The following is a 71,877-nucleotide window of genomic DNA, read 5'->3' as shown; positions in this document are numbered from 1 at the left end:
GGATACCAAAAGCTCTAGCCTTACAATTGTTAAAACAACTTCATGAAGGGTGTCATTTGGACTCCTGAGGACTGGCAGAAGCCTTCCTCAAAACGTATGCTGCTGTGGGTCTTTTTATTATGGCTAAGCGAGCTATTGAGGGTTGTTTGATTTGTGCTAAAATCAATAATGTTATGAACGAGCACAATAGGCTTTCTAATCCAATTAAAAGATTTATTAGTGGTAGAAAGCGAAAGCAAAATCAGCGCTGCGCTGGGCGGCAGTTATTCCAACTACCGCGCCTTTGTCTCCCGTTCCCCCCCACTTATTGGGTCTTCTCTTCCGGATGTGTGACGTTCTGGTGTCTTGTCTGCGCAGGCGCACTCTGTTGCTAGGTGGTCGTTTTCTGCCTCTAGGTGGTGCCAGTAGTCTTCCTCAGGGTTGTCTCCTCAAGGTTGTCCCTGTGATCTGGGAACTTTCTCAAAACAAGAAATGTTATCTCTAGGCACGTTTACTTGCATTCCACAAGAGTACATGTTTTGCTAAGCCCGTAACGGAACTGTCCTTGAAAGATATTCACTTGCTTAGGTGTTTAGGTGCCTAGCAGCATTAACTCCCTAAAACAGTTTCAATTCCCTAAAAAGTTTGTAACGGAATTGTCCTTGAGAGATACTTACTGGAATGTCTGGCAAAATGAGAACATGTTCAGACAAGTGAAAACTCTAAGTAAAAACTCTATTCTATGGATGTGAGAAAACTCTATATTATGAACAAAAAGGCCCTATTTTTCTAACAATATCCCCCCTTTTTATTTTAACCCCCTTTTTGTTCACTAAAGCGCTCTAATTCCCTTTTGCTTAACTCTAAGTAATTTTCAGTTTCTACTCCGCTAAGTGGCTCGTACTTTGATCTTACCATCATTAAATGTGCAGCTTCTAACCTATTTTTCACTATTGTAATAAGCTTGTTAAGAATACATGGCCCAAAAGTAAGTACTAGAATTAGTAAAATTACTGGTCCTGCAAGGGTGGATAATAGAGTGGTTAGCCAGGGAGAATAGGTGAGCCAGGATTCATACCAACTCTGCTGGGATCCTCTTTCTCTTTTTCGTTGTTCTATTTGTTTGCGTAACTCAGCCATCGTGTATTTACAATACCTGTGTGATCTACATAAGTGCAACATTCTTCTTGTAAGGCAACACACAGTCCCCCTTGCTGTAAGAATAACAAATCTAATCCCCTTCGGTTCTGGAGGACTACCTCAGAAAGGGATTTTACTGATTTAACTAGTTCACTTATGGCCTTATCTATTCTACTCAGATCTTCATCTACAGATGTGCGCAGAGCTTTCATACCCTGGTTTTGACTTACTAAGGAAGCGACCCCTGTTCCTACTCCCGCTCCTCCTATGCTGAGCAAAATTGCTACCGTTAGTGCTGTAAGTGGTTCCCTTTTAACCAGGTAGTGTTCAGGGGTTATCTGATGTTCTAGTACGTATTCTTTTGGATGGTATACGATTCTGGGGATTATTAGAACTTGAATGCAGAAGTCTGACTTATTAAAGGCTTTTACCGATAGGCAGGGTGTAACTCCAAGTTGTTGACATACCCATTTAGTATTGACTGCTGGCATAAGCCAATCATAAGGCTTGTCTGTTCTGCTAATGCTCATTGTTGTGTTGCAGAGGTGTCGCATATCTGCTGGAACCTTCCCTACACATCTTCCTTGTCCACTAACCTGGGACAGTGTAATGCCTGAAACACTATCTCCCCCCTTTCTCCAGAGACACTCTTTTGGATTTGTACCATTTATTTCTCTTGCCTCAGATGTAATCCCAATAGCTTCATAAAAGGGTGGATTTATCATATAGCAAAGCCAACATCCCTTGGTTAAGTTAGGATAAGTATGATTCAAAAGGGTTCATGTATATTAACTGTGGTACTCTGAAGGGGAAGCCATACAAACATAAAAACCCATAGGATTGAGTGATACGCACTGCAGGGGAGGATGTTACTTATCATGCTCAGTTTTACATTCCCATTTTCCCTCATTCCGTTGTCACCATTCTCATACCCATGATGATTTACGTTCTTTTTCAAGGTTTTGGAGGGCCCCTCATCCCCACTACCTACCTCTCTGTCTCGCCTGTCAACTTGGTTGCTACAAGTTACAGGGTAAGCCATCTTCTCGACAGCAGAGATATTCTTCAGGGGTGGGGTTGTTCCCTCTCTCCCACTTTGATCTCCGGGAGTTCCAGTTTTTCGTATTCAACTGTGGGGTGTCGCACCTGAGCCTTTTGACTAATTTGCGACACTTGACCTGGACTATATCTGTAAGGAATGGACCCAGGGGTTCATTGGAATGGTAACAGTGGAATTCAGGGTTTATTCCTTTTATGAAAATCTTCCACCACTCAGGGGATCCTTTAGTCAATTCCCGAGTGACAACCTTGTAATTTAGTACTTCAGATGTCAATTTGCGCTGCTCCAGCCAGCAGCGTTGACATACACTTTTTGGAGCTCTCCCCTTTCTGCAGTGAGCCCACCACAATCCTTTACAGATTTTGCAGGAAAAACAGGCAAAGGGGTAGCAATGACAATCTAACCAGCTACACTTTACTCTAATACTTTGATGTTCAGCATGGCCCTCCCCTTCCCAAGGTCTCTGCTCCTTTTCAAGTCGGATGAACCGATAAAAGGGCTGCTGGGCTGAATCCTCTAGACGTTTACAGTATCCTGGGGGTTTTGTTTCTCCAACTAGTTGTACTTGCAGTCCCCAGTTATCTCCAACCCAAATGTCCTTAGAGTTGGTAGTGTTCATGAAAATTATTTGTAAGTCCTTTTTACTGTTAACTTTAAATCCCCCGGCTTCCCGTCAATTTTCCAGCTCGTTTCCCTGGAAGCTGTATGGAATTGAGTTGGATCCACCGGCCCCTTTATTCTGCTAGCATGAGTCCATCCCTTCTCTGCTGTGCGGACTGCGGAGTCAGTGGTGATTAAAACCAGATATGGTCCGTCCCACTTTGGGGTGATTGAATCTTCCTTCCAGCTCCGGATGAGGACCCAGTCGCCAGGTTGTACCTGGTGTAACACAAGATCTAGGGGTGGTCTTTGGGCCCACATCCCCTTTTCCCATAACTGTTTTTTATATTTCATTAAAGTGGTTAAATATTTATTAATACTTTGATCAGTAATGTTAGGATTGGTTTGAACTCTTTCTAGGGAATAGGGCATCCCATACAGCATTTCAAATGGGGACAGTCCTATATCAGCTCGTGGCTGAGTTCGAACATTTAATAATGCCAACGGCAGACATTTTATCCAGGATAGTTTAGTTTCTAGTACTAATTTGGTGAGTTGTTTCTTAATTTCCCCATTCATTCTTTCTACCCTCCCCGAACTCTGTGGATGCCAGGGAGTATGTTGTTCCCATCTTATGCCCAGAGCTTCTGCTAGCATCTGTGTTATTTTTGAAGTAAAATGGGGGCCTTTATCAGAGTCTATCGTCTCTGGGACCCCATATCTAGGTATTATTTCTTCCAGCAAGGCTTTTGTTACTGTCCGAGCTGTCTCTCTGGCAGTGGGGATTACTTCCACATAATGTGTTAAATGATCCACTATAACCAAAAGATATTTTAGTCTCCCTATCTTGGGGAGCTCAGTAAAGTCTACTTGCAGATTTGAAAAGGGCTTCTTTGCCACTGGCCTCCCACCCAGGGGTAGTTTCCTTAGATTTTTCCTGTTTACCCGTAGACAGGTTGGACAACTCCTAGTAATCCCTTTCGCTAAGTCATGTAGGCCCACCGTCATATAATGGGTGGCAAAGTGATCCACCAGTCCTTGAGCGCCCCAGTGTGTTCTCTGGTGTAATTTACTGAGCATCCGCTGGGCTATGGCTCTAGGTAGAACTTCCCTCCCATCCTTTAACAGCCATTTCCCTGATTCCTCTTTTATTCCTAATTTTGTAAGCTTCTCCTGTTCTTCTATTGTAAATATAAGCTTATCCTGGGTAGTCAACTCAGGGTCCTTTGGGGTATCCACAAGGCCCTTCCTAATTCCCTCACTTAAAGTTAGTGTTTTAATAATTGCAGCCTTCTTTGCCTCATAATCTGCCGCATTGTTACCCCTACTCCGGTAATCCATTCCCCGTTGATGCCCTTTTAAATGGACCACTGCTATCCTGGTAGGGCCTCTCAAAGCCCTCAGGAGGGCTATTATTAGTTTCTGATGTATTAAGTCCCTTCCCTGTGAGTTCACGAGGCCCCTCTCTTCCCATAACTTCCCAAAAGTGTGCACCACCCCGTATCCATATTTAGAATCTGTATAGATGGTCCCCTCTTTTCCTTCTAATAGTTCCAAGGCTCTTAGGATAGCATATATCTCGCAGGCTTGGGCTGACCATGTTTTGTCTAGGGCTCCAGATTCGATTACTTTTAAGTCAGGCCCCCCCACTATGGCATATCCTGATCTTCTTTGACCCTCGACTACTCTGGATGATCCATCAACAAACAATTTTTCTCCAGTCTCTAATTCCTCTTCCTCTAGGTCAGGTCTAATTTTGGTTTGTTCTTCTATAGTGATTACACAGTCATGCATCAGTGATTCAGTTTCGGGCTCTCCGAAGAGGAAGGAGGCTGGATTTTGCAATGAGGTGGTTTCTAAAGTGAAATTAGGGGTTTCTAATAGAATCCCCTCATACTTTAGGAGCCTGGCATCAGAGATCCATTTGTCCGCTTTTTGCTGCATCACACTCCGTATGTTATGTGGAGTTAACACCTTCAGAGTGGCATTAAAGGTGATCTTTCTTGTTTCTTCTACTAACTCTGCACAGCCTGCAATTATTTGTAAACAGCCCGGCCATCCCCTACTTACAGGGTCTAAAATTTTAGATAGATATGCAATAGGTTTCTTTTTCCCCGCCCAGTCCTGGGTAAGTACTCCATAAGTTACCCCATCTGTAATATTGACAAATAAAAAGAAGGGCCCTTTAAATCTGGGAGGCTTAGGACTGGAGCATGGACCAGAGCTTCTTTTAATTCCTGGAATTTAGATTTTTCCTCCTCTGTCCACTTAAGGTGCCCATCTTGGGTAAGTTTTTGATACAGAAATCTTGCCTTCCCGCTATAGTTCTCAATCCACTGCCTACAATATCCTGTAAGTCCTAATATCTGACGAATTTGTCGTTTATTTTGCGGTAAAGGCAGGGATAGGATTGCTTGTACTCTATCTGGATCAATTCTCTTTTCTCCCTTTTTCAAATAATGTCCCAGGTACCTAACTTCCTCCTCTACAAATTGTAGTTTTGCTTTAGAAACTTTCAATCCTTTCAGTCCCAGGAAATTTAATAGTTTGATACTTTCCTTCCGGACTTTGTCTTCTTCTTTATCTGCTATTAACAAATCATCCACATACTGAACTAGCTTTACCTCTGGGTCTGTTTTATAATCTTGCAAAATTTGTTCCAGGGCTTGCCCGAATAAATTAGGAGATTCCGTAAAGCCTTGAGGTAGTACCGCCCACCTGAGTTGCTGTCGCCTCCCCGTGTCAGGGTCCTCCCATTCAAAGGCAAAATAATCTCGACTGGATTCGTCCAGAGGGCAGGCCCAAAAGGCATCTTTCAGGTCTATGACACTATACCACTCGTTTTCAGGTCCTAATTTACTCAAAAGGGTATAGGGATTTGCCACTACTGGGAACCGAGCCACGGTTCGCTTATTAATTTCCCTAAGGTCGTGCACCAATCGGTAGGATCCATCTGCCTTTTTTACCGGGAGTATAGGGGTGTTAAAAGGCGACATGCATGGTTCTAGCAGTCCTTTGTTTAACAGCCTTTCAATTTCAGGTTTTAACCCTTTTCTCCCTTCTAGTGAAATTGGATACTGTTTTATTCTTACCGGGATCTCGGGATTTCTGATTTTTACTGTAAATGGGGTTATATTTAATTTGCCCACGGTCCCTGGATTATACCACACTTCAGGGTTTATTTTCTCTTCGTCTTCTAAACGGAGGTAACAGAGTCTAATCTTTAACTCCTTCTCTACCACCTCAATTTGAACTCCCAATTCAACAATTAAGTCTCTCCCTAACAAATTGTAGTCCGCTTCAGGAACTAATAGGAAATCACCCACCCCCATTTTAGTTCCCGATTCTACCATCACCCCTTTAATAATTTGTACTTCAAATGGTTCCCCCTTAGCCCCTATTACCGTGGCTGTCTGCTTCGATAAATTACAGCCCTGAGGCAGAAATTGAATAGTAGATCTTTCTGCCCCCGTATCGACCAAGAAATATATTTCCTGGCCCTGGGGACCCACCTTCAATTTTATCAAGGGCTCTTTTTGATGTTTCCCGGTCCCCATAAAGTAGAGCCCCTGACTCCCCTATTCGATTTTGAACTCCTCCTCGTCCCTAAGCCTCCTTCTACACTCCTTCTTGAAATGTCCCTTCTTACCACAATAATAACACACCCTTTCTCCTACCTTTCCCTTGTCACCCTCCCTATTCCGAGTGACTCTCTTCTGTCCTTCCTCCACCCGCCTGCTTTCCCTCACTGCAGCAACCATCATTTTCACCTGTCTCTTCTGACTTTCATCCTCTCTTCGGACATAAACCTTCTGTGCCTCTCGCAATAATTCTGCTAAATCCCTGTCCTGCCAATCATCCATTTTCTGTATCTTTCTCCTAATATCATCCCAGGACTTAGAGACAAACTGGACTTTAAGAATTGCCTGTCCCATTGGGTCATTCGGGTTTAACCCTGAGTACAGCTGAAAACTTTTCCTTAACCTCTCTAACCATTCGGTGGGGGTTTCATCCTTCTTTTGTCTGTCATTAAATGCTTTATTTATATTCTGGCCCCTAGGAACGGACTCTTTTATGCCATCAATTAATATGGTCCGAAAGTCCCGCATGTTAGCTCTATGGGCCGCATCTTGGTTATTCCAATTGGGATTCTGGAGAGGCCATTTGGTATCGGCCGGGTGCTGGGCATGTGCGGGTTGGGCATCCCAGGCCCGCATTCCAGCAGTTCTTATCATGTTCTTTTCCTCAGCCGTGAATAAAATGTTAAGTATAGATTGTAATTCCTCCCAAGTGTATATATTAGGACCTAAAAATTGATCCACCCGCTCTGCCACGCCCAGGGGGTCCTCTAGCAAATTTCCCATCTCCTTCTTAAAGTCTCTAACATCCCCCGAACTCAAGGGCACCGAAATAAACCCAATCCCCGGCTGTGGTCCCCCCATCGGCATTTCCCTTAAAGGAAATAGTTTGCCTTGCGTCTTACTTCGGGTAAGAGGACCACGCGAGCCTGAGGGTTGATCAGAGTCTGAGTCTGATTCTTCCCCATCCGATTGTGGAGGAGGAGGGGGTGCATTTGGCGCAGGGGGAATGTAGGGCGGGGGTGCAATAATTACTTCTTCCGCTCGCCCCTTCTTTTTCTTTCCTCCTGAAACCCCCGAGAGTTTAAACACGAGCACCTCCGGCTTTTCTGTCCAGACTCGGGCATAGGCACTCTCCTCAGGGTTAGAAGGTTGTTTAGTGTGTATCCAACCGTTTAACAGTTGCTTTACCCAGTCCTCTGAGGACCCAAAGATGGGCCAAAACACACCTTTAGAAATCTCTTGTCCTCCCCATACTTCTATGCAATAGTGTATCATCTTTGCCTTATCCTTCCCAGGTGCCCCTGGAAAGTGGTCCCAATTTGTCAGCATAAACCCTAAGGGACTATCCTTAGGAATTGGGGGAAGTTTTACCCCCACCGGGGAGGGGGATTTACTCTTGCTCTTCCCCTGCCCCATGTCCTCCGGAGTACCTTCAATCACTCACAACAGCACAATCGCTTCCCCTGGTTCGTGGCCCAGGCCCTCGCGGGCTCTGGAAAACGCACTACTAAGGGTCCACACTCGCTTGGAGAATCTGGCTGCCGGTTCTCCTCTCATTCACACACACACTCGCCGTACTCCGGGATCCCGAACCCCGCCCGGACGGATCCCCTTTATACTTACGCGTCCTGCGCCTTCGTCTGGACTTTGTGCACAAAATTTAAGGGGTACCCTGGGCCCGCTTCCCTTTCTTGCTTTCGCTTTCTAGGCTTTTAGGTTCGTCGGTCGGGATGAGGGTAGAAACCCCAGTCTGAGTCCGCTCAAAGGAGCGGAATCGTGGCGCCCCTCTCAGAGAGAGGTTCCCCAGATCCGCGATCCGAGTCACGGCACCAAATTGTTATGAACGAGCACAATAGGCTTTCTAATCCAATTAAAAGATTTATTAGTGGTAGAAAGCGAAAGCAAAATCAGCGCTGCGCTGGGCGGCAGTTATTCCAACTACCGCGCCTTTGTCTCCCGTTCCCCCCCACTTATTGGGTCTTCTCTTCCGGATGTGTGACGTTCTGGTGTCTTGTCTGCGCAGGCGCACTCTGTTGCTAGGTGGTCGTTTTCTGCCTCTAGGTGGTGCCAGTAGTCTTCCTCAGGGTTGTCTCCTCAAGGTTGTCCCTGTGATCTGGGAACTTTCTCAAAACAAGAAATGTTATCTCTAGGCATGTTTACTTGCATTCCACAAGAGTACATGTTTTGCTAAGCCCGTAACGGAACTGTCCTTGAAAGATATTCACTCGCTTAGGTGTTTAGGTGCCTAGCAGCATTAACTCCCTAAAACAGTTTCAATTCCCTAAAAAGTTTGTAACGGAATTGTCCTTGAGAGATACTTACTGGAATGTCTGGCAAAATGAGAACATGTTCAGACAAGTGAAAACTCTAAGTAAAAACTCTATTCTATGGATGTGAGAAAACTCTATATTATGAACAAAAAGGCCCTATTTTTCTAACAAATAACAGAATTACAAAGAAACTTGCCAGGGAAGGAAGGCCTTGGGCTGTATGTCCCTTCCAGAGATGCCAGGCGAATTTTACTGAAATGCCCCAAGTGGCAAGATTTAAATATCTTCTGGTAATACTATGTCAATTAACAGGGTGGGCAGAAGCATCTCCATCTGTTTCAGCAACTGCAGGATCAGCTATTAAAGAAATTTTGGAACAAATAATTTCAAGATAACGGATTGTGGAAGCAATAGACTCAGATAGGGGAACTCATTTTACAGGAAAAATTCTTGAAGGAGTTATGACTGCCTTAGGGATACAATGGAATCTCCATACCCCCTGGCACCCCCAGAATTCAGGCCAGGTTGAAAGTGTTATAGGTAAAAATGATCAAGCCAAATTAATAATTAATAAATCAGATTTTTACTCAGTGATCAAGATTCAGTCTTAGACAGCCACAATCAAAAGGACAGTGCCGAGCCCGGGATCGGCTCTCGGTGAGACACAGGTCCAAACGCTACAGCATAGGGTCTCCTATGTTCACACCGACTGTCCTGTCCAAGTGGTTCTTATACAGTCTATTCTGCCTGAGGCAGAGTTTTCAGTGATCAAGCTTTTTTTCCTTTCAGAGTCCCACATATTCATGTAGTTTCCTTTCTTCCTGTTGAGCTGAACAAAACCATGTCCGGGGAACATGTATGTCCATGATTGAGTTACTGGAATTGGCATTGAGATGTATCTTTCTGATGGCTCCAGCTATCTCAATATTAGATATTTATCAAGTATTCATTGCTTGGGAGTTCCTCGGATCACCTTGGGGAACGACCCATCTTCGGGGGAGCTACGTTCATTCGTTTGCAAATGAGGTCCTCCTCCCTCTTGCCAGCGGTGGTTTCGACATATCCTAAAGCAATCTTCTGACTCTGGCTCGCATGCTTAAAACCTTATAAGAATATTTCTCACCAAATAACATATTTAATATATATTTCTTTTTATAAGTACTAATTATCCAAAAGACACATAACAAAAGGATGAATGGAGAAATAAAAAAACACCTCCTGAATGTGAAAAACACATATTAAATGATTGGTTCTTTGCAAATATTAAATTGAATACTATATGTGTTATGTTGGAAAAGTTATTTTGTAGTACTGTATTAATCCTTTTTAAGTAGTGTGGTAGAGATAGGTTTAGGTTATAACATAATGTTATAGGAACTATGCGATGTAAGATATTTTTTAACTAGCTCAAGAAAGGGATGAGATAATCAAGAAATTCTTTGCACAGAGATAACAGCAACTAGACAACTAGGAGTTACGGCCTCCTTACCGGAAAAGACAAACATCCTTCCACCTCCTCTCCATCTTTAAGGAGCCACCAGGATTAAGAGAAAGAAGTTGATGAGTGTTATGAACAAAACAGTCTGGCTGGGACACTTTGGCTTAAGCTAAGTACGGACATTGAAATGTTAATTACCTAATCGCTCCTGGGAATCACCTACACCCCACCCAAACTAGGACTAGGATGCAAAATAGGCCAGTGGAATCATGGGAGGGGGTTTTGGGGATGAAAAAAACCCCAAAATGAAAAAGAGGGGCACAGTGGAGGGGGCTGGATGGGTGTGCTGGTTGGGGAAAAGGGAACCCCATCCCTAGTCTGTGGTTGACCTGTCACCATGACCTGCAGAGGACCAGATTGGACTTGGCTGTGGGAAGCAGGCACAAGGAATTAGACACTTTACCTGGTGTTACCAGGAGGGAGGGAGAGGGATAGCTGCTGCCGGATCTCGGCAGCAGGCTCTGCACATCCCCCCCACCCAGTGGCTACAAGTGTGCCAGGAGGAAAGGAGAGAGGACGGTCTGCTGATCAGGACTTCAGATACAGACTGGACACCTCTTCACCTCCGGCTACCAGCATGCCATGGAGACTCCAGGGACAGACTCTGCACGCCTTCTCGCCCTTCGGCTACCGGAAGAAGCTACACCACCACCACCCCCCCCCCCCCCACCGAGCTGACTTTTTAATAAAGAGCTGAACACTAATAAAGGCATAGACCTTGTTCATTATAATAATAATAATAATAATAATAATAATAATAATAATAATAATAATAATAATAGAGTTCAACTCACTAGGTGCAGTGAATGGTTTTACCAAAGTGGCTTTAAATGCTCCAGTTTTATTGAAATAATTCACTTTTCCCCCCCACACAATAGTTTTAAAGAAATAGTCTTGAATCGGTAAAATTATCTGACGTGTTATGAATGAAAGGGGAGAGCTTAGACAAGTCCCTGCAGGAAATCAGGACTCCTGTATGACTAACCAATATGATTAAGCAGAAGCTGTTTATTATTTACTTTATGCACTTATTTATACATTCTAAAACTACTGCACACACTGATCATGCATTTCTTGATTGGTGCCTCTATCTTGTCTACACATTCTGCATGTACTCTTCAGAGTATGTGATTGGTCACAGTCCAGGTGCTTCACCGCTCCCTGTTATCTAGTTCTTGCAGTCTTGGTATTCTGTTTCTCAGCCTCTTCTTTCTTAATTTAGCACAATTTATGTCTTGGTAACCTTGACAAATTCCAGAGGGTGCTGATAAGAATAACCAGAAGCAGTTTGGCTGATGCACAATACGGCCTAAATTGTTCAAATACATTGCTACATTTCCACCTTCTTCTTGCACCAGCCAAACCCTTTTTACTGTGTTTTCTACCAAGTGGGTCACTGACGTTCCCCCCCTCATACAGCCCCCTGAATTATCAGGCTAGCCCAGAGATCCGAGGCTTTGAGGGGAGGAATATCAGGAGATGGCAAAGATTTCCAAAAGAGGCTCTTACCCCAAGATATGTTGGTTCAGCTCTCTTTATTCTGTGATGTCCATGGGGAGAGAAGGGCAAAAGAGAATGAACAGGAAATGTCAGGGGTCTATATAGACTTTGGACAGGGTGGGCTTCTCTGGCTCTCCGCCAACCCCGTTGGGGCAGGAAGGAGTGGTCCAGGGTTATCTTGATCAGAGTCACAGGGTCCCAGGGAAGGGGGCACAGAATGCCCATGAGCCCACTGTAACAGGTCACCAATTTTATTATGCATGGAGTAACTCAGAGCAATATAATAATGACTACTAGTAATAAAGCTCCCTTTATGATATGTTTCAACCATCCAGTTGACTTTTGTATGAAACGGGCTGTGTGTTTGCTCTTAATAAATAGTTAAAAGTGGCCAGCAAGGCTCTGACTCGAGCTGCAAGGGCCCGACCATCCAGGGAAGCATTCTCTAGATGGTTTGGGCTTCAGCTAGATGAATTTTTTGCTATGGGGGAGATTGGGCTATTGTCAAATGAGAGGGTGTTTTTAGGAGAATTGTATTCGAGTTGAATGAGTAATTATTTGGCTTTTGACTGGTGTGAGAACCCCAGTCTTGCTTTGGGTCCTCATGTGGTGGTGAAATTCCTCCTCCAACCCGTGCTTCCAAAGAAAAACTCCGCAGGCTTAGCTGTTCGGTCTCAAGGCAGTTTATTGCTAGTTATCTAACAGATTATGTTCTTGGACTGCGGCTATTTGATCAGCAGCCTGGGTAGAGGCACACACACACACTGACATCCTCTCTATCTGCTGTCTTCTTCGTCTCTCCCTCTGCCCAGGGCTGCTGCTATCTTTTATAAGATATATTACGTATAACATGTTTACAATTATTCCCCAATACCTACTACCTACGTTGCCAAGTGTTTTTCTACTCTAAACCAATCTGTGAATGCCAACATCACCAAGAACATGGAGGTAAGGAAGAAGAAGGAGGAAGAACAGGATCAGCCCACTTTCCTCCATCTTAGAACTTCTGACCCCCATGTACAAAGTGAAAACCCCCCTGTACATGTGTTAAAACCCCCCTGTACAATACTAAAAAAATTTCCCCTCTACTTTGTAACTACTTTTACTATACTATCTAACCTTTTGTGATTGCTTGTTCCACCTCCAAAGTTGGTAATTCATTCCATGGCTCAAACTCAAAATCACAGCTGTTTTTCAGTTGTCTGCCAGGGTCTAGAATGCTTCTGACCAAGGCCTGGAACCTCTAAAAATGTCTGAGAGACATTTTGAGTTCCCACAGACTGGGAACTACCCAAGTTGAGAATAATCTCAGAAATCCACAGCAGTGGGGACTAATTGAGGTGACTCCTTGCTTTGTGTATGGGCTGACGACCTTTTGCTGGGAACCAGGGTAGCATCCAAGTTGGGTCCTTCTCTGCTGTAGAGGGTACAAAAGGATATGGCATTGTATACCTTATAGAATGAGACCCAGGTGTCTCGGGTGTACCCCAGAGCTCACGAGATACTATAATTGGGAAGTAGCACACAATCAGTGTGAGATAGTGAGTTTAGTCCATGGAAAAGGTTTGGAGCCAGAGAATTTGGATATTTTTGAAAAAAGACTGGGAATGGTGCCAGCTTGGTAAAACTAATTAGAAGAGTCCCCCTTGTGATTTAGCTTTCATATTTGAGGTACGGGGCTGTCTTTGTGGAATTTCTGCCTGTAGCAAGAGTAGCGTCTTGTGTACAGGGAAAGAACAAAAGGCTACTTGTAAAGTTAAAGATCAGTTAAATAGGAGAAGGAATCAGCCAGTTATCTGAGTTATTGGAGAAGGGGGTTTTGAATAACTTAGAGGAGATGACAGAGATAATCAGAATTGAGTGTGACCAGTATATTTTTGTACATCAAGACTGCCAAGTCAAGGCAAAGAGTTGGGATAAAATAAAGGAGCATTGGGAAAAAAGAGAGGACAATTGATACCGGCCAGAGCAAGGAGATTTCTGAAGCCAGCCCTTTGGGTTGCATTTTGGCACACTGGAGAGAACTAGTCGGGTACGGGGGTACTAGCTCTGGAAAAAGACAACAAGGCAAATAGAGGGCAACCCAAGCATTGCTGTGATGCCTTCTCTATAAACCAAAGGTGCACACAGCCTGATAAAGTTTATCATGCAGAAAAACAAGAACAGGAGTTAATGGACTTGCTCAGGCCACCCCCTCAAAGGCAGGGCAGACAAATAGAAGAAACGGGTTTAAGATAATCACCACACTTAACCCCTACTTCAGCACCCTTAGAAAAGATAAGGACTGAGCAGCCTACTCCCTGATCTGCCAAATCACCATACCCATGTAGTAGTGATAGTGATCATGAGTCGTCTTCCCCCAGTAGCCCACCTCCCCAAAGTAGTCCTGTAGCAACCCGAATTAGAAGCCGAACAAAAGAGATAATACAAGCACCCTTAAGGGAGGCAATAGGACCAGAGGGAATGAGGATGTTAAAGTACCCTTTTCTACAGTTGATCTAGAGGCATAGGAGAAAGTTGCCAAGAACTATCGAGGTGATCCAATAGGCACCACCAAGAAATTCAAGTTTATGGTTAAAAAACACAATCCAGACTGGGCAGACATCCATCTAATGCTGGAAGCTTTAACTAAAACAGAAAAACAATTAGTTTTGAAGACAGCAGGGGACTTAGAAGAAGATTTTCTTAGGGGAACAAATCAGGATGTTAAAGAATTTTTCCCTCTCCAGGATCTGAATTGGTATCAAAACAGTCAACTTCATAAAGACATATTAGAGAATTATCAAGAATTTATAATAAAAGGAATGGAGAGAGTGATAACTAAAACCATAAATTGGTCAGCCCTTTACGCAGTTAAGCAAGGCCCTTCAGAAAGCCCTTCTGAATTTTGAGATAAATTGCGAGATACAATGCAACATCATACATCCCTAGATCCTGCATCTGAAGAAAGGATACAACAATTGGTGAATTTATTTTTAGAACCATCCATGGGGGACAATAGGCACAAACTCCAGAAGATTAAGGGGCCAATGGGACAGAACTTAGAGACCTTACTAGATTAAGCATGGAGAGTTTTTAGCAATTGAGAAGAAAAATATAAACAAGGGATGAGAAAATTAGTAGCAGTAGCAAGAGAAGAAGGAAAAGGGAGACATGGGCAGGGTCCACCTAAGAAAGGTCCACCTCAAAAGCCAGGGACCTCATTAAATCGGGGGAGCTGGCCGGACAGAACGCACATCCAGTCAATATGATTAATGCAACATTCTCCGTTTATTCGAGAGAAGATGGCAGTTTTTATACACTTCTACATAGTTTACAGGTTACAAAGGTACTCTGGCACACTAACATTGTTTACCTTTGCATTAAGGTGGTCAAATTTTTCACACTGCAGCTCTACTCTAATTCATGCTCGAATAGCTCATTACTTTGTAGCTACTTTAACATAATTTCTGACTGCGTGACAACTGAATTCTCACTGCATCAAAGGCTTCCAGGCCCCATCAAGGCCGCTTATCAGGCCTAGTCTGACTGGGTAGCTCAAGTCTCACTCCAGACATAAATCATGACCTCTGTCTCTCAGAAATTCCATAACACACCTCGGCTTGGGAAAGACCAATGTGCACTGTGCAGGAAATTTGGTCACTGAAGAAACCAATGTCCTGAGTGAAGAGCAGGCGATGAACAAAGAAGAGGGAACCCCAAAAGGGAGGGGGTGGTCATGCACGTCAAAGAAGACTGAGGAGGACCGGAGGGTCTCACCCTAGTGGACCCTCTGGTTATAATTAAGCTAGGGAATAAAGAAAGAGAAATGGAATTTTTAGTAGACACGGGAGCAAGATATTCAGTGTTGAATAAGGCTCTAATGCCTATAACAGATGATTATGTTATGGTAAGAGGGGCAACTGGCCAAACTGAGAAAGTGTATTTTGCAAACCATTAAAATACAAATTTGGGAAGCAATGGGGGATCCATAAATTTTTATATATGCGCAAGGCCCCAAAAGCACTTTTGGGCAGAGATTTATTGGAACAGCTAGAAGCAAAGATCATATTTAAGAACAGGGATATTCTTTTGGAAGTGAAATATCAATAGTACATGGAAATATTAGGCCTAATATTAACAATTAATGAGACAATTAATGAGATTAAAACTAAGGATGAAGAAAATATTTACAAGGAAATAATGGATCAGGTATTTCCTGGAGTATGGGACTTTAATACACCAGGAAGAGCAAAGAATACATCCCCTGTGCAGGTTAAGCTTAAGGAAGGAAAGCAACCAGCTAGGGTCAAAGAGTATCCCATAAAAAAGGAAGATAGGGGAGGGATCAGACCTATAATTGAAAACTTTTTGCAGATTGGGTTATTAAAAGAATGTCAATCTGATTTTAACACTCCCATTTTACCAGTTAAAAAGCCTGATGTATCATATAGATTAGTACAGGATTTGCAAGCTCTTAACAAAATAACTGAGGACTTATACTCAGTGGTTGCAAACCCTTATACACTATTAACATGTTTGACATCTGAACTACCCTGGTTCACTGTTTTAGATTTGAAGGATGCTTTCTTTTCCCTCTGTCTCCACAGAGATAGACAGAAAATGTTTGCATTTGAATGGGAAAACCCAAAGATGGATCGTAAGACTCAGCTCATGTAGACGGTTTTTCCCCAAGGTTTCAAAAATAGTCCCACAATATTCGGAGAACAACTTGCAAGGGACCTAGAATCCTGGGAAGCTCCATCAGAAGGGCAGCTGTTGTAGTACGTGGACGATCTCCTGATAGCTACTCAAACCCAAGAGGCATGTATAAACTGGATGGTAAGCCTCTTGAACTTTTTAGATTTACAAAGGTATCAAGTCTCTCAAAAGAAGGCCCAGAGGGTGAAACAGTTATCTATCTGGGCTACGAGATCTGTGCTGGACAAAGGACTTTAGGGCAAGGTCATAAAGAGGCAATATGCCAGACTCCAAAACCCTAATCAGTAACAGAACAGAGAACCTCTTTGGGGATGACAGGGTGCTGCATATTGTGAATTTACAATTATGGACTGTTGGTTAAACCCCTGTATGCCCTAATCACAGAAGGAAATAGAGATCTTAATTGGACAGAAGAAGCTACCTGAGCCTTTGACCAATTAAAGAAAGCCCTTATGTCAGCCCCAGTCTTGGGACTTCCAGATGTAAGTAAACAATTTTTCCTGTTTTCTCACAAGAAGTAGGGGATCGTCCTAGGAATACTAGCAGAAGACCTGGGCCCATATTGGAAGGTGATTGCTTACTTTTCTAAACAATTAGATGCAACAGCAAAAGGGTGGCCAGGGTGTCTTAGACTTGTTGCTGCAGTGGTGCTGAACATCCAGGAAGCACACAAATTCACCCTGGGCCGGAATATGACTGTGCTAGTGTCCCATACAGTATCAGCAGTGCTGGAAGTAAAAGGGGGACATTGGGTCTCCCCACAGAGATTCCTGAAGTACCAAGCTATAATGGTAGAACACGATGATGTTGAAATTAACGTCACTAACCTTATGAACCCAGATTCTTTTATCAGTGGGAAGACAGGAGAGTGTCTTGGTTTGACAAGACAGGAGTCTGTGAAGGAGGGCAAAAGCCTCCTGTGCAATAGAGAAGGTAAACCCCCTCCCTCCGAATTACCAGGACTTTTAGATTAAAAGGCTCTCAGGCAAAGATATGGGAATGGGAGTAACAATTCTTTACTAGGAGAAAACTAGATAACAATTTAAAAAGGCAAATGCAATCGGTACAAACAAAACTAGTGATAAAGCCCACAACCTGACACCCTGAGGATTCAGGGTGTTGGTAGCAGTCCAGTTGAAATGACGGCTGCTGCTCTTGAAGTGGCTGATGAATTGCGGCTGAAGTGGTGATCTTTAGAAGGGTATAGTTTTCTCTGAAGATTTGGTGGCAGTTGGGCCGGTCTTCCTCTGCGCCGGGGCCGCCTCCGAGCTCCGCCGCCGCCGCCTCACCACGCTCCGGCCGTTTCTCTGGGAATCTCGCCGAAGGAGCTGCTTCTCTGGGAATCCCGCAAAGAGCGAGAGCTGCTCTGTCTCCCAAAAGGTACCCCTTTATACAATAAAAGAGTGCTTGGCTTCCCCCTCTGGGTGGAGCATCTCACAATGGGATGGTATTACGTTACCAGCCCTGCAGTGAGTCAGTCAATGGCCCATTAACAAACCATTACCTCTTCGGAGCAAACCATTGTTCTTGGAAGAGATAACAAACCTGCCCAACCTCCAACAGATGGCAAATAGAATACAAGCTTATCTTCCAACCCAAGACATTATCCACCCCTTATTCAATTTCCATCTGCACACAATGAAATCTTACACCCAGTTCTCACTTAAGACCAAGTTTCCCTGTGGTACACAGCGGGTCTCCCCATCTTTCTGCATTACCCAACAAGTGTAACCAGGTCCTTGAGCAAAGACAATCCCACGAATGGGTTGGTCTTTGCCAGAGGTGGGATTAATCCAAACAGTTTTCCCTAAAATACCTTTCATATGTACTACAGGGACCTTATCTCCATCTACTGTGTGTAAGGGTTCTGACTGGGCAGGGCCAGCTCGATTGACAGACCCTCGGGTGTTGACCATCCAGGTTGCTTTTGCCAGGTTAATTTCCCAGTTTTTAAATGTTCCCCCACCAAGTGTCTTTAGGGTAGTCTTAAGGAGTCCGTTGCACCGTTCAACTTTGCCGGCAGCTGGAGCATGATAGGGAATATGATATATCCATTCTATACCATGTTCTCTGGCCCAGGTGTTGATAAGGCTGTTCTTGAAATGGGTGCCGTTGTCAGACTCAATTCTCTCAGGTGTGCCGTGTCTCCACAGGACTTGCTTTTCCAAGCGTAAGATGGTGTTCCGGGCAGTGGCATGAGGTACAGGAACAGTTTCCAGCCATCCAGTGGTGGCTTCCACCATGGTCAGCACGTAGCGCTTGCCTTGGCATGTCTGGGGCAGTGTGATGTAGTCAATCTGCCAGGCCTCCCCATATTTGTACTTGGACCACCGCCCACTATACTAGAGGGGCTTTACCCGCTTGGCTTGTTTGATGGCAGCACACGTCTCACAGTCATGGATAACCTGAGAAACACTGTCTATGGTTAGATCTACCCCTCGGTCTCGTGCCTACTTGTAGGTGGCATCTCTGCCCTGATGACCTGAGGCATCATGAGCCCATCGAGCCAGGAACAACTCCCCCTTATGGTGCCAATCTAAGTCTATCTTTGACACCTCTATTTTTGCTGCCTGATCTACCTGCTCATTGTTTCGGTGCTCCTCATTAGCCCGACTTTTGGGGACATGGGCATCTACATGACGGACTCTCACTGTTAGCTTTTCCACTCAAGAGGCAATGTCTTTCCATATATCAGCAGCCCAGATTGGCTTTCCTCTACGTTGCCAGTTGGCCTTCCTCCACCTTCCCAGCCAGCCCCACAGAGCATTGGCTACCATCCACGAATCAGTATAAAGGTAGAGCTTTGGCCACTTCTCCCTTTCAGCAATGTCCAGAGCCAGCTGAACGGCCTTGAGTTCAGCGAGTTGGCTCGATCCACCTTCTCCTTCGGTAGCTTGTGCAACTTGGCGTGTGGGGCTCCATACGGCTGCTTTCCACTTCTGGTTCATCCCTACAATGCGACACGAACCGTCAGTGAAAAGAGCGTAGCAGGTCTCCTCTGCTGGTAGTTGGTTGTATGGTGGAGCTTCTTCAGCCCTTGTCACTTGTACCTGCTCCTCATCATCAGTGAGACCAAAGTTTTCACCTTCTGGCCAGTTCGTAATTATCTCCAAAATCCCAGGGCGATTCAGGTTTCCAATACGGGCGCGCTGAGTGATGAGGGCAATCCATTTGCTCCATGTGGCCTCAGTGGCATGGTGGGTAGTAGGAACCTTTCCTTTAAACATTCACCCCAGCACCGGTAGTCGGGGTGCCAGGAGGAGTTGTGCTTCTGTGCCAATTACCTCCGAGGCGGCTTGAACTCCTTCAAAGGCAGCCAAGATTTCCTTCTCTGTGGGAGTGTAGTTGGCTTCAGACCCTCTGTAACTTCGACTCCAGAATCCCAGTGGTCGGCCTTGAGTCTCCCCAGGCACTTTCTGCCAAAGGCTCCAGGACAACCCATGGTTCCCGGCTGCAGAATAGAGCACATTCTTGACCTCTGGTCTCGTCCTGACTGGGCCAAGGGCAACAGCATGAGCGATCTCCTGCTTGATCTGGGTGAAGGCTTGTTGCTGCTCAGGGCCCCAGTGGAAATCATTCTTCTTTCAGGTAACCAGATAAAGAGGGCTCACAATCTGGCTATATTAAGGAATGTGCATTCTCCAGAAACCTATGGCACCTAGGAAAGCTTGTGTTTCCTTTTTGCTGGTTGGTGGGGACATAGCTGTGATCTTGTTGATGACCTCAGTGGGAATCTGGTGCCGTCCGTCTTGCCATTTCACTCCCAGGAACTGGATCTCTCAGGCAGGTCCCTTGACTTTGCTCTTCTTGATGGCGAAGCCAGCTTCTAGTAGTATCTGGATGATCCTCTCACCTTTCTCAAACAATTTTGCCGCTGTGCTCCCCCACACAATGATGTCATCAATGTATTGCAGGTGTTCTGGAGCCTCACCCTTTTCTAGTGCAGCCTGGATCAGTCCATGGCAGATGGTGGGGCTGTGTTTCCACCCCTGGGGCAGTCGGTTCCAGGTGTACTGCACGCCCCTCCAGGTGAAAGCAAACTGAGGCCTGCATTCTGCTGCCAGAGGAATGGAGAAAAACGCATTAGCAATATCAATGGTGGCATACCACTTTGCTGCCTTGGACTCCAGCTCGTACTGGAGTTCCAGCATATTCGGTACAGCAGCGCTCAGCGATGGAGTCACTTTATTTAAGCCACGATAGTCCACAGTCAATCTCCATTCTTTGTCAGATTTGCGCACAGGCCAGATGGGGCTGTTGAAGGGTGAGTGGGTTTTGCTGACCACCCCTTGGCTCTCCAACTCCCGAATCATTTTATGGATGGGGATCACGGCATCTCGATCTGTCCGATACTGCCGGCGGTGCACTGTCGAGGTCGCAATTGGCACGCGTTGTACTTCCACCCTTAGGAGTCCTACTGCAGAGGGGTTTTCTGACAGTCCAGGCAAGGCGTTCAATTGCTTAATGTCTTCTGCCTCTACAGCTGCTATTCCAAAAGCCCACCTGAGTCTCTTTGGGTCTTTGTAATAGCAATTCCGGAGGAAGTCTATGCCTAGGATACACGGAGCATCTGGGCCAGTCACTATAGGATGTTTCTTCCACTCCTTCCCAGTCAGGCTCACCTCGGCTTCCACCAGAGTCAATTGTTGTGATCCCCCTGTCACACCAGCAGTGGAAACAGGCTCTGTCCCCACATGTCCCGATGGTATCAGAGTACACTGTGCACCAGTATCAACTAAAGCATCATATTTTTGTGGCTCTGATGTGCCAGGCCATCGGATCCACACTGCCCAGAAGATCCGGTTTTCCCATGCCTCTCCCTGGCTAGAGACAGGGCCCCTCTAACACTGGTTATCATTCCTTTCCTGGGCATACATACTAGAGGTCCCTTCAAGGGGGTCTGACAGATCGTACCCACAAGCTTGGTCATGGGAGGTTGAGGCTACCTTCACTTTGGTGGAACTCCCCCGGTTAGAGTTTCCCTCCTTGAGTTGACGGACCCGTGCTGCCAGGACAGAAGTGGGTTTCCCATCCCACCTCCCCATGTCTTCCCCATGGTCACGCAGGAAGAACCACAGATTAGCCCTTGGGGCGTACTCTCTCTCTCTAGCTGGGGATTGTTGGGCGCTGATTCTGGGGCCTGTGACTCTCATGGATGCTGCATTAACCTTCCTCATCTCCTCCCTCATCTCCTCTTTAAACTCCTTAATCACAGCTGAGATATGAGCCTGCATTGGGCCATTAATCATACTCTCATAATTCCTAAGTTTGTTGGCAACAGAGCCCACTGTCTCTCGGTGAGCATCAGCATTGATTGTTGCAATGAAAGTGGTGTATTGAGATGGCCCAAGATTTGCTAGACTCCACAGCATTTGTCCTGTACACCTGACCTTGTCGGGGTCATTATTGTGTCGTCCATCCCTCCCAAAGAGTACCTCCAATACTGCCACTTCCCTCAGCTGTTGGATCCCTTCCTCGAGGGTCTTCCAGCGCATTCTATGATGGTGCTCCTGCATTCTCTCCCTGTGGACAAACCTCTCCCTGACACTCATTAAGAGCCGCTCCCAGAGAGAAAGGGACCCTGGTTCCCATACAAAAGTCTGATTTATACCCGAGTCCTGGGTCAAGGGTCCCAAGTTCCTTGCCTCACCACCGTCCAGCTGCACACCTGTACCCATAAGATCCCAAACCTGAAGCAGTCAGGTTGTATAAGCCTCATGTCTCCGTCGTACAATGTCCTTGTGCAGGTTACGAAGCCTTTTATACGTCAGGGACTTGGTGATGATCACAGCCTCTGGCTCCCCTGTGGGTTGTGAGGTTCCTCCATTCCTGTCCCTATCTGCAGGGTGCTCTGATTTCATCTTAGACTTCCTTGTTTCTACCGGGGCAACTGCTGCTGGCTGTGACTGCCTTTGTGGTTCAGCTGGAACCTGGACAGTTGTAACATTTGTGGGTTCCACAGCTGTACTATTAGACTGTCCCTCCTCAAGGCAAAGGGCTGGTTTCTCACCAGCTGGGGAAATGCACTCCTTCAGCATCTCTCGTATCTCCTTAACCAGAACCCTCACCCAATCTGGGCGGTTCATTTCTGAGGTGGGCTGTGGGGCAGGGTCAGGCTCTGGAGCAGCAACATCTCGAGTCTCTGGGGCAGTGTCAGGTTCTGCAGGAGCATCCCTAGCCTCTGGTGTAGGTGTGAGGGTAGTTATCCAGGTTAATCTTCCCTTATCTCTGAGTGCTAAATATAACAGGCCTATCAGCAACACCACCCATTGTATGATATCATTAGCACTTAGAGAGGATCTTAACCCTTTGAGAACTGGTGGAGCAGACCCAAAAAGATGGTTAAAAGGTTGGGAGAAAGTTTCCCCAGGTGCTATTTCCTTGCAGTAGGTACCGTTATTAAAGTAACCCCAAAAACATACAGTTAGTGTGTGATAGCTATGAATCCATGTACCTGCCTTCCAGAGGAAATTAAAGATCCATGAATTCCTCACCCAATTAACCCAGAAGCCAAACTTGATAACAGACACCGTAGCCTTAGTTATAGGACCCATTTTTAGATAAGGGTCTGCAAATGGGAAAAGTATAGCTACAATCACATGCCACCCAAACCAAGGTAAACTAGACCACATGGTGATGCTTAAGATGTTTCTACACACAACAAAAAACCAAATTACTTAAGAACTGTTAATTCTTTTTCCCTCTCAATGCCCTCGAGCCCCACGCTGATGCGCCAATATCTGTCTTGGTTTGACAAGACAGGAGTCTGTGAAGGAGGGCAAAAGCCTCCTGTGCAATGGAGAAGGTAAACCCCTCCCTCCGAATTACCAGGATTTTTAAATTAAAAGGCTCTCAGGCAAAGATATGGGAATGGGAGTAACAATTCTTTACTAGGAGAAAACTAGATAACAATTTAAAAGGCAAATGCAATCGGTACAAACAAAACTAGTGATAAAGTCCACAACCTGAAGATTCGGGGTGTTGGTAGCAGTCCGGTTGAAATGATAGCTGCTCCTCTTGCAGTGGCTGATGAATTGCAGCTGAAGTGGTGATCTTTAGAAGGGTATTGTTTTCTCTGAAGATCTGGTGGTAGTTGGGCCGGTCTTCCTCTGTGTCGGGGCCGCCTCTGAGCTCCAGCCGTTTCTCTGGGAACCCCGCAAAGAGCGAGAGCTGCTTTGTCTCCCAAAAGGTACCCCTTTATACAATAAAAGAGTGCTTGGCTTCCCCCTCTGGGTGGAGCATCTCACAATGGGATAGTGTTATGTTACTAGGCCTGCAGTGAGTCAGTCAATGGCCTGTTAACAAACCATTACCTCTTTGGAGCAAACCATTGTTCTTGGAAGAGATAACAATCCTGCCCAACCTCCAACAGATGGCAAATAGAATACAAGCTTATCTTACAAACCAGGACAATGGTGTACAATGTTTTTCTCCAACTGACTGTGCGGGGTCTCACCCTGCATTCCTGGTTTTTGTTTTTGATGAACCCGCTTCAGAGTACCATGAGCGCGTTCTACAATAGCTTGGCCAGTTGGAGAGTGGGCGATGCCAAACTTGTGTGACACACCCCACAACTGCAGTAACTGCCCCACCTGCTGCGATGCATAAGCAGGAACATTGTCAGTTTTCACAGCAGAAGGTATACCCAGAACAGCAAAGGCCTGGCTCCAGTGGGCAATGACATCGCGGGCCTTTTCTCCAGTGTGAGCGGAAGCCCACATTGCAGAGGAGAACGTGTCCACCTTGACATGCACATCCTTGAGCCGGCCAAACTCAGCAATCTGGGTGACATCGGTCTGCCAAAGCTCCAGGGCCTTAAGGCCTCTAGGATTTACCCCTGCTGGTAGAGGCGGAGCAAGTGCATGGCAGTCGTCACAGGACTCAACAATGCCACGAGCCTCTGTTGGCGTCAGCTGAAACTGCTTCTGCAGAGTATGTGCATTCTGATGGAAAAACCCATGTGATGCTTTGGCCTGCGCAAGTGTATCAGGCTGAGGTGCTACCCATGCCGGATAAGCCAACCTGTCAGCCCTCGCGTTACCTTCCGCCACAAACCCTGGTAAATTGGTGTGACTTCTCACATGCAGAACATAAAACGGATGATCCCAGGCCTGAATAGCATACCACAAGGTCTTCAGTAAATGAAACAAGGCAGGGTTACTGACCTCCTTCAAAACCGAATGACCCAACCGCTGTGCGATGTCAGCCACATAGGCAGAATCCGTGACCAAATTGAAAGGTTCCTGGGAAAATCTCTCAAATACCATAACAGAAGCCCTCAACTCAACCAATTGGGCCGACCCCGCCTGATGAGCTTTCATAACTTGCCACTTTGATCCGTCCTTCCAAGTAACAATGGCCTTTCCTGTTTTCCCTGAACCGTCAGTAAAGACGGTGTGTCCTTGCACGGGTTCCTGACTATTTTTGGGCCGCCAAGAGATCTGCGTAGATTTTGTCACCTGCAGTAGCTTGTCGCTGGGCAAATGATAAGTGATTTGCCCTGAAAAATTTTCCAGAGCACATTGCACGGGCACACAGTGTGCAAAGCTCCAGTCAAAGTCCTCCCGGGATATTGGGAGTACGATCTTTGCAGGATCCGCACCCATCAATTGCAAGCACCGTTGCCGACATTTGATTATCAACCGAGCAATCAACTCAACCAATGTCGTTGCTGTCTTCTGCGGCTGATGGGGCAGGAAAACCCATTCCAAAATGTGCAAGGGATCAGACTATTTGTCACTCCATTGACAAATGATACCTGTGGGATGCAAATCTGGAGTGGCAACAAACACAGTGACATCAACGGAAAGATCAATATGATAAACTTGACGGGCAGAAACAGCCTGCTGAAGCTCCTCCAGCACCTATCGTGCCTCAGGGGTCAATGTGCGAGGTGATTTTAAGTCAGAGTCTCCTTTCAACAGATCATACACAGGAGACAGTTGTGCGTTGGTTAGTCCCAAGTATGGACGTAACCAGGTGATAACAACCATCAGTTTTTGAACATCATTCAGTGTCTTCACCAAGTGTGCAAATTGCACCTCCTGGTGTTGGATTGTCCGTTCCAGAATTTTGACCTCCAAATACTTCCAAGGAGGTTGTTGCTGAACCTTTTCTGGAGCCACCTGCAGCCCATGAGTATGCAAAGCATCGAGCAACCGAGGCTGAATCCTCAGCAGCTCCTCCTGAGTGGACGCAGCCACCAGGATGTCGTCCATATAATGATACAGATGTGCATCAGGGAAATGCTTGCGAACTCCAGACAAGGCACGAGCCACGTACCATTGGCATATAACCAGGGAATTGCGCATCCCCTGTGGCAGAACTTTCCATTGATATCGCTGTGTGGGCTCATCATTGTCAACTGCCAGCACCCTGAAGGCAAATTTTGGTCAGTCATCTGGATGAAAAGGAATTGTAAAGAAACAATCCTTCAAATCCACGATGAAGATCGGCCAGCCTGCAGGAAGCATGGTAGGCGATGGCATGCCTGCCTGCAATGTTCCCATGCCTTCCACTATGGCATTGACCTCCCGGAGGTCCTGTAACAACCACCATTTCCCAGACTTCTTTTTGATGCAGAAAACAGGGGTGTTCCAGGGGCTTTTGGAAGGCTCCAGATGACCCTGGTCCAACTGTTCCTGCACTAAATTTTGAAGGGCAGTCAGTTTATCTTGAGGGAGGGGCCACTGGTTTTCCCAAAGAGGTGTATCCACCAGCCACCGTATAGGAGGCGTAGGACACTCCTCGCCCTTCTCTGCAGTGGCCCCCATCAAAAACCCGTCCCGATGCGCACCCCCCATGCAGACAGAACATCCCTCCCCCAGAGGTTAGCAGGAGAAGAAGTAACATGAGGCCTAATCCAAGCCGTCTGTCCCTCTGGGTTTGTGACCAGCAAAGGCCGCTGGCTCACATAACATCGCGCTGTTCCCCCCGGCCCGTGACAGACGTCTCCGCTGGATCCAGGGGCCAGTTTGGAGGCCAGGCGGCAAGGGAGAGAACCGTGACATCAGCGCCGCTGTCAAGGAGCCCGCGCAGGCGGATCTCTGACGGTGTCGCACCAGGGATGGACAGGGTACACAGCATCTCGGGACGGTCTTTAGTCAGGACAGCGGTCCAGTGAACTTGAGGCAGTCCAGTGGATCCAAAACTGCCATCCCCTCGTGACCGGTCAGCCGTCCTGCGAACAGAAGACTTAAAAGGCACAAGTTGAGCAAGCCGCGTCCCTTTCGGGATTGTAACGGGGGGGTGGGCGTGGAGATCATTGCACAAATCTGCCCTGTGAAGTCTGCATCTATAAGACCCAGGTGCACAATGATACCCTGAAGGGTGGCACTAGACCTCCCCATAAGGAATGCACTCATGCCCTCACCCAAACGACCAAAGGCGTCCAGGGGAACCTTGTGCACCTTGCAAGAGTCTAAAACAACTGTTGCTGCTGTGCAGACATCCACACCTGCTGACCCACAGGTGCTGGCTACGAGCTGGCTGAGCAGATCTCCATGTGCTCCGGGGTCTGGAGAGGAACTTATGTCTGAGCGCACCCCCCCCCTTCACGCTACGCTTCCCATTTCCCGAGCTCGGGATTGCCTGGCCACTTGCATGAACAGTCGCCTTGCAAACATCTGATAGATGGCCTGGCCTTCCGCACCGGCCACACACATACAAGAGAAATTTTCCCTTCTGTGTTTTCTTCCCTCCTTTAGTGCTTGTCTGAGCAGCCCCCTGTGGCTGCTTCCAGACTGGCTGCGTGGCAGCAGCCCAAGCATCCACCTTGTGAACTGACGGGCCTATGTCTGCACAGGCTGCTGCCATCTGTGAAATGGTAGCCCCTTCAGGAAGAGCCTGTATGACTCTTTTGCAATCTGCGTTGCAATGGATCAGAGCAAATCTTGCAAGGACCATTCGCCTCAGCTCAGGTTCTACCACCTGCCGCTCTACAGAGGCAGTCAACCTCGATGCAAAGTCCATGAAAGGCTCGTCAGCCCTTTGAACAACAGTCAGAAAGGGCTCCATTGGAGCAGCCATTTCTAGGGCCTGGATCATAGCTGCCAAGCCTAACGTCCGGCAGTGATCAAGCACAAGAGGATCACATCCAGCCTGCCCCTGAGGATCAATATAATTGCCTGTGCCCATCAACATGTCAGCGTTAACCACACTCCTGTGATCCTGCTGCCTCCGCGTAGCTTTCTTCCGCACTGCACTGGCCACTAGACTAACCCATTTGTCCTCAAACTCGTCAAACTGCACAGGGTTAAAAAGAGCCTGTGCCATAGAACGAATATCAGAAGGCGTCAGCAGGTCAGTAACAAGAAACCGAATTGTGTGCATAACCTCATCAGACCCAAGACCATATTGTGCCACAGTGTCTCGGATTTCCTTCAACACCTTAAACGAAAACTGGCTGATGAGTGTTGTGAGTAACACCCCTGAGCACAGGGAAAGCCTGAAGACCCCCTGGCAAGGCTGCATCGTCCACCGTATCATGTCCCGTGGACTCTGGGACAGTGGCAGCTCCTGGGCTGCGACGCGGTGCAACATCACTGGACACCACACCCCCTGCAGCATCAGCAGAGCCAGAGGAGTCTTCCCCGTGATCTGGCGGGCTCCGCGAGGGGCCAAGGTCACACATCTCCTCAGCCTTATCCAGGACCTCCTGCCAGAACCGCCCGTGGTCTCTCGGGCGCACGGTCACCTGTCAAGGGGGGAGGGTCCACAAGGACGACGGGGAGGATCCACGGCCACGGGGAGTCACTGGTCTCCCGCCAGCCGCGTCAGCAGTCGCGCTAAAGGTGAAAACCCCAGCGCCCCGCTGCGCTGCAGTCCCGGCCCCCGCAGCAGGTGGGGAAGAAGGAGGCGACCCAGCCGGCGTCCCAGCAGTGCCATCCGCAGCATCAGCAGAGGACACTGCGGCGGGCGCAGGCAGCGGCGCGGACCGCAACCCCAGCTCAGCGCTCCTGTGCCCCGGGGCGGGGGAAGGGCGGGATGTAGAGGAAGACGCGGAACGCGGAGACACGTCACTGCGGGACGACACAACGGAGGCCGGCACGGCCCCAAGAAGTTTCAGACCTGCGACACGCAACCGCCCGGCGGGCACCTCCCCCATCAGGTGGGACGGGACGGGCTACTCGCCTGCTGGGGCGGGGCCCGACGGAACAGGGACCAACGCCCCGTCCTTGGCAGCGCCCACCGCCTGCGCATGCCCAGCAGGCTGCGCAGGCTCAGGGATTGAAACTGACTCATCCTCGGAAGATGAACCCGAAACCGATCCAGGTGAATCCGCCTGGGTCGTTTTCAGGGGAAACGTGACCCCACAGTTCGGGCAAGTCACCTTCACTGAGCCAGATGCCACCCGAGACGGGGGTTGGTCCACAGGCCCCCGTTCGCCCCCGAGCGCCGGGAAGGCACAAAGAGGAAGTGCTTTCCCCTCCATCTCACCATGCCGGCGGTCGGACCCGCTCCACCGACCGGACGCTCAGAGCCAGCGGGCTGGGAGCCCGGGGCTCCCCAGAGGAGAAGCCGTCCTCCGACTCACTCTCCTGGGCACAAGGGGAATCCGGGCCATGCCCCAGGGACTCGGTCTCCCCAACATCAGAGATAGAAAGGTTTCTCAGAGAATCCCAAGAGCTACCAGTGTCAGAGCCCTGCCAGATGGCATCCAATCTCTTCCACAGCATCATCAGCAGCCCAATATCTTCAAAACGATTATCAAGCAGGGCATCCATGAGGCGTTCCCCCACAGGAGCCCAATTCTCCCAGGAAAGAGCCTCGGCAAGACTGGGAAAGAATCCCTGTTCCCTTGCCCATAAAAACAGACTCTCAAAATCATCCCAATAAAAAAGAACGCGTTTCCGCTTCAACACCTCCCTCCAAACGCTCAAAGCCACTGACTCCTCCCTGATGCTCTCAAAGCTCTCCATTACCAACAATAGCAACAGGCAGAGCGCTGGACAGAGAGAAAAACACCTCACCTGCATGCTTTCAGCCTAAGCTGCAATACACATCGGCGGTCACCAGATGTCGCTGTAGGACACGTGAAAGCACGACACGAGCCACCTGCTACTTGCAAGGTAAAGAAGAAGGTTTATTATCTGACTCTGTCTTTTATACCTTCCCAAGGGTGACATTGGACTGGAGAGTGAATGGCCCACGTCTCCAAAGACATTGGACAAACCACCAGTACATCAAGTGTTCTCCACCCCCATAAAAGAATGTAAACAATATGTTGTTTACAGAAATTGTGTGGGAAAGTTTTCCAAAGGAATGTAAACTCAGAAGGCTTTAGGAAGTCTTAAGAATCAGGGTGACAGAAAACAATTACAAGAAAGATCAAAACCACATAGGCACTACTCCTAGATATGACGGTTGTAGAGACAGGAGAACAGGAAAGACTAAAACCCCAATACTAACCAGGTCTCAGGAGCATTCCAGGAATGTCTCCTTTTACTGTAAGAGCAAAGGACATTATAGAAAAGATTGTTCTAAGAGGGGAAAAGATCTGAAAATTTTCAGAGATGAGCACAGAGGAGGAATAGGGATGTTAGAGGCTGTATTTTTTAGGGGACAAATACCATCTGGAGTCTGTGATAACTTTAAAAGTGTGTCCCCAAGAAGAAGAATTGGAATTTGTGGTAGACACAGGGGCAGAAAGAACCTGTTTGTTAAATATTCCAAAAGGTTATAGTGTGAGCAAAGATACTGTAAAAGTAACAGGAGCAAAAGGAGAGAGTTTCACAGTTCCTGTCATTAAAAATGTGGTAATAGACGGCGAAACTAGATTTTGGATGGGGGATGTCTTATTGTTCCCAGGGGCAGATAGCAACTTATTGGGATGAGATTTACAAGTGAAATTAGGAATAGGGGTTATCTCAGAAGATGAGAAGATGACAGCTAGAGTTTTAAAATTAGGCCAGGAGGATAAAGAAAAAATTAACAAGGAAGTTTGGGCTGGGGAAGGAAATAGGGGAGGATTAAGTATTGACCTCATAAGGGTTACCATTGAGTGAGAAAATTATCCTATATGCATACGTCAGTACCCTATATCATTAGAAGGACGGGAAGGTTTAAAGCCAGTAATAGAAGGACTAATAAAGGACGGGACATTGGAACCTTGTATGTCTCCCCATAATACCCCTATTCTCCCAGTAAAGAAGCCTGATGGGAGTTATAGACTGAAGTTAACAAAAGAACTCGGACTCGCTACCCAGAGGTACCAAATCCTTATACTCTTTTAAGTAAAGTCTCTCCCCAGCATCAGTGGTTTAGTGTAATGGACCTTAAATATGCCTTTTGGGCTTGCCCATTAGCCCAGAAGAGCCGAGATATCTTTGTCTTCGAATGGGAGGATCCACAAACTGTGAGAAAACAACAATTAAGATGGACCAAACTACCACAGGGGTTTACTGAATCTCCAAACTTTTTTGGACAAGCTTTAGAAACAATACTACAAACTTTCCCCACTCCCCCTGGAATACTAATTATTCAATATGTGGATGATCTTTTACTATCTGGGGAAGCTGAATCTGAAGTTAGAGAGGCTACTATAAAACTTTTGAATTTTTCTTGGGGAAAAAGGATTAAGGGTATCAAAAGGGAAGCTGCAATTTGTAGAATCAGAGGTAAAATATCTTGGACACTTGATTAGTAAGGGTAGTCAGAAGCTCAAGCCAGACCAAATCACAGGAATTTTATCCCTTCTCCCTCCCTCTTCAAAGAGGGAAATTAGAAAACCAATTGGATTATTGAGATATTGTAGATTATGGATTGAGGGATACACACAGGCAGTAAAATTTTTGTATGAAAAATTGACAGAGGGAGATGATATAAAATGGACCAAAGAAGATTATGAAAAACTAGGAAAACTGAAGTTAAAACTGGCCTCGATACGGGCTTTAAATTTACCTTCACTAGCAAAACCCTTTCATCTGTATGTGAATACAGAAAAGGGGGTAGCTCATGGAGTTCTGGTTCAGGAGTGGGGAGGAGTAAAGAGACCAGTGGCTTATTTATAAAAGATGTTGGATCCAGTAAGTCACGGCAGGCCAGTGTGTATTCAAGCTATAGCAGCTACTGCAATCCTGGTAGAAGAAAGTCGTAAACTGACTTTTGGAGGTAATTGTCTGCACACCTCATGCAGTACAAAATGTGTTAAATCAAAAAGCTGAAAAATGGTTGACAGATGCTAGAATGTTAAAATATGAAGCAATCTTGATACACAGTGATGACCTGACACTAGAAGTAAATAGAAGTTTAAATCCAGCTCAATTCTTATATGGAGAACCAGCAGATAACCTAATACATTATTGTCTAGAAATTATTCAATACCAAACAAAAATTAGAGAAGATCTTGAGGAACAAGCCCTTTCAGAAGGGGAAATAATCTATGTGGATGGTTCCTTCAGATGTCTACAAGGAAAAAGAATGTCAGGGTATGCAGTAGTTGATGGAAAAAAAGCATGGAAACTATTGAAAAAGGAAAATTACCTTCAAACTGGTCAGCTCAAACCTGTGAATTGTATGCTCTAAGAAGGGCACTGGAATATTTAGGACACAAGAAGGGAACAATATATACTGATTCGAGATATGCGTTTGGAGTGGTACATACCTTTGGAAAAATTTGGGAAGAAAGAGGATTACTTAATTCAAGGGGAAAAGGATTAATACATGAGGAGCCCATTTTAGAGGGTTTAGAGGCACTAAAATTGCCTGAAGAGATAGCTATAGTACATATTAAGGGTCACCAAAAGGGAGTGACCCCAGAAATAAGAGGAAATAATTTGTCAGATCAGGAAGCTAAGGATGCAGCAGAAAATGGAGCTGAGAGAGTTATGTTAATATTAATTCCAAATGAGGAAAAAATGGAAATTCCAAAGTTTAGTGAAGCAGAGAAAAGAGAATTAAACAAGATAGGTGAACAAGATGAATCAGGGAAATGGAAACTTCCTGATGGAAGACAATTACTTAATAAAATGCTTACTAGGAGAATATTAGAAGACATACATCAGAAAACCCACTGGGGTACTCAAGCTTTGTGATCATTTTTTAAGAAACTATGGGTGTATTGGGATTTTTGAAGTAGCAAAGCAAGTAACTGAAAGATGTCTAACTTGCCAGAGGATAAATAAAAAGAAAATCAGAAAAACCACTTTGGGATGTCATGAGCTAGCTCTTCGACCATTTCAAAGTATCCAAGTAGATTTTACTGAACTTCCTCAAGTCCAAAGATGGAAGTATTTATTAGTAATGACAGACCATCTAACTCATTCGGTGGAAGTGGTTCCCACTGCCAAGGCCACAGCCAACGTGGTAAATAAAACCCTTTTGGAACAGATTAATCCTAGATAAGGAATGGTTAATAGGATAGATTTGGACAGAGGAATGCATTTTACGTCGAGAGGGTTACAACAAATAATTCAAGCCTTGGGGATGTAGAGAGGATGAACCAGACCTTAAAGAGAATATAATTATAATTGAAACCCGAATGTCATGGGTACAATGTCTACCTTTAGCCTTATTGAGGATCCGAACACAACCCAGGTCAGACCTGGGAGTGTCACCTTATGAAATGGTGTTTGGGTTACCTTTTTTGACCACCCAACATGAAAGTGCTATGTATGAGGTAGGGGAAACGAGTGTTAAAGTATATATTAACACCATTGCAAAAACTCTTGAAAACTTGGGGTTAAAAGGAATAATCACTCAAACCACACCTTTAGACTTTAAAATCCATAATATTCACCCAGGGGAATGGGTGTTGGTAAAAACTTGGAAAGAACAATCTTTAACTCCACAATGGGAAGGTCCTTTTCAGGTATTGCTGACGACCAAGGCTGCGATCCAGACCAGGGAACGAGGGTGGATCCATGCCAACAGAATCAAAGGACCTGTGGAAGAACCTAAGGAGTGGACGATAACATCTGAACTGGGTGATACAAAACTAACTCTTAAACAGGGAATGGGTGGTAATGAACTGGGAGGACCCAAATGATCCAAGAAACATACACAGGATCACACCTAACTGGGAAGTAAGACCGAGCTTATACCAGTGGTTTCAAATACAGCATGGACAAATTTTGAGATGCTTCCGATACCCTCCTTGAGAAGGAATACTGCCACTACCAACAGGAGGATCAGGCCTGTTGTAGACAGAGAAGTCTTGTATTTTGGCCTTAGCCTGTAATTTATACAAAGAGGAGGGTGAGTTACAACCTCAGTCAGTGCCACATAATATACCCTGTTTGATTCACCCAAATACTGGACATGCTAGTTGGGTTAAATATAAATGTTTGAATTGTGGAAAAAATTTGTATTGTAGTTCACACAATTGGCGCCCATATTGCAGGAAGTGTCGAATGCCAAATAAATCTCCTATCCAGGTAGAACTCGAAGCAACTGAAATAATAACTTTGTTTTGTGGATGGAAATTTGTTGCAGAGGATAGATAGATATGATTGTTCTCTTAGCTAGCCAAATATCACTTCTGCCCTTGGATGAATCCTGGAGTGAAATGGACTGTTCCATCCCACCCCCCAAAAGATTGTGGCTCATCCCACACCTCTGTACCTGCCCCTAAAACATCAGAGTCTGTAACCCCATTGGCCCATGCCTTGTCCCAGCCCACCTAGGAGCCCCTGATAAGGGGGCTCCGAGGGGCCATGCGGTCTCTTGGACTTCCTCCCTCTCTTGGACTTCTTCCCCTCTCCTGAACCCTTCTCCTTTTGTCTCTCCCCTCCCCCACCCTCTGAGGCCCAGCCACGTGCTACGCCTGGGAGCACGAGGCTCGGACCTTCCTGCACCCCCAATAAACCTCTCTCCCCAAGGGCAAGCTTCAGAGATCTCTGCCTCCCTACACCCCCACCATGCAGGAGCTTAATCTTCTCACAGGAATTATTAGTGCCTGTTGAATGGGAGATACCTGCAGAACAGTGGGAAATCACAGTTAGGGAGTGTCAAAAACAATTTGCCTGGAAATTAGCTAAGAGAAAGTGACAAGGGTGTAAAAAACTGTATTGACTTGTTTCTTCATCAAAAGTATGAAATTAGGATAAAAGGGTAGAGAGGGGGTCAGGGCATGGAATTTGCAAGCTTAAGCAAGGCTGGTAACCGCAAACAAAGATTGGGAAAGATCTTGCAGGACTGGCTAAAACTGATAACCGCAGCAGAAGGAGATCCATCACTTCCACTTGTCAAACAAACTACTACTGAGACTGATAACCACAGTGGAAGGAAACCCATCACCCCCACTGGTGCTGGATAAAAAGGGACTGAAGAGAAGAAAGGTTGTCAGCTTTTGGCGGAGCCAGGCTCCCAGCTGAACCCAGCGCTGTTTTGCTTGCTATCGCTTGCTGTAATTAATAAAATTATTAATTGATCTTAAAAGGCTGAATCAAATTATTCACCTCAATTTATAACAAGGGGATAGAGGGCGAGACCAGATTGGCCTCTGTATTTGCCACCAAGAAGATCAAATACACCTGCTGTGGGTTGCAACCCCATAGGCATTGGAGGTGGGAGTATAAGCCATACTGGACCTGTCATTCCTGTTTCTGTCACTCATTTTTTGTCTTTTCCCTTTTGGAATATCAACAAAGCCATACTACAGGTATTACTGAAAGCTGTATATGGAAAGACACTGAGGTTCCTTTTTTATTTCTCATATTCATGTCAACAGCCACTGTTATAACCCATCCAAATTAGACAATTGCATGCACAATGGGCAAAAGTACTGGATTGCGGAGAACCTAGAAATAAGTGGTAACAGGATGGGAGGTGAATGACAAAAGGGGAGAGATGGATTTGTTTCACATACACTATTGGGAATAAAGCACCATATTTGGTAAAAGAGCAATTGATAAAAAGGCTAAGTCAGCACCACCACCTAAACCTGTGCCAATCTCACTTGATGATTTGTATACAAAACTTGAACAGCAATTAGACAAAGAAATAGACATTTCAAGAATGGGTAAAAATTAGTTTGTGGAGTTGAGGGAAAAATAAGTAAGGAACTTAACATAACCAATTGTTTGGTCTGTGGAGGGGCTTTGATGTCAGAAGAATGGCCATGGAAAGGCAGCAGCTTAGGCCAAATTGAGCTCCTTAAGTGGAACCAGACAAGTATAAGTGGAGCAAACTGACCAGAGGGGTGGATTTTGAGTTCAATAGTCATAGGGGAAGAATGCCTCTGGCACAATGGGAAGAAGTTCCTTCATGAAGTAGGAAAAACTCCCTGTAAAAGAGATAAGGTTAGTAACGGAACTTCTGTATGGTGGATCCCAGAAGAACCTACCATGTACTGGACCCAGGAAAAAGTAAAGAAAGGAAATTGTAAGTATAATAATAAAATCAGACTTTTTCAATGTAATGGTACCAGCAAAAATCCTTACATTGGCATCCCAGAAATTTCCAAATTTTGGGAGAATATAGATCAGCAAAAATCTGACTATTGGAAAGCTCCAGATGGCTTATTCTGGATATGTGGAAAAAGAACATACCCAAAACTTCCCTCTCAATGGAAAGGGAGTTATACTCTGGGAGTCATACAGCCAGGATTTTTTCTTTTACCAGGACCTGAGGGGGATCACTTAGGGATGCCGGTTTATGAGGATCTAAAGAGAAACAAAAGAGACTTGATTGGAGGATTTAAAAAATGGGGAGACAAGGAATGGCCCCCTGAACATATATTGGAAATGTATGGGCTAGTGTCCTGGTTTGTAAGATAAGCTTGTATTCTATTTGCCATCTGTTGGAGGTTGGGCAGGTTTGTTATCTCTTCCAAGAACAATGGTTTGCTCCGAAGAGGTAATGGTTTGTTAATGGGCCATTGACTGACTAAATGCAGGGCTGGTAACGTAACACCATCCCATTGTGAGATGCTCCACCCAGAGGGGGAAGCCAAGAACTCTTTTATTGGATAAAGGGGTACCTTTTGGGGAGACAGAGCAGCTCTCTCTTTGCGGGATTTCCCAGAGAAGCAGCTCCTTCGGCGAGATTCCCAGAGAAGCGGCTGGAGCACGGTGAGGCAGCAGCGGCGGAGCTCAGAGGCAGCCTCGGCGCAGAGGAAGACCGGCCCAACTGCCACCAGATCTTCAGAGAAAACTATACCCTTCTAAAGATCACCACTTCAGCTGCAATTCATCAGCCACTGCAAGAGGAGCAGCTATCATTTCAACCGGACTGCTACCAACACCCCAAATCCTCAGGTTGTAGACTTTATCACTAGTTTTGTTTGTACCGATTGCATTTGCCTTTTTAAATTGTTATCTAGTTTTCTCCTAGTAAAGAATTGTTACTCCCATTCCCATATCTTTGCCTGAGAGCCTTTTAATTTAAAAATCCTAGTAATTTGGAGGGAGGGGGTTTACCTTCTCCATTGCACAGGAGGCTTTTGCCCTCCTTCACAGACTCCTGTCTTGTCAAACCAAGACAGCCAGCCACCTGGGCACAAGATGGGAGTTGGGGATATCGAACCCAAATTTATATGCTGAATCCTATTATAAAACTCCAAGCCGCTGTAGAGATAATAATGAACAAAACTGGTCTGGCAATGGAATTAATATGAAGGCAACAAACCCAAACAAGAGCAGCTGTGTAATAGAATAGGTTGGCTTTGGACTATCTATTAGCTGAAAAAGGGGGTGTTTGTGGAAAATTCAATACATCAGATTGCTGTTTAAAAATAGATGACAGTGGGAATGCTGTCTTGGTATTAGTCAATTATATTAGAAAAATAGCCCATGTACCAGTTCAAAAGTGGGAATCAATGCTAAATACTAGCTGGTGGGATAACTTGTTGGAAATAGAATGGGGGAAAAAGTTAGGCTTCTTCCTTTTATGCACTACTGCTGGTCTAATATTTCTTCCTTGTTTGATCCCCTGTTTCATTTGGCTCATCACCAGTGTAGTCCAAGTCATGCAATTAGTGACCATGGATCAAAAGTTAGATACAACAAAAATGGTGCAAAGGATTATGGTATTAAAGAAACAAAATAATATAGAAAACCCCTTTCAAGAAGCAAGATTGATTTGTGAAGAAAACGAGCCAAGAATAAAGGCTAGAAAACAATGACAATTTCTTGAGCCAAATTAATTACAAAGAGGGAGAATTATGAAAAATGCATATTATATGGCTCTACGCAGATATTTACTATATGTATTGTGTTATATTGATTAGTTGTGCTGTATTAACATTCTAATAGTATCATAAATGTAGTTTTGTAGTTCAAATTAAGCTTTAGTAGTTAAAATAGAAACTATGTATATGGTGGTTTTTTTTAAAGGAATGAGATACTCACTTCGAGATAACAGTCACAGAACACCTAAATCTTCCAGAGAAGAGGAATTTATTATTTTCTTATCAGAAGAAGCTAATTTCTTCAGGCCTTGTTCAGACTTGAAGATGCCTGTGGGGATTAAAGGAAACAGTTGACATACAACAGACAGAGTGTCTTGTTTTAAATAGAATGTATGCATAACCATGAAGTATATATGAATATGCAACAGTGTATTGTTTTAAGGGCGATTCATTTCTTCACAAGGCATGCTTGCCAGGGCTTAAGTGCCCAAGAGCATCTGGATGTCCATAATTCTTTTTTTTTTATTGTCTTGTAATTGTCCCAACTCTAAGTTTTTATTATTCTAATTGTATTACTATTTTTATAACCATTTTTTTTATTATTAAACTTTTAAAATTTCTAAAAATGAGTCATTGGCATTTTTAACAATTATTGTAATTTGATAATCAAGGGAATAAAAGAGGCAGCACCCCGAAGGCAAAATGCTAAAAAGGCTTTTAAGGGACAGCAGGGGAAAGAAGAAACTCCAAATGAATGGTCAGACAGACTTAGGAGAAATATGAAACAATATTCCAGAATAGACCCTGAGACTATGGTGGGACAAGCTCTGTTAAGAAATTATTTTGTCACTAATGCCTGGCCAGATATTAGGAAAAAACTATAAAAAATGGAAGACTGGCACAAAAGATCACTAGATAATTTATTAAAGGAGGCTCAAAAGATTTATGTCCAGAGAGATGAAGAAAAAGCTAAAGTGAGAGCAAAAAATTTGGTAACCACTATGCAAGAAAGTAATTTCCAGAAGAATCTAAAACCTCCAGGCACTACACCTAGACATGAAGGTCGTAGAGACAGGGGAAAGGAAAAGAACAGAACCCCAGTATAAACCAAATCTCAGGAGCATTCTAGAAATGTCTGGTTTTACTGTGGGTTAAAAGGACATTATAGAAGAACTTGCCCAGATCGGATAAAAGATCTGAAAATCTTCTGAGAGATGGGCACAGAGGAAGAATAGAGAAGTTATAAGCTCTATATTTTGAGGGGGACAAATACCATCTGGAGCCTGTGATAACTTTAAAAGTGGGTCCTCAAGAAGAAAAATTAGAATTTGTGGTAGATATAGGGGCATAAAGAACCTGCCTGTGAAATATTCCAAAAGGTTATAGTGTGAGCGAAGATACTGTAAAAGTAACAGGGGCAAGGAGATAATTTTACAGTTCCTGTTATTAAAGAAGTGGTAATTAAAAGAAAAACTAGAATTTGGATGGGGGATATCTTATTGGTCCCTGGAGCAGGTAGCAACTTATTAGGAAGAGACTTACAGATGATATAAAGTAGACCAACGAAGATGATGTTAAATTAGAAGAAGTGAAGTTAAAACTGGCCTCAATACCAGCGTTAAGCTTACCCTCACTAGAAAAACCCCTTCATCTGTATGCAAATGTAGAAAATGGGGTAGCTCATGGAGTTCTAGTTCAGGAGTAGGGAGAAGTACAGAGACCAGTAGCTTATTAATCAAAAATGTTAGACCCAGAGAGCCATGGCTGGACAATATGTATTCAACCTATAGCAGCTACTGCAATCCTGGTAGAAGAAAGTCGTAAGCTTACTTTTGGAAATAAACTAGTTGTGTGTACATCTTGTGTGGTTTGAGGTGTGTTGAATCCGAGAAAAAGAGGAAAAGATAGGGAAGGAAGAGAGAAGTTGAAGAAGGGAGAGAGATGGTAGTCAGACTCTGGAATGTTGGAATGTGGGATGATGAAGCCTTGGTGCTGTAGGACAGGAGTTTAAATGCAGTTTCTGTATGAAGGGCAGGGAAGTGTCTTAACACATGGCTGTTTGGAGGTTGTTCAATGCCAAATTGGGGATCAGGAAGGTTTAGTAAAACAAGCCCTCCTTGAAGGTGTGAAAAATGCATATTAAATGATTGGCTCTTTGCAAATATTAAATTGAATACTATATGTGTTATGTTGGAAAGTTATTTTGGAGTACTGTATTCGTCCTTTTTAAGTAGTGTGTTAAATATAGTTTTAGGTTATAACATAATGTTAAAATAGAAACTATGCAATGTAAGATTTTTTTTAAGTAGCTCAAGAAAGGGATGAGATAATCAAGAAATTCTTTGCACAGAGATAACAGCAACAAGACACCTAAGAATTACTGCCTCCTTATCGGAAAAGACATTCTTCCACCTCCTGTCCGTGTTTAAGGAGCCACCAGGATTAAAGGGAAGAAGTTGACAATAACCAGAGAACACCCTTTGTTTGAAAAGAATTTATGCGTCATCTATGAGATATATGAATATGCAACAGGCTACTGCTTTTAAGGGTTAATCCTTTGTTAGCATGTGTGCTTTCAAGGCTACGGTGCCCTAGGAAGGCACCCGGACAGTCCGTATTTCTTTGCTTTTTATTGTCCTTTATTGTCCTAACTCTGATTATCCAAATTCTTATTACTCTATTTTTATAACCATTTTATTACTATTAAACTTTTAAAATTTTAAAACAAGTGGTTGGCGTCTTTCACAAGTAAGAAAACCAAAAATATGCTGCACATCATATTCCTTTTACTCATTTCCAGAGCACAGGCGAGATGTCAGCACTTCTCTACCACACTTTTTTTCTACTACCAGCTGCTACATTGAGACGGGCGGTCAGGAGTGCAGGCACTCACAGCTCCCAGAAAGTGGTGGTGAGGTCACTCCCCCAACTACTCCCTGCCCCATACCACCGCCCTCTGCCTCACAGCCCCTCACATTCCTGCCCTATGCCAATGCTTCTGTACCATAATACACACATCCCAACTTCGTGCACCTCACTACGACCCCCGCCTTTCTTAGGTTCTCATGTCCCCAGTCTAGTCCAATCTTGTCTAGTCTAGCCCCGCCCCGCCGCCACTCTCCGCCTTTTCCGCCCGCCGAGGGCCATTTCAAGGGCACATATATATAAAAGTATGCATCTATTCCCCCATCGCTCAGAGGCGCGAGAGGTAAAAGGCGCCCGGACGCTTGAGAAGACCGGCGGGGGAAGCAATTCCCGACCTCGCCCCGCCTCCGTCGTAATAAGAGGCGGAGCGAGCTGCCGCCATTTTGGGGAGGTGGTGTCGGTTTGTCATCTTTTCTGCCTGCTTCAGTCTTCTCTGAAAGACTCGTCGTTGCTATCGTCATGTTCTCCGCCCGCGTGGCTGACTCCCTTGCCCGCTCCCTGCCTTGGCAGGCCGGCCTGGTGAGCGTGTTCTCCCCTCCCTACAGTGAGGGAAGGTGGTGGGTGGGAGGCGGCCGCCGCCGCCATCTTGGGGACCGCGGTGGCATTGAGAGGCTGCGGCCTCCCGCTCTCGAGAGTTTGGGATGGGGGGCTCACCTTAGCGCTGGGTGTCAGCGGGGCCAGACCTACTGCTGAGAGAGCAAGGGTGCCCGTACTTCGGAGGTGGAGGCGGGGGGGGGGGAGGGGGAATCTAGGGGACGGCCTGTCCTTCCCCGGTGATGTCGCTTGATGCTGTTGGGTTTCAAGTTAATGTCTGAAAGCTGCCCGATCCCAATCAAGGTGAGGGATTTGCGCTGCAAAACTTTGCCAGATAGTGGTTTTTTTTTCCTCCCAGTGTTGGTGGGGAAGAGCGAGGGTGTGAAGATCTGTCCCGACCTGTTCCCGCTGGTGTCCCTTGTGAAGGTGAACGGAGGAGACGCCTGCCCAGGCGTTCAGAGAAATAGCATTAACGGTGCCTGGAGCTGCACTGGGAGCTTTACTTAGGACATAAGATTATAACATTTTATTGCATTCATTATCAGATTTCTTTTATCGTTATTTTTGCTCTCGTCTATGTTCTAGCCATACCAGAAATTTTGCAGATATTTTTTTTTTTAGGAAGGCCAACCCTTAGAAGACACAATATTATTTCTCTCTTGTGGAGAACAATGAGGGTTGTGGTGATTTCTTTCTGCCCCAGGCACTGGGTGTTCAGCACACAGTTGGCAAGGGAGAGGAGGTGTTGCTTTGGGATCTGCTGTGGTACTGTGTTGGTGACAGCAGTGCAATGCAGAAAAATGCAGTGAATAATTTAGAGCAATCTCTTTTACCAGTCGGCCTTGCTTAGTAGTGCTGGACTTGGTTCCATAACTAAAACTTGTGATTGGAGTGCTGTGGAGCTAAACTCAAAACTGAGAAACATAACATTTATAAACTCATGATCAAAAATGTCACAGTATTGTCTCTCAACTTTTTTTTTTAATGAGTGAGGAAATTTTACTGTTACTGAAGCAATTACTTGTTTTAGATTTCCAGAAACACCCTGGGTGCAGTGTTTGTTGTCACAAGAAACCTCCATGCCTTCAAAACATGCTTTCAGAAAACTGGTGAGTCTGAGGAAGGTCTTAATATAACAGTGTGTTTTAAGAACTTGCTCTGTCAGACAGAAGGGAATTTGAATATGGTGTGTCTATCAGTTGACAGAATGCTTGAGGACATTTATGTACTGACAGTATTTAACTGAACTTCTGCACAGTTGCATCCAGCAGAATTTAATAGCTATTCAGATTATGCCCAAACCAAGGAGTGGTCACGTGTCAGTTTACACAGTTTACTTGCTTTGTGAGGATTCCATTCAGAATTATCTTATTCTTATATTCAGAACTCTTGCAGAATTATTTGGAAAAACAAAAAGCCTCAAGTTCTAGTTTTCTGTCTTGTTTGTAACAGTATGAAGGAACAGATGACTCCCAGGCCTGCCAGTGTTTTGTCCTTTAGCATAACTTTTTGCTGCCAGCATTTTGGTGTTTAGAGAAAACAGTGCCCTTGCATAGCTGTGTTTTTGATAGTGGTTCATATACAATTTTCAAAGTGGTTTGGGGTTATTAAATATATTAGGAAATAAAAATGTCACAATTTTATTTACTGTTTCCTGACTGGGGAAATAAGGGGTTGTTGGAGGTACACTGCCAAACAAGTTTGAGGAATATGGAGAATACATTTTTACAGCTTATATTGAACAAGTTGCTTCTTAAATGTATCAAGTTCCTTTAAATATATTTGGATCTTGGATTACAAATCACAGGGTATTTTGATGCCTCCACTTTAAGTAACCTCTGCAAGTGGAGTGAGAATGTCTTTTCTTAGCCTAATTATTTAATTTCTTTCTAGAGGGAGAGATTGTTAATAGTGTAAGACATCATGAAGGAAACTGGTAACTAAACAGTCATCAATGTTTTAATTGAAGCTGTCGTGTAATGATGTGGTGAAACTGCTTTTCTTAGCAAGGAATACAGAAGCTGTTATTTATCTTATGTATCTAGCATGTTGCTTGCTAGATCTCATGGCATATCAGAGAGGGCACCTTGGCCTGTGAATTCAAGACAAGCTTACTGAATTCATATCTTGCCTTAATGTGCTAAGTCAGGTGTGAAATGTCTCTTTCCAGGTACTGCTGAGGTATCCTCTATTCTTGAGGAACGTATTTTGGGAGCTGACACCTCTGCTGAACTTGAGGAAACTGGCCGTGTGCTCTCAATTGGTGATGGTATTGCCCGTGTGTATGGCCTAAGAAATGTCCAAGCAGAAGAAATGGTTGAATTCTCTTCTGGACTGAAGGTAAGCTTTCACTAAAGCAGTTTGTTTAGCCTAGAAATATATTTTTTTAAAAATAAAGACTTTTAAAGGAGAATGAGACTGTTCTTGGAGGTACCTGTATGAGCCTCTTGCAAACTTCATTTCAACTTTAATAAGTAGCAACTAATTAATGTAATGCTACAGAAAGAAAATATTCTTTGAATTCATAACACTTTGCTTTCAGTGTCTGGTTTTTGGCTAACATTTAAATTTTGTGTGTCTTCATCTAGGAAGTAGAAGAACTAATCTGCTATTGGAATTTGTTTTCTTTGGTTTCATTCTGGCTTTTTTTGTTTACTGTTGAATAACAGCCTTGTCTTATATTAGAATAAAAAAAGCTGTCTGACTGTTCTGAGAGTACTGCAACAGCTCTTATAATATTTTTAATAACCTATCTCGCTTTGGCCAGAGAAATAAGATAGCATTTTTCCCTCATACAATTCCTAGGCAAGATATAAATGTTGTATTTGAATCCTGCTTATCCTTTCTGTTCTTTTTAGAGAGATAAATGACAATGCTAGACTGCTGCAGTATAATTATGTGGTAAATTGAGGGGTTAGGCAGGCAGGTTCTCTAACCAATATGGAAATAGATGCATTGTTCGTAAAAGCAGAACATTGACTATTGTTACAAATAAGATTGAGGTAGATTACATGGCATACTCTACACTGTGGAATGATCACATTGATATTAAACTGTGACAGTTTTTGTAGATGTTGGTGTGGGTTTTCTCAGGATAATGTGACCTTTGTCCTAGGGTATGTCCTTGAATTTGGAGCCCGACAACGTTGGTGTTGTTGTGTTTGGTAATGACAGACTGATCAAGGAGGGGGATGTTGTGAAGAGGACTGGTGCCATTGTGGATGTTCCAGTTGGGGAAGAGCTGCTGGGCCGTGTTGTAGATGCCCTGGGTAATCCAATTGATGGGAAGGTAAGTGTAACTAGGTGCTTACTACCTCTGCTTGTATTTATGTGATACGGACTGCAACAGTTTCTTTCATCTTTTTAAGGGTTCTATTGCATCTAAGATGCGTAGGAGAGTTGGCTTAAAGGCCCCTGGGATCATTCCCAGAATCTCTGTGCGTGAACCTATGCAGACTGGGATTAAGGCTGTAGACAGCTTGGTGCCAATTGGTCGTGGTCAGCGTGAACTGATAATTGGTGACAGGCAGACCGGGTAAGTTAAATGCCCAAGCCAATAAAGTTTCCTTTAAGAGAGACTTGAATGCAGTGTGCACCAATGTACAGAACTGAACACAAAGTTGTGTAGGGGTTGGGAGAACTGCAGGCATCTTAATTTATCAACCTCTGTATTACCCAGGAAAACTTCAATTGCAATTGACACAATAATCAACCAGAAACGTTTTAATGATGGGACAGATGAGAAGAAGAAGTTGTACTGTATCTATGTTGCAATTGGCCAGAAGAGATCTACTGTGGCTCAGCTGGTGAAGAGGCTCACTGATGCAGGTACAGATTTTTGAAGGTGGTTGAGCCTGGTAACTAGTGACATCCTGTTCTCATTATAATGCTGAATACTGCTGTGACCTCTCCTAGCTCCAAGTATAGACAGAATTCCTTTTTTGATTAAATGAATGAACTACTTTTGTGGACAAAAAGTCTTTCTAGGTATCTGGGGGGAAAACAGCCCCTTATTTTTGCTACCTCGCATTAGAAGACTATTTTGAGGTCCCAAAACTGCTGAAATTCTTCTGGAAAAGTCAGCCTACTTTTTTTTTTTTTTCCTAGCAGAGTTGAGAGGTTCCTCTTGGCAGGCCTGGTGACAAGCTATGGCCTACAAGTATTTATATGGACTTGATGTGTTTCATATGCATGTAAGTGTGAATGACAGTTAAAAATTTAAGTGGAGAGACTTGACTACTCAAACATAAGGGATTAAATTATAGCATCTTTTCAGGAACAGTTGACCAAGGCTGCATATGTAACAGGGCAACAAACATGTTAATCTAGTACAGTGGGCTTTCCTGTAACAATGTAGTGATGCTGCCTGGGCTTGCTTTAGCAACTTAGTACTTCACATGTTTGCTGTATTTGCTGATTACAGGCATGGTGAGGTAATATACTCAGTGGTGTGTTTCTCCAATTCTTTCCAGATGCCATGAAGTACACTATTGTGGTGTCTGCCACAGCATCTGATGCAGCACCCCTTCAGTATCTGGCTCCCTATTCAGGCTGCTCCATGGGTGAATATTTCAGAGACAATGGAAAACATGCGTTAATCATCTATGATGACTTGTCCAAGCAGGTTAGGAAACAGTGTTTATAGGCCTCATAGTCTAACATTGGTGTTTGTAGCTGTAAGATCACCTCAAGTTTAGAAATCCAAAATGTTAAATGAGCTTCTGAGGTCTGAAAGCTTTCTTTATACCATGCAGGCTGTTGCCTATCGTCAGATGTCTCTGCTGCTGCGTCGTCCACCTGGCCGTGAAGCCTACCCAGGTGATGTGTTCTACCTGCACTCTCGACTGCTGGAAAGAGCAGCCAAAATGAATGACTCCTTTGGAGGTGGCTCTCTGACTGCCTTGCCTGTCATTGAAACTCAGGCTGGTGATGTGTCTGCTTATATTCCAACCAATGTCATCTCCATCACTGATGGACAGGTAGGACTTCTTCACATCCCAGTGTACATCTTTGTTATTTACTGTCAAGTATCTGAGGAGGCTTCCAAGCTTCTGACCAAGATAATAAAACAATTCTCTCTCTTACAGATTTTCTTGGAAACTGAGTTGTTCTACAAAGGTATCCGTCCAGCCATCAATGTTGGACTGTCTGTGTCCCGTGTAGGTTCTGCTGCTCAGACCAGGGCTATGAAGCAGGTAAGCATGAAACTACTGCTTCTCTTGCTAGAGATGAGTAGTGTGTAGGCCTTCCAACCCATTTCACTCTAAAGAGCTGGGACTAGAGAGGGAATAAAGCTTTGGATTCCTTAGTGTTATGAAACTATAAAAGAACAAACTTTGGGGATCTCTGATATTTCCATTACTTGTTGAGTGAGGTGGGGGAGAAAGGAAAATAGTATCTGCATAAAGATGTCGGATTATGTTTCTGTATGCTGAGCTGGGTACTGATCTAACTAGAAATAGAAAATGCTCTCTTAACCCTTTGCTTTTAGTCCATATCTGGAATTAGAGGTTTTAATATCAATGGTCACTGTTTTAGGAAGGCATACTTATATTAAAAAGTGGGATATTTAGAAATGCAAATAATCATCTGTCAGAATCTTGGGATTCACTTTTCTGGTATAGAAAGTAAAGCTGACTTGTGACAACTGTCATCTGAAGATAACCTGCAAACTCCTAGATACCTTTAAAAGGTGATCAAACTCAGTCTCATCTGTATCTTGTGTTGCAGGTGGCAGGTACCATGAAGCTGGAATTGGCTCAGTATCGTGAAGTAGCTGCCTTTGCCCAGTTTGGCTCTGATTTGGATGCTGCTACACAACAGCTGCTGAACCGTGGTGTACGTCTGACAGAACTTCTCAAACAAGGACAGTATGGTAAGCGTCTTGAACTTAAAAAGCCTGCATTTCACATTAGTCTCTTGTGCTAACAAGATTGGGCTTTGTGGCAGCATTTACCATGTCCATTCTGTGCACATGGTAAATGCAAACTTGCTTGAACCATGTTGTATATATGCAGTTGATCTTCAAAGAAGGACTGAATAGTACTGGTGTGTCCTGATGTGAGAGTTACTGATGGCATGCATACTCTCTTTTCTGCAGTTCCCATGGCTATCGAGGAACAGGTTGCAGTCATCTATGCTGGTGTAAGAGGTCACTTGGACAAGCTGGAGCCCAGCAAAATTACTAAATTTGAGAGTGCTTTCCTAGCTCATGTACTGAGCCAGCACCAGGCTCTCCTATCCACAATCAGGTATGATTTATCCTGCTTCATCCCAAGGATATTCATTTGATGGCTGGAGTGCAGATAATGGTCCCTGAACTGTTAATTTAGTGTATCCCAGAACATCAGGCCTTAAGCTGCCTGTACCAGAACTGGAAATTAAATCAGCCTTCCAGTTGTCCAGAGCACACCTTCATGACTTTAGTTCTTAGGAAATCCAGTTGATGCTTAAAATGGAGAAGGGGTCTTATGTTAGTAGTACAAATTCATGCATCAAACAGAAATGTTTTAATTCATCTACTAATTTTGTTAGAAATGGGAAGGTTTGCTGTGAAGCCTTTTTCTTTGTCTTAGGGATTGACCATCTAGCTATTTCTGTCTTGGAAGTTTAACTAAACTCTTTCAACAGGACTGAAGGGAAGATCTCTGACCAGACAGAAGCTAAGTTGAAGGAAATAGTCACAAGTTTCCTGGCTACTTTTGAGGCATAAACATAAAATTGTTCAAATAGACCAGGCTCTTGTGATCCAGTGCTCCAGTTCAGTCAAAGATTTAAAAGTATGTGCAACTTGAATGTACAGATCTCAATGAGAATAAAATTTCCTATGTAAAAAGGCTTGTATATTCTGATTGCCTTCTGGCTAGCTGCTTTCACCTTTAAAACTGTGGAGGACACCCTGTGACATGTGCTTACTCAAAGGAACTCTGAAAAATTGGGGGCATCTTAACTCCCCAGCTGGATTAAACACCCCTTATATGAACGAGGAGGTGTAGCAGTTAGTTTCTGGAGCTATGACCACAGTTCTCATTGTGACAGAGTTGAGGGTTGCTCTTGCAGTTTTCATGCTTTTTGCCAGGCAGCTCATCTCTGAGAATGGCATTCAGCTGGGGAAACAGTTTATGTTGTCTTGTCATGGGTGGTAACTAGTTGGACCTCATAGGAATCTCTAACAGCCTGATACTGTTGGAGAGTATTTCTTAGAATTGCTGTCAAACCTATCCTGGGGCCTGGCTTTTGCAAGATGAGTTCTCTCGGAACTGAGGTCCTTGTGTCTCAGGACAACTATAGTTAACTAATTCTGTCAGTAAACTGCCAGCAATTGCTAGTGAGTGGGAGGGAGGTTATGTACCAGAACATTGCTTTAATTTCCCAACTTCTGCATGCCATGTGAGGCATTAGATTCCAGTGTTAGACCTATCTGGGATGTAGGAAAGTTAAAAGTTGCTCTACTTTGTGTGGTGTATTCAACTTCACCTGGTACACTGGAGTTTGGTCCTTAATCCTTGATGAGCTTTTGTACTGTAGTTACCTGTGATCAAGACTGCTCTTGAGGCTGTTCACTCTGTTCCCAGTCCCAGTTAATTTCCTTCACAGGAGCATCTTGCTTCCCAGTTCAAACCTGCTATGTTACAAGCAGCTAGAAGCAGTCTCACACAGTTCCAGACTAACAATCTGTTGTGTTGTACTGGTATTGTAAATGCAGGCAAACCCAATGGGAAGAAATTATGATGTCTGACTCAATTCAAAAGGCTGAATTATTTCTTTATTATAACTATGCTAAAATACATTAATATGCTATACAAAAGGAGGATACTAAAACTACATACTACTTTCTCTGACTCTAACCCTCCCACCACTTGTGACCCTCTCTCGCTCCAGTCCAGACACAGGTGGATTGGATTGGCCATCAGGCTCAAACAATCCTCACCATAATCCAATCAAGCACTCACTCCAGGTAAACAATTCTCCAAACACATTCCACATAGGAAAAACAAGGAGCAGAAATATAAATTGTTTTCTCTTTCATTTCTCTCTGTGCACCTCTATGAAAAATCCTGAGAGTGAGAGAATTGTGCTTGCCACATATCACCCTTTCCGTATAAATAAAAAAAATAAAATAAAAAACTGCATTTGCAATTCTTCTGCAGGGCCCTTGCAAAAAAAGAAAAAAAAAAAACCAAACATCTCAAGAGGTTCCCTTATCAATTTGCTAGTTATCAATTCAGAAGCCAAATCAAATGCTGATGTGGAATGTTCAAAGAAATCCTTTACCTGCAAAAACATCTATCAAATCTCTAAAGGAAAACGTATAATGTAAAAACCCAAACAACAATGAAAAGAATGCCAAAGGTTCAAAGTCCAAAAAGCTGAGTCTCAGGAGAAGGCGTCCATTGACTGGAGATGTTAATCTTGACATCTTTAAAAAATCCTTCTCAATCCTGAAACAGAATAACTGAAGTAAGTCCAAACAACAATGAACAAATGCATAAGAAAAACAAACAAACCACCAAATGTGACATCATATAATTATCAAACACCAAAACACCTTTCCCGTGCAAAAAAAAAATCATCAAATTCAAAACCTCAAAAAATCTCTGAAATGCCATGGCCAAAGCTCTGAAATCAACCACTTTCTTTCTTGTTTCTTATTTTTTTCAACCATCTCTCTTTAACTAATCTTAAATCTAACTTCAATGATTTTTTTTTTTTTTCCAAAACTTGGAATCAGAATGCCCAGCAAGCAGGTGGCCCCAGTCCATGTGGGCAGAACACAGACCCCAAACCCGGCTGTGGGGGGACACGGGGGTCCAGGGCCAGGGGGCTGGACCAAGGAGTCCAGACCCGGTGACAGGTGAGGTGGGGGCCCAGGCCCTAGGGGCTCTGGGGCCCGGGCCAAGGAACTCAAGCCTGACCGGCGAGGCAGGGCCTTCATCTTCACAGCCCGCCCCTCAAACGAGAGCATGACACAAGAACTGCCCCAGGGCTCGGCAGGGAAGGTGTTTTCCCCATAGAATTGTTGATTCTCAGGATTTCCGGCACGGTTGGGCTGGCACGCAGCTCCACCAGCACCCCCATCTCCTCCGGCCACGAGACCAGTGGCAGTATTCTCAGAACTCATCCCCCCCCGTCCCCCAAATGCGAGCGGGAAGGGCGAGGAGCTCCGAGTCCCGGCGAGAATCCCCCACCCAAGCGAGAGTAGGACCAAGAAAAACGCTGTTCCCCAGAAAAGTACTAAACTTAATAACTTTCACTTTCGCGGCAGCCGCGAAGAGCTGCGGGGCAGCGCCAGCACCAGGGAACAGGCTGGGAGGGGACGCCGAGCTGACTGGAGGCAGCAGGGCGGGCGTCACGGCCGATGCTGGCAGCGGCACAGGGGGGCTGTTTTCCGAAGGCGGCGGACCGGGCTCCGCGAGCGGCGGGGCGGGCTGGGGGTCTTCTCCAGCATCACAGCTCTCACTGGGAACAGGCTCCGGGCCGGCGCGGGGGCCCAGAGGCGCCTCTGTTGCTGCAGGAGGTGTGGCCACCGACTCCGAGGCACGCTCTGACGCGGCCAGTGGGGCCGCCGGCTCTGACGCGGCCAGGGCGGCGGCAGGCGGCGGTGGAGGCAGTGTCTCCGCGGTGGGTGTTTCTCTCAGCTCCGGCTGAGGGAGAGGAGGAGGCTGCACAGCTGCGGGCGGGCGGACCGGCGAGGGAGACGGTGTCTCCGGCTCCGCTGGGGCCGGGAGCGGCTCCACCTCCTCTGAGGGAGGAGGGGGAGCTCACCCTCTGCAGGAGGAGGCTTCTCTTGCAGGGAGGCAGAAAAAAACTTCTGAGCCCCGGACAAAGGCTCTCCCCCGCAGCGAAGACTGTCCTTGAACAAGCTGATCTTCGTCCGGCCATGACGATGGGGGGAGGGGCTGATGGGCTCCCGCTGGGTGCGGCGGACTCCCTCCCGCCCTCTGCAAACGTGCTCACTGGGATCCATCTCCGGACTATCCGAAAAATCTGTATAAAAACTATCCCGTATCGAAAGTCTGGGAAATCTCGTGCGCAGCGTTCCTTGATGAAGAAAAACAAAGATATCAAGCCTCTGGGTGCAGGGAAGAGGCCAAACTCCCGAAAAAAACATGAGCTTTTGCAAATTCAAGAAACTCCAACAAATCATTGTCGGACACAGTCGCTCCATAGATCCGAGCCAAATCTCTCCAGAGGGTGTATATATAAGGTGATCCTCACAATAAAAATCAGTGTCCAAGTCATCAGACATCTCTTCCCAAAGTTAAAGTCCACCCCAGGTCAGGGCAGTATTATAATCAGAAAATCAGTACCTTTTCAAAGGCAGGCAGAGGTGTCCGATTATGGCAAACTGCTCGGGGCTGCACCTGGTCCTATAGAGAGGGTTCCCACGGTGTCTTACATCCTCCGATCCCTCGCAGGGACTTCGGACAAGCCTTTTCAATAGGGTTCACCTCCTTTCCCGTGTTAAATCACGGCTGTGGACCGATCCAGGTCCTGGTTCTTCATCCAACATTTTGGGTCACCACTTATTGTAAATGCAGGCGAACCCAATGGGAAGAAATTATGATGTCTGACTCAATTCAAAAGGCTGAACTATTTCTTTATTATAACTATGCTAAAATACATTAATATGCTATACGAAAGGAGGATACTAAAACTACATACTGCTTTCACTGACTCTAACCCTCCCACAACTTGTGACCCTCTCTCTCTCGTCCTTGAGTCCAGATGCAGGTGGATTGGATTGGCCATCAGGCTCAAACAATCCTCACCATAATCCAATCAAGCACTCCAGGTAAACAATTCTCCAAACACATTCCACATAGGAAAAACAAGGAGCAGAAATATAAATTGTTTTCTCTTTCATTTCTCTCTGTGCACCTCTATGAAAAATCCTGAGAGTGAGAGAATTGTGCTTGCCACATACTGGGTCTGAGTGAGGTAAAGTTCACAGCTCTCACAGTGCTATGCTTTGCATTAGTATCTGGAAGGGTGTTGATAACAGACCAGTGTTTTGGATACTGGTGAGCAATGTTGTCCCTCTGACATTCCTCCCGCTATCACAGGGATGGGAGTGGGCAAGATCTTGGGAGTGGACACAATCATGCCAGATGACTCAAATTAGCCAAAGGGATATTCCATACTGATGCCTTTTGGGACTACCTAAAAACAGAGGCCAGATGTGAGAAACTATAGACTGAGGTATTGTTTATTAAGATATATATAAAGGTTAGGAAACGGAGTGTGAGAAACTACAGACTAGGGTATTGTTTATTAAGATATATGTAAAGGTTAGGAAACGGAGTGTGAGAAACGACAGACTGAGGTATTGTTTAGGAAACGGAAGATATGCAAATAGCCTGCAGCCTGCGGGCACAACATTTGCAAGATAAGAGAACCACAATCACTTACACCTGGGGACTGACAATACAAGATAAAGATAACCTCAATTACTTACAGACTGCTTACGTAAACAGAAGGAAACTGCAAGAGGATCCAGGAATTAGCTTGCAAATTCCAGGAGAACAAAAGGAGGCCCCCAGAACTTCATGGAAAGGATGGAATAAAAAGAAGGCTGTTTGAACGAATCCGGGTGGCAGAGGTGGAGCGGAGACTCCCCGGCCGTCCAGCGCTGTCTTTGCTCATATCCTACTTGCTGTAATTAATAAAATTCTAATTGGTTTATGATCCATTGTGGCGTAAATTTATAACAATTTCTGGTGCCGTGACTCGGATAAGGAATGGTGGGCTTTGGTCCTCCGGGGAGGCGCCCCGCGACATTTGGCGGCCCCGCGACCAACAGCTTACCCTAACCTTACCGACGAACCTAAAGTCTAGGATAATGAGCAAAGGAGAGACCGGTAAAATCCCATAAAAATTCTGTGCACGAGAGTCCGGACGATCACGCAGGACGCGTAAGTAGTGAAATTATTCGCAGAGCGAAATTGTTCATGGCGAAATTGTTCACGGGTTTGCCGTTCGGGCGGGATTGGGTTTCCTGGAATATAACGAATGAGAGGTTCGATATATTGAACCAAGCAAGTGTGGACTCTTAAGTACTGCGTTTTCCATCTCCCGCGAGGGACTGGGCCAGGAACAAGAGGAGCGAGTGCGTGTGTGTGTGGGCATATTCCAGAAGATGGGGGCGAAGGGCAGCAAGCCTTCGACTCCCATGGGAAGGGTACCCACTGTACCTAAGAATACCCCTCTAGCATATATCTTAGATAATTGGAGATATTTCCCTGGAACCCTAGGGAAAGATAAGCAAAAAATGATAGAATATTGTACTAAGATATGGGGAGGGAAGAAGATTTCTAACAATATCTTTTGGCCAGTCTATGGGTCAGAAAAAGATTGGGTAAGGCAGCAGTTAAACCTCTGGGTAAATAATAAAAAACTCCTTAACCCGGAGGAGAGACAATATGCGGAAATGTGGCTGGAAAGACCGGGAGCTGGACTTTATCCGCTGAATGAAATAAAAACTAAACATAAGAAAAAGAAGGAAGAGTTAGACGAAACCCTTCTAACCCTCCCTCTTTACATTCCTCCTCCTGTTCCCGCAGCCCCTCCAAAGATCCCCAGAGCACCCACTCCCCCACCAGAGTCAGAACAAGGGTCTCCCCCCCTCCTAGACGCGTAAGTAGAAGTCAAAGAGGGGAAGCTCAGATGTACCCCCTAAGGGAAATACCCATGGGGGGACCTCAACCTGTGATCGCATATATTTCCGTACCCTTAAACTCGGCTGACCTACGAGATTTTAAAAGAACCGAGATGGGAAGCTTAATTGAGGACCCACTCGGAGTAGCAGAAAGACTAGATCAATTTTTGGGACCAAGCCTTTATACTTGGGATGAGATGCAATCTATCCTTGGTCAATTATTTAATACCGAGGAAAGAGATATGATTAGACGAGCAGGAATGAGACTGTGGGATGCTCAACAAGCTCAGGGACCTCAAGCAGATATTAAATGGCCACTCCAAAGACCTAATTGGAATAATCAGGATCCGGCGCATAGAACTCATATGCAGGACCTGAGAACTATAGTAATTCAGGGAATTAGAGAAGCAGTACCCCGTGGACAAAATATCAATAAAGCATTTAATGAAATGCAAAAGAAAGATTAAAGCCCTACTGAGTGGCTGGAACGACTAAGGAAAGCCCTTCAGCTGTATTCTGGGGTAAATCCAAACGACCCTTTAGGGCAAATGCTCCTCAAAACTCAGTTTGTGGCAAAATCATGGGAAGATATCAGGAAGAAGATTGAAAAGTTAGAGAACTGGCAGAATAGAGGGTTAGATGAATTATTGAGGGAAGCTCAGAAAGTCTACGTAAGGCGGGAAGAAGAGAGCAGCAAGCGACAAGTAAGAATGATGGTAGCAGCAGTCAGAGAGGATCGCAAAGGGCGAACTGGTGAACACAGATCTATGTGGGATGATTATTCTCCTGCACGGTGGGGGTGTAGGGAGGCAGAGATCTCTGAAGCTTGCTCTTGGGGAGAGAGGTTTATTGGAGGATTCGGGAATGCCCGAGCCTCGTGCTCTCAGGCGTATCACGTGGCCGGGCTTAGGAGGACGGGGGAGGGGAGAGTGAAACTGAGGGTTTAGGAGAGGGGAAGCCCCAGGGGGGGAGGAAGTCCAAGAGAGGAGGAGAGGGCCAAGAGGCTGCATGGCCCCTTGGAGCCCCCTTATCAGGGGCTCCTAGGTGGGCTGGGACAAGGCATGGGCCAATGGGGTTACAGACTCCGATGTTTCAGGGGCAGGTACAGAGGTGTGGGATGAGCCACAATCTTTTGGGGGGTAGGATGGAACAGTCCATTTCACTCCAGGATTCATCCAAGGGCAGAAGTGACATTCGGCTAGCTAAGATAACAATCATATCTATCTATCCTCTGCAACAGATCTGGTAGGATGAAACAAGGGGACGTAGTAATAGAAAAGGAACAGAGGTGTTGTTTTTACTGTGGAAAGAAGGGACATATAAGGAGGAATTGCAGAGAAAGGATCAGGGATGAGGGAATATTGAAAACAGAATAGGGGAGTCAGGGGCTCTATATCTTAGGGGACCGGAGTCATCATGAGTCCTTGATAAAATTAAAAATAGGTCCCCATAAACAAGAGTTCACCTTTTTAGTAGACACTGGGGCTGAGAAATCAACTATTAAGCAGATACCTGAGGGATGTAAAGTTTCCCCTGAAAAAGTACAAGTAATTGGGGCAAAAGGGGAACCCTTTAAAGTAAGTAAAATAAAAAACGTGGTATTCGAAACTGAAAATAAATTTGGAATGGGTGAACTCTTGCTCGTCCCTGAAGCAGAATTTAACCTGTTAGGACGAGATTTAATTGTTGAATTGCAATTAGAAATTAAAGTGAAAAATCAAGAGTTGGCAGTGTCTGCTTATCCTTTGACCGTGGATGATAAAAAAAAAATTAACCCCAATGTCTGGTACTCTCCGGACACAATTAGTAGACTGGAAATGCCACCGATTAAAATCCAAATTTCCGAACCCCACATACCTGTGAAGGTAAGGCAATATCCCATATCCTTGGAAGGACGGAGAGGATTGAAGCCAGAAATTGATCGATTGTTGGCACAAGGAATCTTAGAGCCTTGTATGTCACCCTTTAACACCCCCATTTTGCCTGTAAAGAAACCAAATGGGAAATATCGGCTCATACATGATCTAAAGGAAATAAACAAAAGAACTATTACTCGGTTCCCTGTGGTAGCAAACCCATACACATTGCTAAGCAAACTAGGACCCCATAATTCCTGGTATAGTGTGATTGATTTAAAGGATGCTTTTTGGGTCTGTCCACTGGCAGAAGAATGCCGTAATTATTTTGCCTTTGAATGGGAAGACATAGAGACGGGCCGGAGACAGCAATTAAGATGGACTGTGCTCCCTCAAGGGTTCACGGAATCCCCTAATCTGTTTGGACAGACCCTAGAAGAGCTCTTAACAGAATATCAGGTACAAACGGGGAATGTGCTGTTACAATATGTAGATGATCTGCTCATAGCGGGGAATCATAAGGAGAATGTAAGAAAAGAAACCATTCAACTCCTAAACTTTCTTGCACAAAAGGGACTACGGGTATCACAGGAAAAGTTACAATTTGCGGAGGAAAAAGTAAAATATCTGGGACATTATCTGTTTAACGGCCAGAAGATATTAGATCCAGAGCGTATTAAAGGAATTCTGGGATTACCTATGCCTGTCACTAAGAGGCAAATTCGGCAGGCATTAGGGCTATTTGGGTATTGTAGGCAATGGATAGAGAACTACAGCTTTAAAGTTAAATTCCTATATGAACAACTGCTTAAAGACAAAATACCCAAGTGGACTCTTCAGGATCAAGAGCAGTTTACCAGTCTCAAAAGGGAGCTAAGTCAAGCACCAGTTTTAAGTCTCCCGGATTTAAAACGGCCATTCCATTTATTTGTTAACATACATGAAGGAACGGCATTCGGAGTATTAACTCAGGAATGGGCCGGACAAAAGAAACCGGTGGCATATTTATCAAAGATGTTAGACCCTGTGAGCAGGGGTTGGCCGAGTTGTTTACAGATCATTGTTGCTGCTGCCCTATTGCTTGAGGAAACAAATCGCATTACTTTTAATGGAGAAGTTGTCTTATATGTGCCTCATAACATCAGGGGAGTGTTACAACAAAAAGCAGAAAAATGGCTTACAGATAGCCGATTATTAAAGTATGAGGGAATACTTATAGAATCCTCTAAATTATCTTTTAAAACTACTGGAGCAGTTAACCCCGCTGAATTTTTGTACTCAGGAGAAGGTAATGAACCATTGCACAATTGTTTTCAAACAATTGAACAACAAACACGCATTAGGTCAGACTTAGAAGAAGAAGAACTACAATGTGGAGAAGTATTATTCATAGATGGGTCATCACAAATAGTAGAAGGTAAACGATTGTCCAGATATGCCATTATTGAATGGGAAAAAGGGGAATTTAAGACAAAAGAATCAGGCCCCCTGAGTGCCAGCTGGTCGGCTCAAGCCTGTGAGCTATATGCATTTTGGAAAGCATTAGTGTTACTGAAGGGAAAGGATGGGACTATATATATACAGACTCACGTTATGCGTTCGGAGTAGTACACACCTTTGGGAAAATATGGGAGGAAAGGGGATTTTTTAACTCCCAGGGAAAAGAACTGATACACCCGGAATTACTTCGGCGAGTTCTGGGGGCATTGAAAATGCCAAATAAAATAGCAGTTGTACATATAAAAGGACACCAGCGAGGTACAAGTTATCAAGTTAGGGGAAATAATGCAGCTGATATAGAGGCAAAACGAGTGGCAGGCAATTATAATATAATTTTGACTATGCAACAAGTACCTATTAGTAAAAATTTGAGTTTTGAGTCTGCGGAAAAAGAAAAACTAGAACAAATGGGAGCTAAGGAACGGGATGGGAAATACATATTGCCAGACGGGAGAGAAGTCTTGCCAAAGGGCATAGCACTTGAAATATTTTCAAAAATACACAGTAAAACACACTGGGGAACTCAGGCGTTAGTTGATCATTTCAATCAACAGTTTGCCTGTATAGGCGTATATAATATAGCAAAGACAGTCACGGCAGCCTGCGAGACCTGTCAAAAGGTTAATCGAAACAACATAAAACAAAGACCTCTTGGAGGACGTTTCCCCGCATACAGACCATTCTCACATATACAAGTAGATTTTACTGAACTACCTAGGGTGGGGCGTTACAAATATTTATTAGTAATGGTGGATCACTTAACACATTATGTTGAGGCTTTTCCTACCTCCAGGGCAACCGCTAACCAAGTCACTAAAGTGTTACTTGAACACGTTATACCTCGATATGGAGTACCTGAGGTAATCGACTCAGACAGAGGAACACATTTTGTGTCAAAAATTGTTAGAGATCTGACAGAAAGCTTGGGTATAAAGTGGGAATACCATACACCATGGCATCCACAAAGTTCAGGAAAAGTTGAAAGGATGAATGGAGAAATTAAAATTATTTTGACTAAATTAATTATTGAAACCAAATTATCATGGATTAAATGCCTACCCATGGCACTATTAATTCTCAGAACCAGACCCCGAGCAGATGTAGGAATATCAGCATTTGAAATGGTGTATGGAATGTCCTACAGAATTGAAAGCCCACAAACAAATGTTTTAATTAGAGACCGTGTGATTAATGAATATGTTTCACAATTAGCAAAACATTGTAACCAGCTTTGGGAACATGGACTGATTGTGCAATGACCCCCATTGGACTTAAAAATACACAACATTAAACCTGGGGATTGGATATTGATTAAAGTGTGGAAGGAAGAAACCCTAAAGCCCAATTGGGAGGAACCTTATCTTGTTTTGTTGACAACAGAAACAGCTGTCTGGACTGCTGAGCGTGGATGGACTCATGCCAGCCGCCTTAAAGGCCCAGTAACGAGACCCCACTGGAGAGTAATCAGTACCCCAGGTGACACCAAGATAACCCTGAAGAGATAACATAATGATAAAGATGTTATTTGATTTTTTTGCTGCATTACCTTTTGGTATAAAGTGTGTATTGCTGTTTATATATGCTATAATTATTTCTTTTTTTATCTATTATATATGGAAGCATACAAAGTGTCTTGAAGGAAATTGCTAGACATATGTAGCCACACCATAGTGAATATAGAAGGTATGCTGATGTAAATAATATATGTACTCTAAATATACGAATTCGTGGTAATGATATAAACTGTAATTGTTATCCATTTGCTTGTTTTAGGTATAAGGTATGCCAGGATAAATGGTGGACACACTGTGAAGGTGGATACCTTCAATATTATTGTTACCATTCCAACGAACCAGTCCCCCTTTGTGGTTGAAATCTTGGCTATAAAGTGTAGAGGGGAAGTACTGTGTCTTGCTTTGCCCCATTAGTTCAAGCTGCAAAGTGGGAAGCCTATGTAAACAGGCAGAAATCCCGAAACAGCTGTTCTCCTGAAGAATTCCCTTGCTGCCGAGAAGATGATACCCCCCGTGACTTGACGCAACCGAGTCGACGGGCGAGGCAGAAGAGGAACAAACTGTGGAGAAAAGAACCAGAACAATGGGACGCAAAGGCAGCAACAGTCGAACTTCCCCAAGATTAGTAAAAATATACTTAAATTGGCAAAATTGACAGACACCCTTTTTCCTGGTATACCGTTAGTCTTGATATTGATAATAACCCAGGCAGAAGGGGGAAATCCACTTGAACCATTTAAATGGGAACTAATATCTTGGGAAGGAACGAGAACAATAGCCACTTTTAGCAACCCAGGTCCACCTGAATTCATAGTAAAACTTTGTGATTTAGTACCAATACATTGTAAAAAAGGACCTCCATTTTATATATGCCCGGCCTCTGGACCGTCTTACTGTAATTATCCCGGACAGTATTATTGTGGTTATTCGGGATGTGAAACAATAGCCTCGGGCTGGTCAGTAAAGGCTCCTGATAAATATATAAAAGCAACCTGGACTCCTAACGAATGTGTACCTGAACAAACAGGTGTAGATCTTACAGGTCTGTGTAACGTAGATTATGTAGCTTCACGTGACAAGGAAGTCTGTACCTGCATGAAATTTCAAGTATTACATCCCCTAGAAGACAAGTGGTTAGTGGGACGAACATGGGGAATACGTGTCTATGGAGGAATTCCTAAAAACATGGGAGGGCACTTTCTCATAAGAAAAGTTAAAATACCACATGATTCACTCCCTGTTGGGCCGAATAAAGTATTGAATTCACCCACTTTCCCTACAAAAAAGATTGTCCCCGCAAGTGTTAAAACCACTCATCCATACTCCCTATCAGTAACAGATCGAATAACTAATGACATGGTGACAGTTAGGGATTCAGGAGTGTCAAAATCCAAAGACCCTTTATGGGATTTAATGCAAGCCTCTTATTGTGCCCTTAATGAAAGCAAACCAAATTTAACTAAGGAGTGCTGGTTATGTTATAATGTTAGACCACCATATTTTGAGGCAATTGGAAAACCAGATAAGATTCAATGGTCTAGTGGTTCAAACCCACGAGAATGCCCATGGAATGACCAAAAAAACCATACGCAAGGAATTACTATTCAATTAGTAACAGGTCAAGGAAAATGTATTGGTACAGTGCCCAAAGATTATCAGCCTCTGTGTAACCAAACAACAATAATCACTACAAAAACTATAAAGAGACACAAGAATAGAAATGACAAATGGGCTATCCTGGCACCAGGAGCTAAATGGGTTTGTTCAGACACCGGAGTAACGCCTTGCCTATCCCTAAAAGTGTTTGATCAATCTCAGTTTTGCATACAGGTGATTATTGTTCCTTGTCTAATCTATCACACCTCTGAGGAGGTGTTACACCACTTTGAAAGAGACCTGAATATACAAAAACGAAAACCAATTACAGTGGTAACCTTAGCTACACTGCTGATAGCGGGTGGAGTTGGAACAGGTACAGGCATAGCCTCTCTAGTAAAAAGTCAGGAATTACAAAGTTTACAGATGGCTGTAGATGAAGATTTAGCGAAAATAGAACAATCTATCCAAAATTTAGCCACTTCAGTAAAGTCTTTATCAGAAGTAGTACTGCAAAATAGAAGGGGATTAGATCTGTTATTCCTAAAAGAAGGAGGATTATGTCTAGCTCTCAATGAAGAATGTTGTTCTTTTGCTGACCATACAGGAGTAGTCCAGGATACTATGTCTGAACTCCGGAAAAGGTTAAATCAACATAGAAAAGATCATGAGGCGGGCAGGTCATGGTATGAAAATTGGTTTAATGTTTCACCTTGGCTAACCACTTTGTTGTCTGCCTTAGCAGGACCACTGATTATATTGATTCTGGGACTTATATTTGGGCCTTGTATATTACGCTGTATTTTACACTATGTTAAAAAACGATTTGACATAGCTAAACTTCTTATTTTAACTACGAGGTCGGCGGCAAAATATAAAAGTGCATCTATTGATGAGGATGAAGATTGTTGTGAATGTGTTGTGCCACGTGGGGGCTACGCCTATTGTAATTGTGAAGTATTACCTTGTGAGTGCTATGATAAATGTTGGGATTGTGGAAAAAAGGTTTATTTGCAATGCCGAGAGTGAAAACAGCATCTAATAAACAATAATGGGATAAAAAGAAAATGGGGGGATTTGTGAGAAACTATAGACTGAGGTATTGTTTAAGATATATATAAAGGTTAGGAAACGGAGTGTGAGAAACGACAGACTGAGGTATTGTTTAGGAAACGGAAGATATGCAAATAGCCTGCGGGCACAACATTTGCAAGATAAGAGAACCACAATCACTTACATCTGGGGACTGACAATACAAGATAAATATAACCACAATTACTTACAGACTGCTTACGTAAACAGAAGGAAACTGCAAGAGGATCCAGGAATTAGCTTGCAAATTCCAGGGGAACAAAAGGAGGCCCCCAGAACTTCATGGAAAGGATGGAATAAAAAGAAGGCTGAACGAATCAGGGCGGCAGAGGTGGAGCGGAGACTCCCCGGCCATCCAGCGCTGTCTTTGCTCATATCCTACTTGCTGTAATTAATAAAATTCTAATTGGATTATGATCCGTTGTGGCGTAAATTTATAACACCAGACAAAATTAAGGGACTAAAAAGGGGTTTAATTTATTGAAGGGCCTTCAGGTACATTTTGGGCAGATGAAGCCTCCCCCAGGGGCTACACCCCAAAAAAATGGATGATGAGTCACAGGTTTTCATACTTTTATAAATTTCATCAATTTACATATAGGGGGTTAATCTTCCGATTACAGCTTCCAGTAATGAAGTCTTTTACCCTAAGTTTGCTCTCCCTTCAACTCACTTTTGTTTACATTTCTTGGGGCCTGAGACAGTAAGGTGTTCTTGATTCCCAGGCCTAGAGAGGAATTGTTTTGTCTGACCAAAATGGGAAAACAGTAGCTAACTGTATATGGAGTTTAGAGTTATACACTAAGGAATTGCCGAATTATAAATATATGACAAATAAAAAAGCTAAAATCCTAAGACATCAATACCATATGATGTCAGCTCAGCTATATAAAGCTAAGGGATAGAAAAGGAAAGAGGGGCATTCATGATTCTTCAAAGTTTTCCTTACAGAGGAATCATTATGCGTGCTGAAGTCTGAACATCACTGCTGATGGGAAGCAGAGCTTGACTTTCTTTTAGCTTATGTGTGTGCAGACTCTCGCTTATTTCTTTCCTTTTGCTGTAATACAACTGCCTTATCTCACCCATTGGTTGTTCTCCATCTTATTCTCTCCCCTGTTCCATTAAGAAAGGGAGTGATAGAGCAGTCTAGTGGGCACCTGGCATGCAGCCAAAGTCAACCTGCTACATGTTAATGGCCTGAGTATTTGGAGTATGAGCTCTGCAGCACAGGGAACAAAAGAACACTTCTTTTTAGCCCAGAAATGTCAGACATTTTTCTGGGTAGAGCTTGCATGTTAGAGTAGGGAGGCCATGGAAAGTCAGCTGTTTTAGCCTCTTTAGGCCGTGATGACAGGGATTCATATTGACAGCTTGTGCCTTCTTGGAAGTGTGGACAGGATTAGTCTGGTTTAAATCAGCCTCAGGTTACAATTAAGCATATTTGTTTCAGTAAGTGGAAAATGCTTTTTTTTTACATTACTGTACTGTTTTAGCTATTCACATGTTAAAGCAGGCAGCAGGTATGACTCAGGCTTTCCAGAAGTGTCCTATCTCAGCTGCTTTCCTCTTTAAGCACTGTTTAGAGGTTGTTTACCCAGACTCTCCTCTTGGCCAGCAGCCCATAATAAACTATGAGTAAGAGCAGGATCTGTATTGTGAAGGAGGGTTGTTTCTTATGAGTAGCTGAGGGAGCTGGAGGTGTTTAGCCTGGAGAAAAGGAGGCTCAGGGGCACCTTTTTGTGCTCTACAACCACCTGAAAGGAGGTTGTATTGAAACAGGGGATTTAAGGGTTAATAGGGAATTTAGAATTAATTAGGCAATATGATATGTGAACATATGGTACATGTTAAGTCGACTCGGGATCTTCTGAAGAAAACCTGTTACCTGTTGGGAAGGATGGATAAATATAATTATTCCTAATAATACAGACAGGATGAAAACAATCCTCCCTACTGGCTGGACCCTTACCTACAGATAAGTCCAAAAGTCAAATGGACTGTTCCATCTCACCCCCCAAAATGTATGGTTCATCCCACACCGGTAACCCTCCCCTAAAACATCAAGTGCCTGTAACCCCATTGGCCCAAGTCTTGTTCCAGCCCACCTTGAAGCCCCCTGATAAGGGGTCTCCGAGGGGCCAGACGCCCTCTTGGATCTTCCCCCTCTTAGGACCTCCACCCTCTCCTACAGCATCCTCTTGTCTCTCCCCTCCGCCATTCCCTCAGGCCTTGCCACATGCTGTGTCTGGCAGCTCCAAGCAAGACCTTTCTCCATCCCTAATAAACCTTATATTCTAAGAGCAGCCTTCAGAGATCTCTTGTCTCCATTCATCTCCATCCATCCTGGAGCATAGCGCTCCCTACAGACTGGTGCCCAACTAGGAATACGAACTCATGCAGACCTGCACCCACACCTTTCTGGATGTCTCTCCAGCTTTTCTACCTGTGGGAGACTTCTCCATGGACGGTAACTAAATAACCTGTTTTACTCCCCTCATCGGTGTTGTGAGCACGGCATTTCGTTGCTAGGCAGTGTCGAAGCCGGAGCTCTTTAAAAAATTGCCGAGGCAATCCTCGAGCACCGCGACTCGTTACCAAGTAGCGAGTTTTTGGAGCCCTTGGAAGATTTCTGCCTTGAGCACAGGTGACCGATGCGTAGCGGCAGTGACCTGGAGCTCTGTGAGGAGCCTTGCCGTGGCACACCGTCACATGCAGAGAGCACAAGTGAGCACTGCTTTGCATTGCCCGCGCTGGAGCTCTGAGGGGGAGTCTGGAGGTCCCAAGCACGGAAAAGCCGTCCCTGAGAGACACCTGATACCGCAGCTCTTGAGGGGATCTCCCGCAGAGTCCTGAGCGCCGACTGGAGGGTACGTCGGAACTCCACAGAGGACCCTGCTCTCGCAACATCGAGGTGAGCTACACAGGTCTAAAAAATGGGACAATCCCACTTTGCCCCTGATCGAGATCTCTATAAGCAACTTAACCATCACTTACGTAGCTATAACCATACTTTGTCTAAGAAAGAGTTAAAAAACCTTCTAGAGTGCATTCTGCTTAATTTCCCGAATACCGATCATTCAGCTGTTTTTACCAAAGACTTTTGGGACTCAGTTGGAATAAATTTTTAATGATATTTCACACCGGGATCCCGACGCTTGTGAATTGCTCCCGGCTTTTAGAACCGTAGCTGACTTGCTTGCTTCAGATAAGCTGGCGCCAGCCACACTGCCGGTTTGCACGGTTTCTGACGACCCCGCCCTCACCTCGGCTCCCCTCCTCGCCCTCGCAGCCGCGGCCCCTCCCACCGCCACCCTCGCGGCCGCCCCACTCCCCGCCACGGTTCCCCTGGCCGCGTCCGCCCCCTCAGCGGCATCTTTGGCCACCACCGCTGGCCTGTTACAAAGACACGTGGCCGCGTTTTTACAGGCAATACAGCTGGCCCTCGCCGCGGCCGGCTCGCCGCCGCTTTCTCCCGCGGGCATGCCCGAGGTCGGGGGAGCGGCGTCACTCGCGCCGCGGAGCCACGTGGCCACGCCCCCAGTCCCGGCGCCGCAGCGGCGTCCGGCTGGAAGCCCCGCGTCGCCACCCCAGCCCGACCTCCCCCAACCACAGGGAGACACTCTGGGGCTCCATACCGTGCCCCTGCCACCTCCCGCACCTGCGAACACGCAGCAGCTCTCTTCCGCGGCATTGGTCCCTTCCCCTCGGCAGGCTCTGGTACCTACCGCGGACCACCTGCTCCCCACCGCCCCCATCGCGTCTCTGATGCAGCCTCCTGCTTCCCACACGCCCCATGCCGTGGTCTACGCTCAGCTGACATCCCCGCGTCCCCCCCACAGCAGTGACAGAGCCCCCGAGCCTGGCTGGAGAAACACGGCCACCTCTGCCGCTACTTCTGACTTTTTCCGGCCCTACCACCATATCCATCCGCACAGCAAGCCCGGCCGGATCTTCTTACAGCCTCATCACAAATAGTCCTCCCTACACCGCCTCCTTCGCAGCTTCTGGAAACCCCAGCCTTACAGCCACCAGCAGCTCCTCCACGACTGCAGCCTCCAACCGCCCCCCACCCTCCAACCACTCTGCCTGCAGCACCGCAACATGATTCTACAGCATCCTATGCATATCCCTCTGCGTCCCTTCCTCTGCCGGATCTACATTCTGCGGCTGCAGTCCAAGCTTCGAGATATCCTTCCGCACATGCAGGTTCTTCCCATGTGCCTCTGCTGACAGGCTCCACTCCTCCTGCTCTTCTGCCCCAGCTACCAGCAGCTCCTGCACCCGGTGCAAGCAGTACCTCACCACAGCTTGGCATGCAGCGAGAGGGAGAAGGATGGAACCTGGTGTTATGAGTGAGCACAAGAGGCCATCCGATCCGATTAACAGAATTTATTTAAATTCATTTAATATAGTATAGGAAAGCAAAGCAGCGCTGGGCGACAGAGGGGAGCCACCGCTCCACCAAACTGCCGCACTTGTGGTCCCCTAGTTCGCTCTTTTATCTTTCTCCTTAGTTCACTTGTTTCTTCTGCGCAGTCACATTCTGTTGCTAGGTGGTCGTTTTCTGCCTCCTGGTGGTCGTGGGATGAAGGCTGGTTGTCTTCCTCACAGGTGTCCTTTGATCTGGGGATTCTCACAGTCTCAAGAATACGTGTTATCTTAGAAATGCGTGTTGTCAGTTAAGCAATGCAAAGCCTATTGCCTACTACCGCTGTAAAAGCTTAGGAATGCGTGTTATCAGCAATTCACAGCCTATTGCCTACTACCGCTGTAAAAACAAACTTCCTTACATTATATCCTTGAAACAAATTAACATCTGCAGCTGCATCGAACAAAAAGGTCACCCTTCTCTTACAATTTCCCCCTTTCCCTTTTATCCTTCTTTTTGTTCGTTGAACCGTATTAATTCTTTTCTACTAAGCTCTAGATAGTCTTCGGCCTCTACCCGAGTGAGTGGTTCATATTTTGATCTTACCATCATCAAATGAGCGGCCTCTAACCTACTCTTTGCTATAGCAATAAGCTTATTAAAGATGCAGGGTCCGAAAGTTAGCACTAAGATGAGCAGAATTGCCGGTCCTGCAATGGTAGACAAAAGAGTTGTTAGCCAAGGGGAATGAGTAAACCATGATTCATACCAACTTTGTTGAGCTTCTTGCTCTTTCTTTCTTTGCTCTATTTGTTTGCGTAGCTCAGTCATAGTATCAACCACAATTCCTGTGTGGTCTGCATAAGTGCAACATTCTTCTCGTAAGGCAACGCAGAGCCCCCCTTGTTGTAAAAATAATAGATCAAGTCCCCGTCTATTTTGTAACACAACCTCAGAGAGGGACCTGACTGATTTTACTAACCCATCTATGGCCTTTTCGATTCTGCTCAAGTCTTCATCTACGGATACCCGTAAATTTTTCATACCTTGTTGTTGATTTACTAGGGAGGCTACCCCCGTTCCCACTCCAGCTCCACCCACACTAAGCAAGACTGCTACTGTTAATACGGTGAGTGGTTCTCTTTTGACTAGATGGTGTTCGGGAGTTATTTGATGCTCTAGTACATGCTCCTTCGGGTGATATGATATGCGAGGGACAATTAACACCTGTACACAATAATCTGAACTTTCATTGAAAAGCCTTATGGATAAGCAAGGGGTGGTTCCGAGTGTATTACATACCCATTTGGTGTTGGGCGCTGGCAGGAGCCATTCTGCCAGTTTATCTTTTCTCTTGATGCTGATCGTCGTCTCACACAAGTGTTGCATTATTGCGGGTACTTTTCCCACACATTTCCCTTTCCCTCTTACTTGTGCTAGGGTTATTCCTGGGGTGCTATCTTTTCCCTGTTTCCAGAGACATTCTCTTGGGTTTGTCCCATTAATTCTTCTGGTTTTGGCAAAGGATCCTATCGCCTCATAAAAGGGTGGATTCATCATGTAACAGAGCCAGCAACCCTCTGTTAGGTTTGGGTATGTATAGTTTAAAACGCCGAATGTGGCTTGCATTATTTTCCACAAGGTGGCATGTTCGGGTTTAGGAGCACCTGGCTCATCTATGCTAATGTGGTTGGTAATAACCTCTGTCTCTGTGTGGTTGATTGTTTTAGTTTTAATGTCACTTATTACTTTGTTGGGTCCAATTGGTGCTGGGTCATAGGGAATAGGTTCTTTCTTAATAAGTATTAGGTTTCCCAAATCGTGTCCCTCTATCCAATGCCTAATTCCCCATGTCTTTCCCAACAGCCACCCTGGGTCATTTGGATGAGTAACATTGAGGTATATGAAAGTACAGTTCCCCAGTAAATCTTGCCCTGTCCATGGCCATTCTTGTGGTTTTACACATCCAGCTGGTCCATATCCCACCCTTAGGTATTTATCTGACCCTCCTCCCGGGGCCCATGCTGATGCTATTGTCTCACAACCCCAATAACCACAGTAGTAATGCCCGGGGAGGTTACAATATGACCTCCCCAAATTTGAAGCAGGGCACATATAGAAACTTGTCAAATTTAACAGCCGCCCACAGCTTGGATTCTTGGTCATGTTACATACTCCAGCTTTAAAGCTTGGCGCCCCAGGGGTCATCACAGTCTGTAGGTTGTAACGAGTATCATGATTTTCCCACCTACTTAATGTCCATTTAAAGGGTTCATGGGTTTCAGTAGCAACACTTTGGAGAGGAAAGCATATCATCACAAATGTAAGAATCTTTAGGGCTGAGTAGTACGCACTGCAGGGGATGCTGCTTATCATGCCCAATTTCACATTCCCACTTTTTCTCATTCCATTGTCACCATTCCCGTGCCTATGGTGGTCAGTGTTTCTTCTTAAGATTTGGGAGGGTCCCTCATCCCCACTAGCTACCTCTCTGTCTCGCCTGTCAACTTGGTTGCTACAAGCTACAGGGTAGGCCATCTTCTTGACAGCAGAGATATTCTTCAGGGGCGGGATTATTTCCTCTCTCCCATTTCGACCTCCAGGAGTTCCAATTTTTCTCATTTAATTGTGGGGTGTTGCACCTAAGTCCTTTGACCAGCCTGCGACACTTGACCTGGACTATGTCCATAAGAAATGGACTTGAAAGCTCGTTGGAGTGGTAGCAATGGAATTCAGGGTTTATTCCCTTCACAAAAATTCCCCACCACTCGGGAGATTCCTTAGTCAATTCCTGAGTGGCGACCTTATAATTCAATATTTCAGAGGTCAACTTGCGTTGTTCTAGCCAGCAGCATTGGCACACACTTTTTGGAGCCCTCCCCTTTCTACAGTGAGCCCACCACAGCCCTTTACAAATTTTACAAGAAAAGCAAGCAAAAGGGTAACAATCACAATCTAACCAGCTACATTTTACTCTAATATTTTCATGCTCGGCATGGCCCTCCCCTTCCCAAGGTCTCTGCTCCTTTTCGAGTCGGATGGGCCGATAATAGGGCTGCTGAGCTAAATCTTCTAAATGCTTACAGTATCCTGGGGGTTTTGTTTCTCCTATCAGTTGTGTTTGCAATCCCCAGTCATTCCCGACCCAAATGTCCCCGGAACTGGCAGTGTCCATTAAGATTACTTGAGAGTTCTCTTTACTGTTAGCTTCAAATCTCCCGGCTTCCCATCAATCTTCCAGCTCGTCTCTCTGGAAGTTGCATGGAATCGAGTCGGGTCCACTGGCCCCTTTATTCTGCTAGCATGGGTCCATCCCTTTTCTGCCGTATGAACTGCGGAATCAGTGGTGATTAAAACCAGATACGGTCCGTCCCACCTTGGGGTGATTGAATCTTCCTTCCAGCTTCGGATGAGAACCCAGTCGCCGGGTTGTACCTGGTGTAATACAAGATCTAATGGTGGTCTTTGGGCCCACATCCCCTTTTCCCATAACTGTTTCTTGTATTTCATTAAAACAGTTAAATATTTGTTAATACTTTGGTCAGTGATATTAGGATTAGATTGAACTTTCTCTAGGGAGTAGGGCATCCCATATAACATTTCAAATGGGGAAAGCCCTATGTCTGCTCGTGGTTGAGTCCGAATATTTAATAATGCTAGTGGCAGACATTTTATCCAAGATAACTTAGTTTCTAGTACCAATTTAGTGAGTTGTTTCTTAATTTCCCCATTCATTCTTTCCACCCTCCCGGAACTCTGGGGGTGCCAGGGAGTATTTTGTTCCCATTTTATGCCCAGGGCTTCTGCCAGCAGCTGTGTTATTTTTGAAGTGAAGTGGGGGCCTTTATCGGAGTCTATTGTTTCTGGGACCCCATACCTGGGTATTATTTCTTCTAGCAGGGCCTTTGTCACCGTTCGGGCTGTCTCCCTAGCAGTGGGGATTGCTTCCACATAATGTGTTAGATGATCTATTATAACTAAAAGATATTTTATCCTCCCCACTTTGGGAAGCTCTGTAAAGTCCACCTGTAAATTTGTAAAAGGCCTCTTTGCCACGGGTCTCCCTCCCAAGGGTGGCTTCCTTAAATTCTTCCTATTTACACGTAAACAGGTTGGACAACCCTTAGTAATACTTTTTGTTAGATCATAGAGACCCACAGTCATGTAATGGGTGGCAAAGTGGTCTACCAGCCCTTGAGCGCCCCAGTGTGTTTTCTGGTGTAATTTATTAATCATTTGCTGGGCTACGGCCCTAGGCAGAACCTCCCTCCCATCCTTCAACAGCCATTTCCCCGATTCTTCTTTTATCCCCAATTTTGCAAGTTTCTCCCGCTCTTCTACAGTAAATACAAGCTTCTCCTGGGTGGTTAACCCAGGATTCTCTGGGGTATCTGTAGGATCCCTCCTAGCTCTCTCGCTCAAGGTCAGTGCCTCGATAATTGCAGCCTTCTTCGCTTCATGGTATGCCGCATTGTTACCCCTACTCCGGTAATCCATTCCCCGCTGATGCCCTTTTAAATGAACTACAGCTATCTTTGCAGGGCCTCTCAAGGCCTTCAGGAGGGCTACTATTAATCTCTGATGCACCAGGTCCTTTCCTTGTGAATTCACAAGGCCCCTTTCCTCCCATAATTTTCCAAATGTATGTACTACCCCGTACCCATATTTAGAGTCTGTATAAATGGTTCCCTCTTTTCCCTTTAATAATTCCAAGGCTCTTAGGATGGCGTATATTTCACAGGCTTGGGCTGACCATGCTTTGTCTAGGGCTCCGGACTCAATTACTTCTAGGTCAGGTCCCCCTACTATGGCATACCCTGATTTTCTTCAGCCCTCTACTACTCTGGATGATCCATCTACAAACAGTTTTTCTCCAGTCTCTAACTCCTCCTCTTCCAAGTCAGGTCTAATTTTAGTTTGCTCCTCTATAGTGATCACACAGTCGTGAGTCAGTGGGTCAGTCTCTGGCTCTCCGAAGAGGAAGGAGGCTGGATTTTGCAATGAGGTGGTTTCTAAAGTGAAATTAGGGGTTTCTAATAGAATCCCCTCATACTTTAGGAGCCTGGCATCAGATATCCATTTGTCTGCTTTTTGTTGCATCACACTCCGTATGTTATGTGGAGTTAATACCTTCAGGGTGGCATTAAAGGTGATCTTCCTTGTTTCTTCTACCAACACTGCACAGCCTGCAATTATTTGTAAACAGCCCGGCCATCCCCTACTTACAGGGTCTAAAATTTTAGATAGATATGCAATAGGTTTCTTTTTCCCCACCCAGTCCTGGGTAAGTACTCCATAAGTTACCCCATCTGTAATATTGACAAATAAAAAGAAGGGCCTCTTTAAATCTGGGAGGCTCAGGACTGGAGCATGGACCAGAGTTTCTTTTAATTCTTGGAATTTAGATTTTTCCTCTTCTGTCTACTTAAGGTGCCCATCTTGGGTAAGTTTTTGATACAGAAATCTTGCCTTCCCGCTATAGTTTTCAATCCACTGCTTACAATACCCTGTAAATTCTAATATCTGACGAATTTGTCATTTATTTTGCGGTAAAGGCAGGGATAGGATTGCTTGTACTCTATCTGGATCAATTTTCTTCTCTCCCTTTTTTAAATAATGTCCCAGGTACCTGACTTCCTCTTCCACAAATTGTAGTTTCGCTTTAGAAACTTTCAATCCCTTCAGCCCCAGGAAATTTAATAGTTTGATACTTTCTTTCCGGACTTTGTCTTCTTCTTTACCTGCTATTAACAAATCATCCACATACTGAACTAGCTTTACCTCCGGGTCTGTTTTATAATCTTGCAAAATTTGTTCCAGGGCTTGCCCAAATAAATTGGGAGACTCGGTGAATCCCTGAGGTAATACCGTCCACCTGAGTTGCTGTCGCCTCCCCGTATCAGGGTCCTCCCATTCAAAGGCAAAATAGTCTCGACTGGATTCGTCCAGAGGGCAGGCCCAAAAGGCATCTTTCAGGTCTATGACACTATACCACTCGTTTTCAGGTCCCAATTTACTCAAAAGGGTATAGGGGTTTGCCACTACTGGGAACCGAGCTACAGTTCGCTTATTAATTTCCCTAAGGTCATGCACCAGCCGATAGGATCCGTCTGCCTTTTTAACTGGGAGTATGGGGGTGTTAAAAGGCGACATACATGGTTCCAATGATCCTTTATTTAGTAATCTTTCAATTTCGGGTTTCAATCCTTCCCTTCCCTCTAGTGAAATAGGGTACTGTTTTATTCTCACCGGGACCTCAGGGTTTCTGATCTTTACCGTGAATGAAGTCATATTCAATTTGCCCACGGTTCCCGGATTGTACCATACTTCAGGATTTATTTTCTCTTAATCTTCCAATCGGAGAGGGCAAAGCCTGATTTTCAATTCCTTTTCTACCACTTCGATTTGAATTCCCAGTTCAACAATTAAAT

General features: G+C 44.9%; 1 protein-coding gene and 1 long non-coding RNA gene across 3 annotated transcripts; both read left to right on the top strand.

Moving 5' to 3' along the window:
* Positions 1-40,688: 40,688 nt before the first annotated feature.
* Positions 40,689-47,694, top strand: LOC146763126 (ATP synthase F(1) complex subunit alpha, mitochondrial-like). Of its 2 annotated transcripts, none has more exons than XM_085571294.1 (12): positions 40,689-40,843; positions 41,889-41,967; positions 43,029-43,198; positions 43,974-44,147; positions 44,227-44,393; positions 44,538-44,686; positions 45,331-45,482; positions 45,613-45,837; positions 45,946-46,053; positions 46,589-46,733; positions 46,959-47,109; positions 47,489-47,694. In XM_085571294.1, exons 1-12 carry the CDS (start codon positions 40,784-40,786, stop codon positions 47,568-47,570), a joined length of 1,662 nt encoding a protein of 553 aa, XP_085427420.1. In that variant the 5' UTR covers positions 40,689-40,783; the 3' UTR covers positions 47,571-47,694. The 2 variants fall into 2 exon arrangements, with proteins under 2 accessions (XP_085427420.1, XP_085427421.1); XM_085571295.1 differs by lacking the exon at positions 40,689-40,843 and adding an exon at positions 40,908-41,161.
* Positions 47,695-52,233: 4,539 nt separating this feature from the next.
* Positions 52,234-61,491, top strand: LOC144246374 (uncharacterized). The gene is made up of 2 exons (XR_014952659.1): positions 52,234-52,773; positions 58,253-61,491. It is a non-coding gene; the product is annotated as an uncharacterized LOC144246374 (long non-coding RNA).
* Positions 61,492-71,877: the final 10,386 nt, after the last annotated feature.

This window comes from Lonchura striata, chromosome W (genome assembly GCF_050655825.1).
Source record: "Lonchura striata isolate lonStrDom1 chromosome W, ASM5065582v1, whole genome shotgun sequence".
NCBI lineage: Eukaryota > Metazoa > Chordata > Aves > Passeriformes > Estrildidae > Lonchura > Lonchura striata.
This window is presented reverse-complemented; position numbering and strand designations above follow the sequence as displayed.

Bases quoted from the DNA above. Each gene is read 5' to 3' on its own strand.
- LOC146763126 (XM_085571294.1), top strand. From the start codon at position 40,784: ATGTTCTCCGCCCGCGTGGCTGACTCCCTTGCCCGCTCCCTGCCTTGG. The intron at 44,148-44,226 runs GTAAGTGTAACT...CATCTTTTTAAG, and splicing joins GTAATCCAATTGATGGGAAG to GGTTCTATTGCATCTAAGAT. The intron at 44,394-44,537 runs GTAAGTTAAATG...TGTATTACCCAG, and splicing joins ATTGGTGACAGGCAGACCGG to GAAAACTTCAATTGCAATTG.